This window comes from Dipodomys spectabilis, unplaced genomic scaffold (genome assembly GCF_019054845.1).
Source record: "Dipodomys spectabilis isolate Male_0828 unplaced genomic scaffold, ASM1905484v1 ptg000749l, whole genome shotgun sequence".
Lineage (NCBI taxonomy): Eukaryota > Metazoa > Chordata > Mammalia > Rodentia > Heteromyidae > Dipodomys > Dipodomys spectabilis.
Genome location: NW_024871426.1, coordinates 180,007 through 244,204, shown reverse-complemented (window position 1 = coordinate 244,204; position 64,198 = coordinate 180,007). Strand labels below are relative to the sequence as shown.

At 40.9% G+C, this 64,198-nt stretch overlaps 1 protein-coding gene and 1 pseudogene across 1 annotated transcript in view; one reads left to right on the top strand and one right to left on the bottom strand.

The window, feature by feature from the left end:
- Positions 1-24,791: 24,791 nt before the first annotated feature.
- On the bottom strand, positions 24,792-27,488 carry LOC122102108 (annotated as a pseudogene).
- Positions 27,489-61,255: 33,767 nt separating this feature from the next.
- Plac1 (placenta enriched 1) overlaps positions 61,256-64,198 on the top strand; it is a 98,847-nt gene continuing 95,904 nt past the window's right edge. Inside the window, exon 1 of the mRNA XM_042672644.1 lies at positions 61,256-61,446. The gene's annotated coding sequence lies outside the window, so the exon portion shown is untranslated. The remainder of the gene's footprint in view (positions 61,447-64,198) is intronic.

Genomic DNA, 64,198 nt, shown 5'->3' with positions numbered 1-64,198 from the left:
TTTTTAACAGCAACCCTCCTTCAGTAATTTGAATATATCATCCCACTGCCTTCTGGCCTCCATGGTTTCTGCTGAGAAGTTAACTGTTGATCTTATTTAGGGTTCCTTATGTGTGATGAGTTGTTTCTATTTCTGATTACAAGATTCTCTTTGCCCTTGGCTTTGTACAGTCTTATTTCTTCAAATAGCTCTTAATACTTCTCTCTGTGTCTCTCTTCTCTCTTTGAGATACTCATTACATGTATGTCAGTATGCTAGATGGTGTGCCACAGGTCTCTGAGCGTCTGGACATTTTCTTCCTTTGTCACTATCTCCAAGTTTTCCAGGTTCTCTTTTTTTGCCAATTCCAATGTACTGTTAAACTTCTCTACTAAATGTTTCATTTCAGTTGTTATATTTTAACTCCAAGCTTTCTATTTTTTCCTATTTTCCTCCCTCTCTCCCTCCCTCCTCCCTCCCTCCTTCCCTCCCTTCCTTCCTTCCTTCCTTCCTTCCTTCCTTCCTTCCTTCCTTCCTTCCTTCTTTCCTTCCTTCCTTCCTCCCTCCCTTCCTCCCTTCCTTCCTTTCTTTTCTCCTTTTTTGGTTTTTTATTGAGACAGGACATTTTTTATGTAGCCCAAACTGCCTTGGAATTTACTTTGTAGCTCACCCTGGACTCAAACTCATAACCCTTCTGCTTTAGCCTCTCGAGTGCTGATATTACATGTATGGATTACTACACCAGATTATATTCTCTTTTTTTCCCTGAGACATCAATCTCATACTTTTCTTAAGATCTTTGATGTCATTTCCTTTATTCTTAAAATGTATTTGAAATATCTGATTTAAATACACCTATAAGTCAAATGAATGGAACCCCAAGGAGGCCCTTTACTCAAGCTTGGAGTCATCAGGGACAGTTTCTGTTCATTTGTTTTCATCCTATGTATGGGTTATTTCTTTGCAGATACCATAAAACTAAACATTTTGTGTACTACCTATAACAATCCTGGCACTCAGCTTCTTCTTCCTCCCTATGGCTTGCTGTTGTTGCTGCTTTAGTAGTAGTATTTGTTTGTTTAGAAACATTCTATTTGTACTCCTACTAGTGGTGCTTGGTCCTATATCATAGCTACATTTTACAAAGTATAACTTGCCCTATTGTTTACTTTGGCTTCCCCACAACACTTTTGATGAAACTTGAGGCCAGTCATTAGGAGAAGCAAGTTATAAATATCAAACTTGTCTCAATGCTCCTTAGATTTAGCTGAGCAATACCTATTCAAATAACTCATAAATCACAAGGCTAGTCAACATCCATTATCTGACTTTATGTCAGAAAGAGAAAAACATAATGAGAGACTTATATGGCACAAAAGAAGATCTTATCCCATTCTTCTAAGCGGCTAGAAAAGTTCCCCTAATAAGTTAAGCTTCAGAGAACTAAAATCCACACACCCTGGGAAGAGATATCTCTAGCTCTTTCCTCTCTTCCCAAGCTACCTTATGTTAGAGGATTGGGGAGCCCCTGAAAACTTCAATTGTGTAAATACTGTGATGTTGGCAGACAGGGGTTCTATGTGGGACTCTCCAAAGGGGCCAGCCTTAATGGCAACCTGGAGGTAAGCAGAGACTGGGACAGAAAGATTTGAAAAATAGCCCGAGGAGTGTGGTCAGAGTGTCTTTAACCGAAGTTGGTGTAGAGGTAAGGCAGGAGGGAATGTGGGAATGAGACAAAAACTGGTCAAAGATTGGTCATAAATTATGTGTCAATGGGACAGGCTTAGAGCAACAAGCAGTTTGTTATTTCTGAGTCTGCATTTTTACCAGGCAGCTATTAATATTGTTGTTTGAGTTCTTGACATTTCCTCAACTATCAACCTTAATATTCACTTAGGTATTGTTAGGTATTAGTCATTGGAAATTCCAAGCTGAATGAAACAGGAACTTCGTGGTTAAAGGGGGAACTAATATATAGAAAATGACACTGTCGGTAGTAGGGTTGTGACTGAAGGAAACCTGGAGAGCTGGATTCCCAAGGAAACCTCTTACTCCAGAGTAGAATGGGTGCAGGTGGTATGGACACTGACTGTATAGAATCAGTGATTACTGTTTGAGCTGAAACTCAAATTTCTCAAGTGTTGGCAGGGGATGTGGCATTCAAACACCAGACAAAAGCCATGCTAAATTTCTAGGATATTCTTATATCTTCTAAAATTGAAAACATAGATTTGGAAAATGGAACAAGGATGTATAAGGAGATTCCTCAAGGAAATGAGAGAAGAAAACTAAGGCCAGTTCACAAAATGCCTTACACATTTTAAGAAGGTATCTGTGCTTTACTTAAAATTCATTTCAGTCAGTAATAAAGTTGAATGCAGGGCCTTGTGTTCTTGCTTGGCTTGATTGCTCTGTTAGTGCTCTACCACTTGAGCCATGCCTTCATGACTGACATTTTTCATTGTTATTTTGGAAATGAAGTCTCAGAAACATTTTTTGCTTGGACTGGTTTCAAGCTATGATCTTCACGATCTCAGCCTCCTGGTAGCTAGATTATAGGCATAAGCCACTGACACCCAGCTAAAACAAATTTTTTAAATGGAAGTTAACAATCCTCAGCACTATAGCAAACATTTTCTGGATGGCGAAATATTTGCATATGGTTTGTGGGCTTTGGCTTTGTAGCATGGCTCTTCCCTTCTTCCCACTCACCTGAAAAATATCTATTATACATTTATTTTAAGCTAGGAGGTTGCTTAAGAGAAATTCACCTAGAGTGGAAGCATTCTAATAAGACTCCAGATCCACTCACTTAGTGGAAAGATGGAACTCCAGGTGCAGCCTGGAATGATCTCTTTCCCACACCTCAGCATGGAGTGTAGAGATTGGAACAGATGCTTTTTGAGGACTCTGTGACATTGAGTAATTGCTTGACTCTAGATGAGTCAGATGCAGCAAGCATTCATTGAGTTCTACTCTAGTAGCATTCATAGATAACCTCATCACAGTCCCAAAGTCAGGTATTATTATTCCCCAATTAAAACTAAGGATATAAGAGCCGAGAGAAAATAGTTTCCCTAAATAGCCCAGCTCCCGGTGGCAAGGCTTTGATTTAAGGCAGGTTTGGCTGATTCTGGCGCCTAAGTCTCTTCTACCAGGTCATACTGCCTCCTGTAGTACACCGTGGATTCCTTCATAGAGATAAATGAGCTTGTTCAAGGTCACACAATTAAGTAAGGGGCAGAGGAATGACTAAAGTCCAGATTTTCTGACTCCAGAGCCAGTATTTGGTCTACAAATCACAGTGGCCTCGAACAATGAAGGCTAACAGTGTGCTAAGTGTTGGACAGATGAATGGCTTGCTTCTTGCCTGCAGGCTCCAAGAATCTCGTTAATAGACAACATACAAACCATGTAATGAACAGCCACATGGTACAGAGGTCAGCAGACCTCTGCAGGAGTCCCTTTGAAATGTCTAGAGGGGTCTAAGCTGGTTTGGGATGGACTTCCTGCTCTAGGATTCAGTTACGAACAATTTGAAGGTGTTACAGAAAGTGACGTACTGGTTCTTTTTCTAATCTATTAACTGACTAACATTAAAGGTTTCTCCATTCAGTGATTTTTTTTTCTTTTTTTTTTAGAAGATTCATAAATATACATTTATTCAGGAAATACAATTACTAGTCCTTCATATTTCAATTATTCATTCCATAAGATGAAATCAGTGATTTTTTTTTTTCAAATAGGGTATACACATTGGGATAAAGGAAGAAAAAAATAAAAGATTTTCATTTTCTATTGTCTGTTCATCAGTGAGTGTGTATGTGTGTGTGTGTGTGTGTGTGTGTGTGTGTGTGTGTCTGTCTGTCTGTCTGTCTGTCTGTCTGTCTGTCTGTCCATGTGACTGTCTGTCTCATGGGGCTTGAACTTATGGCCTGAGCACTGTCCCTGAGGTTTTGCACTCAGTACTACTGTTCTACCACTTCTGGTTTTCTGGTGGTTCATTGGAGATAAGAATCTCACAGACTTTCCTGCCTGGGCTGGCTTCAAGCCATTATTCTCAGATCTCAGCCTCCGCTAGGCTTATAGGTGTGAGCCACTAGAGTCCAACTTGTTCATCACTTTTAAATTTCTATTTTCTGTATACATTTTATGAGGTAAAATGTACAACAAAGCAGATTTTGGAGTATCTGTATATAGTTTACAAATCATAAATACACACATAATTCAGAAATAATTTTCTTTACTTTTTTGAGGTTTGAATTCAGAACCTCAAACTTGCTAGGAATGTATTCTACAACCTGAGCCATGACTCTCGCCTACTGACTTTTTGTATAGCTTATTTATTGTCCATGGTTACTATATTAGTATGTAGTACATTAGAAATACATATAAATATTTGCATACATACAATCATAAACATAGTAAATTCCATATCTGTATATATATATATATACATATATATATATATATTTGGGGATGTACTCAAAAACTTCCTTCTTCATGAGCAGAATATACATACACACACATGCCCACACATATATGCACACATTTATTGTGTGTGTGTGTGTGTGTGTGTGTGTGTGTGTGCAGGTACTGGAGCTTAAACTTGGGACCTGGGTACTGTCCCTTTGTTTTTTTGCTCACAGATGGTGTTGTAACACTTCATGCCACAGCTCTTCTGGCTTTTTGGTGGTTAATTGTAGTTGAGACTCTCATGACTTTTCTGCCAGAGCTGGGTTTGAACTGTGATCTTCAGATCTCAGCATCCTTAGCAGTTAGTTTTACAGGCGTGACCCACGAGCACTTGGCTCATACAGTAATAATTTGAGGCCCGCTCATGTGTTTGTAAGGAAGAAGCTCCATCTTTCTGGTCAACTCCCTGGGTTAAGTTCCTACTTGGAATGCAGACACCCTGGGAAACAATGGCTCCTGCCATCCTATGAGGACTGACAAGCTAGTGAAAAACTTGTGGTCTGGTAGTAATTACTAATTGGGTCCACACACAGAAAAGAATAATATATTGTGGTTTGAAATGGTGTTGGAGAAAAAATATGGAATGATAGAGACATGATAGCATATATAATTATAAAGACATTTATACCTAAAATAAGATGATCAGTATTTCTTTTATTTATTTTATTTTTTTCTTATTTCTTTTTTTTTCTTTTTTGTGAGTACTGGGGTTTCAATTTAGGACCTCAGGCTCAGCTTGTTTGCCCAAAGCTCACACTGTACCAACTGAGTCACATCTCCAGTCTGGCTTTTTGTTGGTTATTTTGAAGATGGAATCTCCAAAATACATTTTGGTGGTTTCTTCCTGGGTAGTTCTAAACTACAATACTCTGGGTGTGAGCCACTAGGACCTGGTATGATTAGTATTTCCATTAAAAGAAAACCTGTACAGTTTGCATATTTTTAGGCATGGAAAAAGAGTAGGAGGAAATAGCTCAACATATTTGGCACAGTGATGTAATTGCAGGCATTCTTCTTTTTCGTAGTTATCTTAGTTCTCTAAAATTTCTAATAAAAGTTTATATTGATCTGTTATCAAGAAAAATACTTTTTTTTTTGCAATGCTAGTGCTGAAAGCCAGGGCCTTGAACAAATTAGGCAAATTGTCTACCACTGAGCTACATCCTAACCTTGAGCACATGACCTTGAGAAAGAAGTAAGCATCCTCTTAGCAACTAGTCCAGACAGAAAAATGTGCCCTTAAAATCTCCCTGAAGGAGGATGATGAGAGCCATAGCTAGGAACCAGGAAGAGTGTGCTATTTTGATTCTTATGGTTAGATACTGTGACTCCTTAACTCAATGATCTTTGAAGGTTTTTTTTGCTTGAGAATGTCCTGAGATTCTTTATACGTGTATGTGTGTGTGTGTGAGTGTGTGTGTGTGTGTGTGTGTGTTTGTGTGTGTGTGTATTCATACAGGAGCTTGAACTCAGGGCCTGGGCTCAGGAGGCTGGTGCTCTACCATACCGCCTGCACTTCCAGCTTTTTGCTGGTTAATTGGAAATAAGAGTCTCAAAGACTTTCCTGTCGGATGAATTGAAGCTGCAATCCTCCAGCTCTTACCATTTCAAGTAGCTAAGATTACAGATGTGAGCCACTGGCACTCAGCACTTTTAAACTTTTTGTTTTAAAGTAATGTGCATGAGAATTGGGGGAAGGTGTAGTGAAGCAGGTTCCCTAGTATCTTCATTGAGTTTTCCTTCCTTTTTGCTGACTTAACCAATGCACAGTTCCCTAATCAAAACCAGGCAGTAAACATGGGTACAATAATATCAGCTAAGCCACACAGTTCATTCAGACATTGCCAGTTTTTGCACTAATGTCCTTTTTAAATTTCATGATCCATGCTAGGATTCTACATGGCAATGAGTTATCGTATCTTCTTAGTTTCCTACTGTCTGTGACAGTTCTTCAGACTGTCTTCATTTTTCATGACATTGACACTTAAACCTGTTTTTTAAATTAGTGTACATTTATAATAAAATGGTATTTCCTGTCAGGCGCTGGTGCCTCACGCCTGTAATCCTAGCTACTTAGGAGGCTGAGATCTAAGATTGATCATGGTTGAAAGCCAGCGTGGGCAGGAAAGTCTGTGAGACTCTTACCTGCAATGAACCACCAGAAAACCGGAAGTGGCGCTGTGACTCAAGTGGTAGAGTGCTCACCTTGAGCTGAAGAACTCAGGGACAGCGCCCAGGCCCAGAGTTCAAGCCCCACGGCCGACAAAAAAGAAAAGGTATTTCTTTGCGTTATTTCCATACATGCACACAGTATATTTTGAACCTATTTACCCTTTCCACCATATTCCCATTCTACCCCTTTCTCTTCCTCCTCTTTACAAACAGGGTTTGCTGAGTTTTATTATGTTGTCAGAAACACACACACACACAGAGTGAACATCCTTTGATCCTCCTTACCTAACCTCAGCATCCCTTCCTCCCTTTCCTCACCCACTGGTTCCCTTCTAGACAGATTCTTCTCTTCCTCTTCTCTTCTCTTCTCTTCTCTTAGTTTTTTGTCAAGCACCACTTCTTCCTTTCTCTGTGATTTAATTGGAGATAAATGTCTCACTGACTTTCCTGCCCGGGCTGGCTTTGAATCATGATCCTCAGATTTCAGCCTCCCGAGTAGCAAGGATTACAAGCGTGAGCCACTGGCACACAGCTAGACAATCACTTTTTAAGATGCTAGGCCAGCTGCTACATCATAGTATGACACTCCATTTAGGATTATTTTGGAATTAATACATTTTTGACAAGAATATCAAAGAAGTAACATCAGGCAATGTTCAGTGCTGCTCCTTGGACAGTTTAGCAATTGCTTGTTTTTATCAATATGATTTTATTTATTTATTTTTTCTTTTCTTTTTTTTTGGTCCGGTCGTAGGGCCTGAACTCTGGGCCTGGGCACTGTCCCTCAGCTCTTCAGCTCAAGGCTAGCGCTCTACCACTTGAGCCACAGCGCCACTTCCGGCTTTTTTCTTTTTGCTTATGTGGTGCTGAGGAATCGAACCCAGGGCCTCATGCATGCAAAGCAAGCGCTCTACCACTGAGCCACCTTCCCAGCCCCTCAATATGATTTTAAATGGTGGCAGAGATATTGTTGCCAGTCAATTGTAAACAGTCATAGCTAACATAAAAATGTTACCTTACTGTTATGAATGTATTCAATGACTATGAAAGTGATTTTCCTACCATCATTGTTTTTAAATATATGAATGAGATGTGTGTGTGTGTGTGTGTGTGTGTGTGTGTGTGTGTGTTGGTACTATGACTTGAACTCAGAGCCTGGGTGCTATCCCTTAGCTTTCTCTCTCAAGGCTAGAACTCTACCACTTGGTAGTTAATTGGAAAAAGGAGTCTCACCATCTTTCTTGCTCAGACTGGCTTCAAACTAATCCTCAAATGTCAGCCTCCTGAGTAGATAGGCTATCAGTCATATACCACCTGCATATACCTTCCAGATCTTTTTGAACATTTAAATCTTATTATTTGTGTCTAGCCCACTTCCCCTTTAAGGCAATATGTTTTTATATATAAATGACTTCTAAGTTATCCCAATTTGATTTCTCTATAAAAAAAACATGCTGATAAACTGGATTTAATTTTTGCTTCCCATACCAATTAAACACTAAATACTAAAAATTACTAGCCAAGGGTAGTGGCATATCATTATTCCAGCACTTGAAAGCTGGAGGCAGCAAAGTCTCAAGTTCAAGGCCAGACTGGGCTACATAGCAAGACCCTTTCTCAAAACAAACTAAAGGGGTTGGGGTTTTAGCTTAGTGGAAGAGCACTTGCCTGGCAAGTACAAGGTGCTAGGTTTGGTCCTCAGCTCTGAAAAAAAATTATAACTACTTTGTATTACTAATATATAATCATTTAAAATAAAATAAAAATTGTAAAGCAAATTGATTACATTAAAACTTTTTTTAAAAAATACTTGCAAAATGTAAAATTTTTCTTAACTGTATCTTAATGAAATATGGCAGACTTTAGATCCATAGAAAAATATTACTTATTGCTGGACAGAGTCACTAGTCAGCATCAATTATATTGCTAATATTTATCTAAAGACTGAGAAAACTTCCATCAACTTATTCACTAGAATAAGAGATGAAAAGTTTTATGATGGCATGGTTACATAATTCAATGGGTAACATACAGTTAACATACACCAGCCAAGTGCTGGTGGCTCACATCTATAATCCTAGCTGCTCAGGAGGCTGAGATCTGAGGATCGAATATTGAAACCAGCCAGGGCAGAAAAGTCCCCATGAGACTCTTATCTCTAATTAACCACTCAAGAACCAGAAGTAGCACTATGGCTCAAGTGGTAGAATGTAGCCAGGCCCTGAATTCAAGCCCCAGGTCTGGCTGGAATAAATAAGGAATAAGAAAATGAAGATACAATTTTTTTTGTCAGTTGTGGAGCTTGAACTCAGGGCCTGGGCACTGTCATTGAGTCTCTTTGTGCTCAAAGCTAGCACTCTACCACTTGAGCCATAGTGCCACTTCCAGCTTTTTTTGAGTAGTTTATTGGAGATAAGAGTCTCACCAAGACTTTTCTGCCCTGACCAGCTTTGAACTATAATCCTCAGATTTCAGCCTTCTGAGTAGCTAGGATTACAGGTATGAGCTGCCAGCATGCAGCAAGATATAGTTGATAAAACATAAAATGCACCCTGTTGAGTGACACAATTTCATGGCTCTTAGATATTTAAATTTTTGTGCAACTATTACACCTACCCAATCCCAAACAATTGCCTTACCTTAAAAGTAAACTCCTGCCGGGTACCAATGGCTAACGCCTGTAATCCTAGCTACTCAAGAGGCTGAGATCTGAGAATCGCAGTTCAAAGCACAATTAACCACTCAGAAAACCAGAAGTGGCACTGTGGCTCAAGTGGTAGAACGGTAGCCTTGAGCTGAAGAGCTGAGGCACAGCACCCAGACCCAGAGTTCAAGCCCCATGACCAAAAGAAAAAAAAGGAAACTCCTGCCAGGCACTAGTGGCTCACACCTGTAATCCTAGCTACATAAACAGGAGGCTGAGATCTGAGGATCATGGTTCCAAGCTAGCCCAGGCAAGGAAGTCCATGAAACTCATTTCTAATTAAATACCAAAAAGCTGAAAGTGGAGCTGTGGCTCACTCAGGTAGCAGAATGCTAGCCTTGAGTAAAAAAGCTTAGGGACAGTGCAGCCTCAGCACCCTCACCAAAAAGCAAAGCAAAACAAAAGTAAACTCCTTACACATGAACAGCAGTCTTCTTTCCCTTTCCTCACTAATGCATCTTTGTCTCTAGATATACCCATTCTTGTCATTTCACAGAAATGGAATCATATGTTGTAGCCTTCGTCTGTTTTTTATTTTCTTTAAGTAGTTGTACAAAGCAGTTGCCATTCAACAAGGCAGTTTATGAACAGTGTGGCTGATATAATAGAACTCCAGAATGGATAAATGATAAAGAGGTTGGGAAATCCAAAGTTCATCAGATGATCAGAACAGAGAGAGACTTACATCCAACTGATTCTCAGAATAATCCATCTCACAATGACATTAGTACATTTATGAGAACAGACTGACCTGATCCTAACATAAGGGCTGTTTGTCTGGAATTTGTCCTTCAGGTATGAGGTTTAAAAAAAAAAAAACTTGGATAAATCCCCTCTGTTTAGAAAATTGTCACACATTCCTTATCCACCTATAAAGAGTCTTTTTGTTCCCTCAAGCTCAGTTACTCAACATTCTTTTTCTTTTGTGCCATTATGGGCCTTGAACCCAAGACCATCATTCTCCCCCTGAGCTTTTTACACTGAAGGCTGATGCTCTACCACTTGAACCATGTCTTCACTTTTGGTTTTTTTTATCTGATTAATTGGAGATAAGAGTCTCCCAGAATTTTCTGCCCAGAGTTTCTTTGAACCATGATCCTTGAATTTCAGCCTCTCGAGCTGAGATTAAAAGCATGAGCTGCCAGCATCCAGCTTCACAGCCTTATTTATTGTCCTCCGTTTAGGCAGAACAAAAGACTGTGAGAGAAGAGCTGTCCAATGTGGCTTCTGGAAATATTTGTTTCCACCCCAGGTACTAGGACATCTCTAAGGTCTCTGCCTCCCTGGTGGGGTCTTAGACCTTAAAAAAAGATCACTCTCAAAATTGCATTCCCGCTGGGCGCTGGTGGCTTACGCCTGTAATCCTAGCTACTCAGGAGGCTGAGAGTTGAGGATCGCGGTTCAAAGCCAGCCCGGGCAGGAGAGACCGTGAGACTCCTATCTCCAATAAACCACCAGAAAACCGGAAGTGGCACTGTAGGTCAAGTGGTAGAGCGCTTGCCTTGAGCTGAAGAGCTGAGGGACAGCACCCAGGCCCAGAGTTCAAGCCCCACGACCGACCAAAAAAAACAAAAACAAAAACAAAATCAAAATTGCATTCCCTATTGGGTGTTTCTTGCCTGCAAGTCTTACTGACTGGCCAGATGGCACCCACTTGCTTGAGTCACATGCTCTTGTTTGCTAAAGCTCCCTGAGTTACCCTTTCCAAATTCTCTAGCTGTAAGGAATGTCAAGCCCCAAAACTATAAAAAAAAAAAAAAAAAAAGACTCACTGGAAGCTGAGAAAGAGCTATTTCTGAAGAGCAGAGTGTTCTTTATGTACTTTTCAAGTAATACAAATGGGCCAGTTCATTATTTGGTGACATGGGATGAAGGGGGGTTGGGGGGGGAGATACAAATGTGACTTCTTACCCTCACAGTGTCCCTTGTAGCCCAGTCTGCTTTTCAGTTTGATTGGGAGCTTTGTCTGGAGAGACTCTGTGATGGGAGAATTATTTTTCTCTAAGGTGGCTTCCTGGCTCACACATCTCCAGACCCCAAGGACGCTTCCAGACTCAAGGTGAGGTCACAGGAGTATTTTCAGATAGAGAATTTAAGACTTGCTCTGACCTCATATGTTTTGTGTTTCCAACTGAACTCAAACTTTCCAGGGCCTGAGTTCATTTACCTTTGGTCAGAAATTCCCTTCCTTGGCTTCATTTCTAATTACATATGGTCCTCTATGTCGTCTTGGCCTTCAGGTAGTGGTCAATCAAAAGTGCAACACATTTAGGTGGGACCGATGTGGCTGACATGTGTTTTAGAGTTCAAACTCAGTTGGAAATGAGTACACACTATTGCTCACATGATGTCAAATCTCATAGGTTTGACATATAGTGTGTGACATTTGACAAACTCAAGCACATAGTGAGGTGGTCAATATGCGTACAGAGCCAAAGACATCACTTAGGTATGAGAGTGATTGCTCCTTTGGCTCATGCCTCTCTTTTGACAACAAACTTAGACTGGGAGGTCATTGCTTATGAATTATAGTGCACCTGGGCACGGGTGCCTTATGCCTGCAATGCTAGCTACTCAGGAGGGTCAGATCTGTGAAGACTGTGGTTTGAAGCCAGCCCATGAGATTATTATTTCTAATTAACCAGCAGAAAATAAGCCAAAAATTAAGGTGGGACTCAAGTGGTAGACTATCACTCTTGAGCAAAAGTGTTAAGGGATCACACCAAGCCCTGAGTTCAAGCCCTAGGACTGGCATACACACACACACACACACACACACACACACACACACACACATGCTATTTCCAATCCTTTTGCAAGAATGGGCCTATTGGGGCTGGGAAGGTGGCTCAGTGGTAGAGCGCTTGCCTTGCAAGAATGGGCCTACTCTCAATCCTTACCTTCACTCTGAGGGACTGTCTCCACTAAAGGCTAAACTTCCCCTCACACCCAAGTAGCTGATACAAATTACTTGTATGTATTCTGTGCACTTCTGTTCGGTGAAGTCTACTTTTGCCAAATCAGAAAGAGAAAATACTCAGCAAGTGCATTTCTACTTCTCCTGTGTTCACTCATAGTAGGCATTACAGCATTCTTTTCCACCAAGTCAGGATGAGTGCACAGAATCTTCACTCCATCATTTCTGGCAGCCTGGGCCAATTGCCTGAAGTTGGTATACTAAAGGGGGGGGGGAATGAACATTTTCCTGCGGACTACTTATGGATCAGGCTTTGGCTAATTTGCATTATGCGTGTTGTCTCTCTTAAATTCACAGAGTCATTGTCTTGCGGTGGCACTCTCATTGTTACTTTACACACAGGAAACCAAAGCCAGGAGAAGGTAAATACATTTCGCAAAGTCAAATTGGCAGAACTGAGGCTGGAACTCAGATTGGACTTGACACACTTACTTCTTAACTATTATTCTATGCCAGTGTACGCATTGACCCATACATTCAATCAGCGCTAATTATTCTGAAGACCATTCTAGGCCCTGGGGATACAGCAGTCAGAAGATCCTCACCCAGTGGACCAGAACATCTGGTAGGCCCCTGGAAGGAAGCTTTCTGGGGGTTGATGACAGTAACAGTAGTTGCTGCATCCACTTGCTATGAGGATTAGGGGGCTAACACTTAAGCACTAAGGAATACATAAAAAACTCAAGGCATGAGATAAAAGGGCAAGGATAGACTTTGCTCCCAAACTTGATCAGACTCTGTGTGCTTAGTGTAGGCTGTGATCCCTGCTTCAGGGCTTGAGCTAGATATAATAACTCCTTGATGTCTGTAACTCTGTGAGGGTCCACTGCCAAGAACCCTCCTAACCGTAGGCTAGCCTTAAATATGTATACTTTCGCTAGTCCTGGAACTTGAACTCTAGGCCTGGACACTGCCCCTGTGCTTTTGTGCTCAAAGGTGGTGCTCTATCACTTGTGCCACAGCTCCACTTCTGCCCAAGCTGGTTTCGAACTGCAATCTTCAGATTTCAGCCTTCTGAATAGTTAGGATTACAGGTGTGAGCCACCAGCACCTAGCAAGCCTTAAAAGTTTTAAAGCATTCTACATGCCTGCTTTTTGCCATTAGCATGGATGTATAAAGTTAAAGGTCCTGCCAGGTGCTTGTGGCTCATGCCTGTAATTCTAGCTACTTTAGAAGGCTGAGAGGCTGAGATCTGAGGATCCCAGTGCAAAGCCAGCTATGGCAGGAAAGTCCGTGAGACTGTTATCTCCAATGTACTATACCGTCCTCCCCAAAAGCTAGAAGTGGAGCTGTGGCTCAAGTGGTAGAGTGACAGCCATGAATAAAAAAGCTCAGAGACAGCATCCAGGCCCTGAGTTCAAGGCACAGGACTGGCACATACTGACGAAGTTAAAGGTCCCTCTACAAGAACCTCTGGGATAGGCACAGGTAGGTCTGAGCTCACCCTTCCTATAGCTCAAAGGACACCTGGGTCTACTTGCTGTTAGGGAGACCCTGGGGGAGCTGGAAAGGAACAGAGAGGAGGAGACTAGGGCAGGCAGCAGTCAGGCTATGATTGATTGACTTGTTTTGCTGTTCTGTTTACCCAGCTGGGCTTGCTGCTGCCCTGCGTACCAGCATGGCTATGACCACTCTGGTCAGTTTTTGGGACGGTGTCGGAAAGAATTGTGGACTTAGTCAGCACTTGGCAAAACGGAGGCAGGGAAGTTTGTTTTTATGTCTGTAACTTTCCTGCCCCATTGGGCCTTTTTCCACCTCCAGGGGATACCCCCTGACTCACACACACACACTAGCCTCAGCCACAAAGTCCCTCCGGTTTTCTTCTCCTGAGTGGAAACTAGTATCACTCGGACATCTAAGACCAGCCAACAGCCTGTGGCCTAATGCTTTTAGCAATTTAAAATGTTGGGCATGACTGCAATGAATGAATCCATTCAAGGTATATAGAGCAGAGAGACTCAGGAGAGGAATGTAACAAATAACTTTGGAAAAATTGCTTATCTATGACCACACATCAAGTCATTTTGCTTCTAATTAGTGAACCAAAGTGACAATCAATCCTGGCATCTCAGTAATGTTCTGTGCCTACTTTAAACAACAAATGGGATCTTGGAAACCCCCAAGGTAGAATGGCTTCAGAAATGTGTGGGTGTGCATGCTTGTGTATTGTCTCTGTCTCTCTGTCTCTCTGTCTCTGTCTCTCTGTCTCTGTCTCTGTCTCTGTCTGTCTCTCTCTCTCTCTCTCTCAGAGGTAAAGACTCCCTCTCTCACACCCTTCCTCCCCCCTCTCCCAGATTTGGTGATTCAAACACAGGACCCATAAGAGTTTGTCCAGTGTCAGTGCTTACACAGCTTGGCTTCTCTTATAAACCAACCCAAGCTGCATACTGGTGGCTCACGCCTGTAATCTTAGCTACACAGGAGGCTAAGATCTGAGGGCTGCGGTTTGAAGGCAGCCCTGCAGGAAAGCCTGTGAGACTCTTATCTCCAATTAACCACCAAAAATGCCCAAAGTGGAGCTGTGGTTCAAGTGCTAGAGTGCTAGCCTTGAGCAAAGGAAGCTCAGGGACAGTGCCTCAGGCACTGAGTTAAACCTCATGACTGGCACAAAAAAAAAAAAAAGAGAGAAGAAAAGGAAAAAAAACCCTATCCCCAAACCAAACAGAAGCAAGTAGCAACTAGTAACAAAGTGGCATTCGACAGGGACTTAAGACTCAGATGAGGGGTAGCGTTAAAATCGTAGCTCTGCTCTTTATTCAGTTATTGGCCTTGAGCTATTACATCGTTACAACATTTGAATGCAATAAAGTGTGCCAAGAGCTTAGTGACTGGTCTGTGTCACCAAGGCACATCAGACTGCTGTGATGATGGAAGGTGAGACTGTAGAGTTTAGAGGATGAGGATCTGAGGTATTCAACATTTTTGAATGTCTATCCTTGAGATTTTCACAGTTCAAAAGGAAGTTTAGAAGGTAGAAACAACCCAAACGTCCAGCAAGAGATGATTGGTAAGAAAAAATAATGTGAGAAATATACACAGTAGAATACTAGTTAGACCTTTAAAAGAAAGGAAATTCTGATATGTGCTGCAACCCAGATGAACTTGAGGGCATTATACTAAATGGAATGAGCCTGGCACGGAAAGACATTGAACTATATCATGTGAGATACCCTAGCAAATTCTTAGAGACAAAGGTAAAATCTAGCTAGAGCGGGGTTAGGGAAATCAGAAATAATGAGTTGTCTTTCACTGAGTACAGAGTTCCAGTCTCTGGAGATGAGTGACGGTGATGGTAATAAAATTGTGAATGTACTGTCATTAAACAAAAATATATTTGAAGTGCGTTCAGGTACCAGTGGCTCATGCTTTTAATCCTAGCCACTCAGGAGACTGAGATCTGATGATCCTGGTTCAAAGTGAGACTGGGTGGACAAATCGGAGAGACTCTTATCCCCAACTAACCAGAAAAAGTAAAAGCTAGAAATGGAGATGAGACTCCAGTGGTCAGGACATGAAAAAGCTGACTTGAGAGCATGAGGCTGTGAGTTCAGGCCCTATTCCCAATGTGTGTATGCAAAACGTGTGCACGCACACACAAATGTTTGAAACGGTAAACTTCATGTTCTGTGTGTTTATCACAAGTCAAAAGAACCCTACATTTGGGGATTGATGGAAGGAGGGGGAAAGCGCCGCTGGCCAGGAACTATCAGTATAAAACAAAATATCAAAAGAAGTTTCTGGGCTTTGTAAAAGTTAGCAGACAAGCCAGGAGGAGGATAGGCTCCATCCCTAGGCTTTAGTCACTTGGGATGTTCTCTGAATCCCACTTGGACCAGAAAGAAGGAGGAGGAAATTTGGGCTGGCCTTAGGTAAAACTTGCAGCGATCTGTAAATGCAATCAGCTCAATTCCCCGCCACTTCCAAGGCAGAGTGGGTGGGACTAGCGTCTCCTCTCCCTCCAATCCCACTCGTTCCAGGTTCCACAGGGCCCCTCAAGGCTGCCCTTCTCACTTGGTTCAGCAGCGTGGTGATTTCCCTGGAGAGGAGGTTGCCGGAGGTGGGTTTGCCAGTCTCCCTCCATATCTCTGGCCAACCAACCTCTCCGCTGGACCATCTCGGACCCTTGCTCACGTGGACCCTGTCTGTGCAAACTCACCTGGAGGCCAGGAGTGACAGCAGCGGCAGGGATCCTAGCATAGGCACAGAGGTAATTAGGCACGTCTTCTCCGCTCCTGAAGTAATGTTTATTTATCTTTCAAATTCTGCCAACCAAAATGACTTGGGCTGTGATTTACCATCACACCATTATGTCATACTTCCTTATGGCTTTTATGACCAAGAAAGACTCCAGGCACAGTAGCCATATTATGTCCCAAAGAACCCCTACCCAAATTAACTCACTATTTCTGGTCCGTGTTGTTGCTAGTCAAAAATGACATCTCAGGGTAATTGCTGGTTTAGGGGCACATTTTAAAGCAAATGCATATATATGTGTGTATATATATATATATATACATATATATATACATATATATATATATAAAACGAATGTATGTGTTTTCTAACCAATTTACATCTGTCTTTTACTTTCTCCTGGCAAACATGGTTTTTGCTTATTTAAACAGCCCTTAATAAAACAGTACAGCTGCAAAGCAACTTAATCTATGCTTTCTGGTCAAGAAAATTGCCCACAATCACCACTGACTTTATTATGCAATAACGGAATACTATTTTTTGTTAGTGCAGCCATGGCTCAAGGTATGAATGCTATAAATGGAGTAGTGTGGGGTTTATCGAAGGAAGATTGCATGCACTTCATTCATTTATTCATTCCTTTTGCTTAGCGTAAGCTGTTCCCTCTCATTCATTTATTCAGTCAATTCAATTGGACATTTAGCATGTAGTGTTTAAGAGCTTTTTGAAATGACACATCAGGTGTAGAGGCATAAGATAGCATGGCAGGTCACTGAGAGGACAAGGGTAGCCATTCTCAATCAGAGTTTGACCTGTTGTGGCTGGTGATAAGACGTGATACAAGTAATTTATTACCGACAGTAATTAATGTACCAATATTGCTGATTGATTTGCTTTAGTTATAAGTTACAGTGGATTCAAAGTTGACTGATAAAAAGTGTGTCCACTTTCACTTCACCTCATTGGGTATTTTCTGATAGTATTCATTTTCTTTGCTTTTGGTTTAGAGATAGCATTTTGCTACATAGCCCAGCTAGCATAAAACTCCCTGTGGGGCCAGGCTGGCCTTGAACTTATGACCCAGCCCCCTCAGTCTCCTAAGTGCTAGCAGTACAGACATGTATCACCCTGTCGGACTTTCATTATATTACGTGAATTAGAAATGAGGATCCAATGCATAGCTAGCATGTCAAGTATTATATATTCCTCAGGTATGCTCATGGAAGTATGTTAAGCATGTAAATATTATCCATCAGTTTGATCAAAATTTGGAATTGTTAGAGGGGCCTGTAGGTATATGTGACATGGAACAATGGAGAGAGTGAGGGAGAAAAGAAAACCTGGGGAGATAGAATGGGTATATGTATCTTTTAGAGCATAAGCAAACACAAATTTTGCAGGATTGGCCCCAAATTTTGCATAGCTGATTTTCATTGATATCATAGACTTACTGATTATTGGGTCTCAATGTTTCCCCCAAGTACAGAGATGTGTGATCTTCGTGAAAACAGACTACCAACTTGTATTTGGAAATTTAATCTGCCTTGAGTACTTCTCAGGATCAATGACTTCTAACAATGATTGCATTGTATATTGAACTCATTGACAATGAAATTGTGGTCCAAGAGGCAGTTTCCAGACTAAGATTCATGCAGCAATTATATTTGTATATCTATATTTTGTCAGTTGTGGGACTTGAACTTGGGGCCTGGGGGTTGTCCCTGAGCTCTTTTTTACTCAATTTGAGCCATAGTAGTCCTTCTGGTTTTCTGGTGGTTTATTGGAGATAAGACTCTCATGGACTTTCCTTCCCTGGGCTAGCTCTGAACTGCAATCCTCATATCTCAGCCTCCTGAATAGCTAGGAGTGCAGGTATGAGACACGAGCCTCTGGCTGTCTTGTAGATGTTTTACATCTGTCTTGGAAAAGAGATTGACATTCTCAGTCATGAGTTGAACTGGCAAAGAGACCTACTAATAAGGAACTAGATATGCTATCTCTTTGGGGCAGCCAGATAAGGTTTGGGTAGCCATTGGGGCACAGAAGAGTGCATTTGTTGCTTTATTTATCCAGTATAAAATGGATTTTTAAAGTTGACCAGAACATAATTGAAGTGATACATTGCAGACAAATAGAATAAGTGGTCAGTTGAGGGTTTTGATACGAAGGGTATTACAAGGCTTCTATGCCATTGAAAATACTCTTCCAGTCCTGAGCTTTCAATACTGTTAAATGTGGTAGTGTAATCAGTTATTATTTGTTTTAAAATGATGCTTTGCCAGGTGCATGATTGTAATCCCAGCACTGGAGGGGTAAAGAGGAGGATCATCGATTCTAGACCCATCTGGGCAGTCCAGTGAGACCCTGTCTCAAAGCAACAAAAACAAACCAACTTTGTTCTGCTCGACTATTTTTTTGTTGTTTCTGTTTTCTTTTCTTCTTTTCTCTTCTTTCTTGCTTTTTTTTTTAAACCAACATATGCTCTGGAAAAAAAAAGGAGGGGGGAAGAGTTCTTTTCAAACTAAGAAAATACATCAGGAATTAGCTGGGAGCCTGGTAGAATTGTTAAAGCGACCCAGTTGTATAAAGTTGCGACCTCAGTAATTAATCAGTGAACATGCAGCAGCCAAATCATCTGATGGGAGGGAGGAGGCCCTCTCCTTTGAGAGCAGGAAGATGACTACTCCCTTCTTATTAAAAAGCACCATCCCAGGCCTTCTGGCTGCTAACATGCAGATGTACATCTGGCTGTAATCTCTTGGCCTTTGCCAAACTGTGTGTAACAGAAATCCAGTTTCTCCCCCATGTAAAGAGACAGAGAGAAATTGAAGAGTTAGATAGTTAAAATTCTGAGCACTGGCTAGGATAAGGAACATGCCCAGAGCAATAAAAAAAAAGACTCTCACTTGAAAAACTGTGGCTGAAGAAAGATTGGAGTCATTTAAACAACTGGTGGAGGTGATTGAGGTGAAGGGAGTGGGAGCCACAGAGCCAAGGACAAGCCTTGATACATTGCAGATGAGCTAAGGAAAAATTTAAATTGTGTTCCATCTGCTCTGGTCCGATGAACAAGATAGAATAAAAGCTTGAGAATGTTGGAAAGGATTTATTTGCACTTAGGTGTCTGCGTTTCTATAAATCTTCCTCTAAATTTAATTTAATGGGGTGGTGTTTAAAACACCATTTTATTTATCAAGAATGAGAGCCTAATTGGGGTGAACAGCGAGGGAGCTCTGTCCCCTCCTCTTCTCCATGCTGCCTGGCCCGAGGCAAGCTATCATAGTGTCTGAGTGGTGCCAGCTTACCCAAATTGCAGGACCAGCACTGGGAAGAAAATGACGCCCTTTGAATTTCACCTTGGAAACACATGCTACCTAAGTGACCCTGTCTCGGATTTTGGATTGAATATTGTAGCCTTCTTTAACAAATGAAAATGTCCCTGGGAAGGCCATCACCTAAAGTTACTTGGCATACTATGTTTCCCACCATTCAATTTGTACAGAAAACTTTTAAAAGACAGCATACACATACATAGAGAGGGGCATAACAGACATTTGTGTTCTGTAAAATACATACTGTCTTCTGTATTTATGACTTGTTTTTTTCCTGTGTGTGTATGTATGTATGCACACATATATACACACATGCATACATGCACATGTGCATCAGTACTGGGGCTTTAACTCAGGGCCTGGGTTCTGTCCCTTAGCTTTTCTGCTCAAGAATGGTACTCTGCCACTTGAGCCACAGCTACCTTTGAACTGTGATACTCAAATCTCAGCCTTCTGAGTAGCTAGGATTATTGGCCTGAGCCATAGGTGCCTGGTTGGCTTTCCTGTTTTTAGAATAAAGCATATTACTACAGGAATAGCTATGATCTCCAAAACTGCAGAGAGACAGAAACAGAGACAGAGAGACAAAGAAATAGAGAGGAAAGGACAAAATGGACCCAAAAAAAGACAAGACAGGAAAAGAAGGGGAAAAAGTTGAAGCTCCCTTTTGTCTTTTATCTCTGTGAATTCATTTTCATTAATTTGATGGTTTTATTTCCAGGTTATGAGCAATATATGATATTGTTTTGTGTGGCTTTTTGTTTGTTACTCGGCATTAGGGTCTGGACATCTATCCATGTGTGCACATATTGATCTAGTTCTTTAGTGCCATCAAGACACATTCAGTATATTCATTCTTCATTTGACACATTTTTAAGTTGTTTAGCTATCTTTTAGGAACAACTAACTTGCAATGTCCATTGGATGGGCATTTCTCTGGAATATTTTCTCTAACTTAGAAGGCAAAGTTAAAAAGTACATACACTTTCAGCTTGAGTTTAAAGCTAGCCTTGGCTATATAGTGAGACCATGTCACAATCACATAAGAACAAAATCCAAAATAAATTATCGGTTCAAATGTTAAAAGAGAAGTTTTATAGTAATTTAAGGCAAATCTTAAAAACAGAAAAAAAATTATAAAGTTTGCTTGAAATGATTGATAAATGTGACTACATTGTAGAAATGATAACATCTATAAGGAAAACTGGCACTTTATTTCTGGAATTTTCCATTTAATGTTTTGGATTGGGTTTGACCTTGGAGAAATGAAACCACAGAAAGTAAAACTGCTAATAGAAGGGAACTACCGTGTGTATTTTATATGTTTTTGATGTTATTCCTTTCTCAGTTTTATATATATATATATATATATGACAAATGTCTTCTATATATGGCTTATGTTTAATTTTATTTTTGGAAATGGGTCTTGCTGTATTAGTCAGGCTAGTCTTTGAACTCCTAGGCTAAACAATCTTCCTGCCTCAACCTGCCAAGCATCTGGAATGACAAACATGTCACCATACCTAGTCTTTAACTTTAAAGTATCAGCCTCCTAGGTGCTGAGATTTGCGAGATTGTGACTTTTATAAAGGGTTTGAAGAAGTTATCTAATTATATATTTTCTCACATAAATATTTTAACCCAATTTATCCAGTAATCTATATCCTATCCTCCATGACTTACAACCAACCTCTGTTCTATGTCTAGTTCTCATAGATTTATGAGTTAGTTTAGGTCTTCCTTTATTCCACTGCTCTATTTGTTTGTCTGTCTGCCAATACTACAGTGTTTTAATTGCTGTAACATAATGATAAGCATTGGCAATGTGCCCCTCATTATTCTTCAAAATTATCTTGCCTTTCTTTGATGTATAGCTCTTATGTTTAACTCTAACTCTATAAATCTTCTGGATAATTAGTTTGTTAACTCCTATTTAAAAAAAAACAAACTTGTAGCCAGGCACCACTGGCTCCCACATGTAATCCTAACTACTCATGATGCTGAGACTTGGAGAATCTCAGTTATAAACCATAGCAGAAAAGCTTATGAGACTCTGTCCTCAATTAACCAGTAAAATGCTGGTTAAATGATAGTGTGGTTCAACTAGGGCAGTAAAAGATGTAGGCAAGAAAGTCAAGCAAAAGAGCAAGAGTTTAGGCCCCACTACCAGCACACAAAAAAAAAAACAAACCCAACAAAATAAATAGTATTTAACAACCACTTGAAGAGAAGCACTGTCTTTGTGTTGAGTCTTCCTATATATGAACATGCCATAGCTCTTTTAGAGTTACTCTTTTCTGCTTTATTTTGATATATTTATAAACCACAAGCAGTTGAAAATAGTTAGATGCTGGTGGCTCCTGCCTATAATCCCAGCTACTCAATTAACAAGTAAAAAACTGGAAGTGGAGCTATGGTTCAAGTAGTAGAACACTCACCTTGAACAAAAAAGCTAAGGGACAGCAGTCAGACCCTGCAATCAAGCCTCACTACTGGCACAAAAAAAAAGATGGAAATTTAGTATAGAAAAGTCCCTGTACTAATTATTTTCTTTCTCTGTATTGGCTTCATATGCATATATTGTTCTATGTCATTTTATCACACACATGAATTTATATAATCATCATTACAATCGTGATACAGAATTATTCTAACTTGATAGATATATCACTGTACCCCATCTCTAACTTCATAAACCACTAACTTGTTCTCTATGCTTTTATTATTTCAAGAACATCACAGGAGGGGCTGGGAAGGTGGCTCAGTGGTAGAGCGCTCACCTCGCATGCATGAGGCCCTAGACTCCATTCCTCATCACCACATAAGCAGAAAAAGCCAGAAGTGGTGCTGTGTATCAAGTTGTAAATTCCTAGCCTTGAGCTGAAGAGCTGAGGGACAGTGCCCAGGCCCAGAGTTCAGGCCCCACGACCAACATAAATAAATAAATAAATAGGAACATCACAGGAATGGAATCATACAGAATTTTACTTTCTGAGATTGTCTTTCCCCTCAGCATAATTCCCTGGAGATCCATCTAATTGTGCGAATCAGTAGTGTGCTGCTTAGGTTTGGAAATTTGGAGGTGGGGGACAGTACTGGGGTTTAAACTCAGGGTCTTGCACTTGCTAGGCAGTGCCTTATCAATCCCTTTAGCCTTTTTGTTGATAAGTAGTGCTCATGGTATGGATCTATCACAATTCAACTATTTACATATTGAAAAATATTCTAGTTGTTTCTATTTATGGTGTTCTCTGTTTGCTCACTGATTTATATTTCTCTGTTTTCATCTTCCTGCCTTTCTATGGATTACTTGAACATTTCTTGTCATTCTGGGTCTTGAATCTAGGGCATCGTTCACAATATGTAATCAGTCTACTAGTAAGTTACATTAGATTTACCAACAGAAATTTATCCTTTTCTCTGGTGCTTTTATTATACATCATAACGTATTGCCAGTATACTAGAATTCTCATTTTACCAGTTAGAATGATGCATAAAACTGTACCTCCCTTTATAATTTCTTTCCCTCTCCAGTTCATAATAAATTATCCTATTTCCTGTTCATACATTGAGAAACATATTAGACAATGTTTTACTTTTTGCCTCAACTGTCAGACATAATTTAGAAAACTCAAGAGAAAAGGAAAACCTATTGTATTTACCCATACTGAAAAAAATTCTTTGTTCTTCCTTCCTTCCTGGTGCTCCAGGATTCTTCCTCTCATTTAATTCTGTTTAAAGAACTTCCTTTCGCTATTTTTCAGTAGTTGGTCTGCTAGTGATAAGTTCTTTTAGTTTTTCTTTACCTGAGAATGTCTTAACTTCCCCTTCATTCTTGAAGGATATTTTTGTTGAACGTAGAATTCTGTGCTGGCTTTTCTTTTCTTTCAGCACTTGAAAAAAATATCTGACTTTTCTTGTAACCCCTATTGATGAAAAGTCCGTAGATTATTCTTTTTCCCAAAGAAAGTGTATTTTCTTTCTGGCTGCTTTCAGGATTTTTCAATTTTAGAAATTTCATTTGTGTTGGCCTTAATATATTTTTAAGCTGATAGGAAATTTTATTTTAAAATAACAGAGAGAGAGAGACAGAGACAGAGACAGAGAGAGAGACAGAGAGAGCAGCACAGAGTATAGATAGGCCATGAGAAGACTTCAGAAAAAGTTCTCCATCCTCTCTGTTACAGAGATTGGCCTTAGGCTAAATAGGGAGACTCGAGTCCTTGAAGATAGCTTTCACCTTAATTTCTTTTTTAAAGATGTATATTTTTACTGTAAAGATACTGTACAGAGGGGTTGCAGTTACATGAGTAAGGGAATGAGTACATTTCCTATCGAGCATTGTTACCTCCTCCTTTGTTTTTCCCCTGCCATCCCTTCCCTCCCCACCTCCCCCACTCCTCCCTCCTCCCCCAAAGTTGTAAAGTTTATTTTCAACATAGTGTCTTGTACATCTCATTGCTACAATGGGTCAACTTGTATCCTTATTTCAGTTTTTTGTTATTTCCCTTCCCCTCCCTAAATTAGAAAAATGTGTATACAAGATGCAGGGCACCAGAATCAAATACAATGATTATACCATGGGGGAAGAACATACAAAAGAAACAAAAAAATCACATAGTACATTATAAGTACATTAAAAACAATAGCAAGAAAGATAAAACCTCTTGTGTCCCTATATTGGGGTTCATTTTGCTTAACATCATCTTATATGGTCATATGTACATAGCTTTTGATCTTTTCTGCTTGTGCTAGACATATATTAGTTATTGTAGATAAGGGAAACTGGAAAAAGTCCTACTAATTTCTTTTTAAAATTATCTTTAAGTAATTACACCAAGAAGTTTCAATTCAACATGTCAATTTCTGAGTTCAATGCCTCTTGGCCAATGTCACACATTCCATCATTCTCCCTCATCCCATGCAATTTATACTTATCTTCTTGAATCTATATATTTAGCACATTTGCCAGATTTGAGAACTACCAAAGGTGTGGTAGTTAATTTTTAACATTTCCTTTGAGGAAATCCAGATGAACGGACCATATTGCTTTTCCATAGCAGACTTGTATTATAGATAGATAGATATAACTATTGATGCGTCTCCTTGGACAATAGCTGTAAACCATTCTCCAAAGTCTTGTTCTAGATTAACTGCTCAATCAAAGGACTTAGTCTTCATGAATATAGCAATGGTATATATTGAAGTGGGTGAGTTATAACCACTTATTGCATTTCCTGATATGCCAAGTCGATAGTGTTTTCTCCTTTCTGCTACAGATCTCACCGACTGCATAATGTCATTGCACAGCTTGCCTCACAGAAATTTGTGATAGTCTCTGCTACTGCTACTTTGTACCCACACTTTGAACTCATAGTGTGAGGCCCTTAGGAGCCAAATTCATCAGGAAATTCAGATATCACCCTATCATTGATTTGACCCTTCACAGGGTCCAAGATAATCACTGACCGGGTTGAGTTTATTTGCTGCCTTGCAAGAAGCTCATAGAAAAGAACGAGGTCTCCTTGTTGTCGTTCAGGATCGTTGGTTTTCTGCTCACTCTGTTCCTTGTTCTTTTTGAAAGGGAATTTTTGTGAGAAATGAGGTGCTCTTTATGCTTGTCATTGAAGGGCCCTTTGGAATCAATCAGTCCAGGGGTGTGCATTAAACTTTTACTGTCTTGAATGGGGCACATTCCTTCTTCCTCTCCTCTATTTTCTGGGGGTGATGTTTATCTTGCTATCTCGTTCCAGCACGACTCTGTGCTGGCTCGCTGACACTTGTCAGCAAAGGTTTTCATAACATGGAGAATGTCTCCATACTTAAAACCAAGTCGTTGGCTTGCCTTGCCATTGCCCTTGTTCTTGTTGTAGTCAAACACGCCACTTGCATGGAGTGATGTCTCTGCTGTGGTCCATTATCTCTTCTCATTAAGTTATGGATTTTTGGCCTCAAATTGAATGTAGGCAAGCGAGTTTCCAGAGGATTCCAACATAGCAGTCAACAGCTCCCAAAATTCAGCTGTTTCCCTCTCCCCATTTGGTCCTTTATGTTTTCTATTTTGATGAGGATTTCATTCCATCTTTCCAGTACGTTTGTCTTTAATTATTCCAACTCTTTTTTTTTTTAAGATGGCTGCCTTACCATCTGATTAGATAATGCTAAGATTTGTGTCCTATCAGTCTTGGTATCTGCCTGGTATCTTTTCTCATTCCAATTGAGGTTTCCCTGGGGTTTGCTGTGACAATTGATTTTTTAAATTAAAACTTGGACATTTTGGAGTGTTGTAGACCTTAATGCAATCTTCTGCTAAAGCAGACTTCCCGTGAGACTGTTATAAGTGAAAGAAGCTGCAAGTGGCAGTGTAGACTCCCTGTATTAGCTCCACTGACATTGTGGAGAGAAGGGACTTAGTCACAGTGCCAGCTTCCCACTCTGCTATCTCAAACACCACACGGGTTAAGTGGTAGGGATACCGTCTTCCACCCAGGGAGACTGAAAGTCCACTTCCCTATCTAGCCATTGCTGGCCTGAGTGGAATCAAGACCATACTTTTTCTAAGTGTGGGTTTGGCTGAGGTAGAGAGCAACTGTTGGAAAGAGGTTTTGGTCCTAGTGAGTCGCTCCTTTTCTGGTACGTGGACCCGAGAAGACAGCCTTTGGGGGTTTTGGTGGGGTGGAGGGGGAGGACCTGTGCTCATTAGTGTTTCTGAGTTGCCAATTTCTATATCACACAGCCTGGGAGAGATGAGGCAAAAAAGAAAAGAGAAGGACCTCATCAATAAGTTTCTTCAGTTCCCAAGGCCCTTCTCAGTCTGCCCTCTTTTGTCTGTCAGGGTGGTCTTATGTTTATTTTATACATAATGTTCAAGGTTTTTTAGCTGTCCTTGGCAGAAAGAATAGCAAAAAGTACTTCTAATTCATCTTGTCCTGGAACTGGAAGTACAAGACCATCTTTTATGACTTTAAATAATTTTCATAATTTTTTCCATAAAGGTCTTACACAACGATCATGTGGGTAACCATATTGTTAACAGTGGTAATTGAGTGGATGAAAGTGGTCACTGCTCTGAAATGAGGGCAATAAAGTACCTAAAGATACTTGTTGAAAGGATGTTTCTTCAAGTGTTATTGCTCATGCACTACTCATACTACTAGCTTCTTGCTAGTCATATGTACTTTGAACACTTTTACTCCTTTAAGAATGACATTCAAGCCAGGCGTCGGTAGCTCACACCTGTAATCCTAGCTACTCAGGAGGCTGAGATCTGAGGATCACGGTTCAAAGCCAGCCCGGGCAGGAAAGTCCCTGACACTCTTATCTCCCATGAACCACCAGAAAATCAGAAGTGGCACTGTGTGTGGCTCAAGTGGTAGAGCACTTATCATGAGCTGAAGAGTTGAGGGACCGCGCCCAGACCCAGAGTTTAATCTCCATGACTGACAAAAAACAAAAAAAAAACACAAAACAAGAATGACGTTCTAATTGGTTATTTCTGGTATATATGATACTGATTCCTCATGTAAATACATGTGAAAACCTTGTTGAACGTTCTCACTCCTTTTAATACGGTTTAGGTTCTCTAGCATTTCCTGTGTAAGCAATCTTCTCATCTACATGTATGATGATTTTTTTGTTGTTTCTTTCACCCATCTATCCGTCTGGCATCTATTTTTATTTTCTTTTTAAATACATTTTTTAATATTCTGAAACAGGATCTAATCATTCAACCCAGGATGACTTCTAACTTGAAATCTTCCTGCCTCTACCTCCCAAGTACTGGATATTATTATTGATTTTTGTTTATTTTTCCAGTTTTGAGGTATTAGTCACCATAATTTTAAAATATTTTAGTTATCCCCAAAGAAACCTCATTCTTTTATTGGAAGCTTCTTTTAACTTGCCATCTCCTTAACAATTTTTTTTTACTTATTGTCTCTTCAATCCCTATTTTTTATTCTGTGGTTTTTGCTGTACACCAGTTAAACAGTCTTTTCATTTGTTTTACTAGTTCTGGGGCTTGAACTCTCACTTGGCTGTTTCACTCAAGCCTGTTTGTTGCTCTACCGTTTGAGCTACACTTCTACTTCTAGATTCTTGCTAATTAACAGAAGATAAGAGTCTCTCCATGTCTTCCAGGGCTGGATTCAACTGAAATTCTCACATCTCAGCCTCCTGAGTAGCTAGGATTACAGGTGTGAGCCACTGGTGCCTGAATCTTTATGTAACTCATTTAGTGACATCTACAACTGTTCAAACCTTCTTAGTCTTTTTATTTTAATTGCCCTCAGTTGTGAATGATAATTCAATTCTCTATATAAAAAGTTTAATGAGTATTTTCCTTCAGCCCTTTGAAAATGCCATTCCATTGTCTTCTGAACTCTGTGTTGCTAATAGAAAGGTGATGTTCATTACCTATTGTCAGTCAGTTTTTAAACATAATCCATCTCTTCTCTCTGGTTATTTTCAGAATTTTCTATTTATGTTCACTATGAGGTGTCTGGATTTCTATTTATTTTTATTTATCTTATACCTGGGACTCCTTCAGTTTGAGTTCTTTTGGTCTTACGTAAACTGCATTCACAATAGATTTATTCCAAATTAAAGTTTCTCGTTTTTAGAAAGTGAATCAGGATCTAAAGACATACTCCTAATATTTATCATTATTTTCTCAGGCTTTTATGATTGTCTTGTCTACATACAACCATAAGCTTTGGTTAATTTTTTTGAATCTCCTCTTCAATTTTTAAAAACATTCAGTTTTCACAGAAAGAACTCTTCGTTTTTTGCACTACTAGATGATCTGTTTAAATTACATACTTCAACCAACATAGATAATACTGAGAGAGAAAAAAAACTTACCTTTTAGTAAATATACTACTTAAATGATGAGAAAAAGTATGTGGGTAGCAGGGCACCGTTGGCTCATGCCTGTAATCCTAGCAACTCAGGAAGCTGAGATCTGACCATTCCAGTTCAAAGCCAACCTGGGCAGGAAAGTTCCTGAGACTCTTTTTTTTGTTGTTGTTGTTGGTCATGGGGCTTGAACTCTGGGCTTGGACTCTGTCCCTCAGCTCTTCAGCTCAAGGCGAGCGCTCTACCACTTGAGCCACAATGCCATTTCCGTTTTTCTAGTGGTTTATTGGAGATAAGAGTCTCACGGACTTTCCTTCCCCAGGCTGGCTTTGAACCGTGATCCTCAGATCTCAGCCTCCTGAGTAGCTAGGATTACAGGTGTGAACCACCGGCGCCCAGTCCCTGAGACTCTTATCTCCAAATAACCACCAGAAAACTGGAAGTTGCAATGTGGCTCAAAGTGGTAGAGCACTAGCTGTGAGTAAAAATGCTCAGGGACAGCACCCAGGCTCTGAGTTCAAGCCCCACAACTAACCAAAAAAAAAAAAGATATGGGTGAATTAAAGAATAACCTAACTAGCTTCAAGCTTTTTGTTGGTGGTGGCACTGGGGTTTGAACTCAGCATCTTGTGCTTGCTAAGCCAGCACTCTGCCACTTGAACCATACCTCTAGCCCAGCTTCAAGCATTTTTAATATTATGCAGTATATTTTATAGGAGGAATAGGCAGGGTGATTAAGTAAGTAGTAGGGTAAGTGGAAACTCTCCTAGATAAGGACTCCTCCTGTATTGAGCCCCTACTATGGAACAAGTTATGATTTTGCATCTTTGTAAACAAGATATGCAAAGCTTTTGCTCTCATAAAGTGAGGGAGCTTATAGAAATACATAACTGAACAAAGTATTATTTTCAGATAATCATAACTACCATGGTAGCAGTATGACAGAGCAATGAAATAGGGTAACTTAAGGGTGAGGACTATGCTATATGATATAACGACTTCTGCATTCAGTGATACATAAGCTACAATCTGAAAAAGGAGGCAAACACATGAAGATCCAGGAGGAGAGTGTTTTAGGTGGAGAAAGCATTCTTGACCACGGATGAGCTTAGTGCAGTCAAGGAATAGAAATGCTAATGAAAAAAGGAGTTTATATAGCATGTGGCTGAAGTAGCAAAGAGCTTTAATAAAACAGGATTTTGCACACTTGTAATTATTTGTGAAATTTGATCTCAACTGTAATTTAAATTCAATGGATTTAAGCATGGGGTACATAAAAACTGATTTATGTCTTTTTTTTTTTTTTGCTGGTCCTGGGGCTTGAACTCAGGGCCTAGATACTGTCCCTAAGCTTTTTTGCTCAAGGCTAGTGCTCTACCACTTGAGCCACAGCTCCACTTCTAGCTTTGTCTGAGTAGTTTATTGGAGAGAAGACTACCACAGAGTTTTCCTGTCCGGACTGCATTTGAACCATGATCCTCATATCTCAGCTTCTTGAGTAGCTAGGATTACAGGCTTGAGCCAGCAGTGCCCAGATTCTGATTTATATCTTTAGAAAACAACTTTGGCTATTTACAGTGAAAGAACTGTTTAGGGGCAACAGGGGAGACTTAGAGACTGGTTAAGACATTTAGTCTGGGGCTGGGAAGGTGGCTCAGTGGTAGAGTGCTTGCCTTGCGTGCATGAGGCCCTGGGTTCGATTCCTCAGCACCACATAAGCAAAAAGAAAAAATCTGAAAGTGGCACTGTGGTTCAAGTAGTAGAGTGTTAGCCTTGAGCTGAAGAGCTGAGGGACAGCGCCCAGGCCCAGAGTTCAGGCCCCACGACAAGACCCCCCCCACCAAAAAAAAGACATTTAGTCTATTTGTGCTCCTATATCAAAATACCACAGGCAGGAAAATTGAAGAAGAACACAAAGTTATTTCACAATTTATTTCATTATTATTTATAGATATTTATTTCCACCATTATAGTCTGGAGGATGGGGTGTCAGGATGCAGGCAGGGTTATTGTCTGGTAAGGGCTAAATCTGTAATTTCAAGAGAGCTACTTCTTACTGCATCCTACAAAAGGGAGGAACACTGTGTCCTTACATGGCAGAAGGGCAGAAGAGAAAAACAAGGGATAAACTTGTTCCATCAAACTCTTTTATGAGGTCACATAATCCCATTCATGAGGGCAGAGTGGAACTAGAAAAGAGGACTATGGAATTAGTTTGGGATCCTTTAACATTTACAGGTCAAGAAGAGAAAGAAAAGATAGTAAAGGAGAAGAAGAAAAATCAAATCAGTAGACAAAGAGGAGTAAAACTATGAATTTAATTAATAAAATGATCGGCTAGGCATATAAGGTTATACATGTTCAAGTACATTCTTTACTGATTCTTTTTGTCCTTGGTTTCCACAAGGGACTGATTCCAAGATCTCCTGCAAATGCCAGAAATCTGTAGATGCTCACGTCCCTTATGTAAAATGATGTAGTGCTTGCATAGAACCCATACGTCCTCCTCTATACTGTAAATAATCTCTACATTACTTAAAATAACTAACCAAATGTGAGTAACTATGTAAGTAATTGTTTTTTTATTGTTCAGGGAATAGCAAGAAAAGTCATGTGTTCATTACAGACACAACTATTGTGGGTGAAGCTAACAACTATACATCAGTAACAACATCTTTTTTTCCCAAATATTTTCAATCCACAGCTGGTGGAATCTGCAGATGTAAAAGCCATGGATATGGAGGATTAACTGTACTTTTTATAATAGCAAAAGCTGAAACTAGTTCTTGGGAGATGACTAAATAAATCATGGTACACATAAACTATCAGGCAGCTATTAAAATGAAGACATAAGTTAAATATGTATTCACACATATAAAAGAGGTCTATAATACATTATTACAGGAAAGAGCAGGTTCCAAAATAGCCAATATAATATGAGCTTATTAATGTAAAATCATGGATGCACATGTATTCATGCCTTTATGTTAATAGGGCCACAAGAGTGAGTTTTGCTTTTTTATTGATGTATTGTTCAACTGTAAAACAGCGTAGTGTGTCATAGGCACTAATATTTGTCGAGGGGATGGATGGATGGATGGATGGATGGATGGATGGATGGATGGATGGATAGGTGCATGAGTGAGCAGATGGATGAATGTAAAATATTAAAATGTTGAGTTCAAAAATAAAAAATAAAATAAAATAAAATAAAATGTTGACTTCATAAATTGACATGTTAAATTGAAACACCTTTGGACAACTATTTAAAGAATTTTTTAAAAACAGTTGTTGTGTATGGGCCTTAGAGATAGAGATATTTGATTTTCCTTTTTTATATTTGACTTGATTTTTTTACAATAAACATACATTCATTTTATCAGGAAGAAAACTGTTGCAATATTTTTGCAAGAATTAGGATTTGAACTCATAGCCTAAACATACTCTCAACCCTATTAATTCTTTTTCTTTGTGCTGGTCCTAGGGCTTGAACTCTGGGCCAAGGTACTCTCTCTTAGCTTTTTTGTTCAAAGCTGACTGTACGTCACTTGAGCCACACCTTGAATTCTGGCTTTTGGCTAGTTAATAGAGATAAAAGTCTCATGGACTTTTCTGCCCAGGCTATCTTTCAACCATGATCCTCAAATCCTCATCCTCTTGAGTAACTAGGACTGCAGCCGCGTACTGGCACTTAGCTTCTTCTGTTAATTTTTAAAATCACTCTTACCCTTGTTGATTACCTAGGACCACCAAATATCCCTATTTGCCTGAATTTACAGCAAAGTAATTACTTTATCCTTATTAATCTATTTGGGGGCAAAAAGATAGCTTGATAGTAGAGAGAGATGTTGGCTCTTGGAGAGTTCTAAGCAAGACTACTGAACTAGGAGGAGTGAGGGAGACACTTGTACCTTGGAAGCAAGGAGTTGAGCTAGGTTTTTCAAATCAGAGCAGCATACACAGAGCAGCAGAAAAAGCAAAGAATACCTTGCAAAACCTCACCTGCAGGGGAGGGGCCTGTGGAAGCCAGAGAGCACAGTGAATTTTACCGTCTCCCTTCTGGACTCCCAATTGTGAGTGGATTTAGGAATTCATTAAAAGAGTCAAGCAATGACTCTGAAATGGTGCTGTGTGGTATCAACATGCTCCATTTCCTTTGGTGATGGCAGCAGAAAATGGAGGCAGCTTTCTACTTGAAGAACTCCTTGGGCCTCTATTCTTTGCTGAGGCTGTAGAAACAAATGTTGAGTTGTATTCTTTGATAACTCATTGTACATTCTTTGGAATCCCATGCATGTGTGCCTAATCACTTTCTTCCTCTCTTCTCCTACACATTACCTTGCCATTCCCCATCACAAAAGAGACTGAGATTTCTCCAGTGTGGACAGATAATCTCCTGCTAGCATGTCTCCTTTATTGTATTATGCTAAAAAAAAAAAAAAAAAGAGAGAGCTCACTTCCTTCTTGGCCTTGAGTTGCAAAACTTCTTCTCGTGTTGTCCAAGTCTTAGACAAAACACATGCTCCAAGAAGAAGGTGGTGGTAGAGATAGGCTTGCCAGATAAAATACAGAATAGTCAGTTAAATCTGAATTTCAGGATTACAGGTGTCTATCAGCTCTATCAGTAATTTATTGACTGGAAGCAAACAGGATTAAAATGATTCCTAAGCACTTATTTTCGTGAAAAGTAAAATTTAAGAGACTAAAGGCACCAGTGGCTCACAACTGTAATCCTAGCTACTCAGGAGGCTGAGATCTGAGGATCCCAGTTCAAAGCCAGCTCAGGCACAAAAGTCTGTGAGATGCTTATCTCCAATAAATCACTCACAAATCCAGAAGTGGAGCTGTGGCTCAAGTGGTAGAGCACTAGCCTTGAGCTGAAAAGCTGAGGGACAGTATCCCACGACCGATGAGAGAGAGAGAGAGACAGAGAGAGACAGAGAGAGACTCACTAAAGGCAATGACTTTGAGGCTTTATTTTTCCTTAGACCATAGAAATGATTTAGTTTAACCTGTAAGGTAACTTTTCTCAAAGTATAGTCACTAAACTACTGACACCAGAATCATCTAGAAAGAAATGAAGGTAATTGGTCCTTTCAGGATTGAACTCATGATCTTTGTCTTTACTGTTAGTTTCAAGAAAGCCTTTTTGATGACAGAGGGTTTGATAGAAATATTTGGGTTTTTTTATTCCATTACATATTCCAAACTTGATTTATCGAAAGGCAACATTGAAGAAGAATTTGACATCCCACATCCTTAAAGAAATCCAAAAGAACAGTAAAAATGTAAAGGAAAAGATGATGTCCCCGGCTCCTCTTAAATCACTAAATTAAACTTGATCTTGAAGGTAGAAGAAATTGCTATGACCTTCAAGTGCATCAATGCCTTGCCATTTTAGAAAATGTACTTTCTAAGCCTATGTGGTTTGTGCCTGTAATTCCAGCACTCTAGAGGCTGAGGCAAAATGACGGGGAGTTCAAGGATCACCTGGGCTACATAACAAGAAGAGATCTTGTCATTAAAAAAAATACTACTCTCTACTTTATCTGGGCCTTACTCCAAGAGAAGTAATCATATCGTAATAATTTGGTTCAGAGCCAGAGTGTAATTGCTGTAGGTCAGTGTAGTACCATATCAGATTTGAAAGCAGAAGTTATTCTCAAATTTTTTAAAGAGTGAGGTCAAGAGGTACAACTTGACTTTCTGAGCATTCATTCCTAGGGCATATGTATAACTCAGATGGCTTTTTAAATTGAGGAATCAAAATTATTGTCTACTAGAGCAAAACAACTGTACTTTCGTCAGTCTGTCATATAGAAAACATTCTCATTATTTGGCCAATTCCTGAACCACAGGCTAATAAAAATTATATAAATAATTTAGTACCTCAGCCCCCTGCTACTAAAATGTGTGTAAGACAAGATGGCCCAGCTATGCTGTTCTCATCTTATTTTATCACCAGGGACTCCAGTCTTCTTAGCTCGTGCATGTGTTTGCCAGTTGATACTTGCCTCAATATTTCCTTCATCCTCAGAACATTATAGTTACTTTTCTAGGGTTCAAATATTTCCAACTAATTCGAGAACTACGTGAGCTACGCCTAAAATGCTGACAGCTGTTAACGTAGACTCAAAATAACAGGCCTGCTCAAGGAGACACACTGCACAAACAGAACCAGGAGTTGGAAGGTGACAGCTGAACAGGCACCAGTAGGACACTGCCAGGTTCTCAGATGATCCAGCTTGGGATGGGAATAGACAGATGCCACTTCTGGAAATAGCACCGAGAATGCCAACAAGTTCTGCACTCGATGGTGCTAAGGCATCAGTCTCCCTGTGCATTTTGTGGAGAGTGTGGAGGTATCTCAGGAACCTCACTGCAGAGGTTAACATTGTCTAATAAATAATCATTCATTAAAGACTTGTGGTACAGCTGTTGTTTTCAAGTCACTTTGCTTGAGTGACTTACAGTGACCCACAGCACAGTGAGGAGATAGGAATTTAAGATATGGGCTCCATTCACACAATTTTTGCACCCCTTGGTGAAAGACTAGTATGGCAAAGTCCAGTCTTTCTCTCCTCAGCTATCATTTATGCCCCAACTACTCCTCAACAATTCCTTTGAAGACTGGGGAGTTTTCTCAGTTGGTTGAGCTCTCATATGAGAAATCCTGGGTTCTAATCCCCAACACTGAAGGAAAAGAATCCTTAGAAATATGTTATATTCGATACAGATATATCGTTTTTCAATAAGCCCACCATAGTATTTTTTCCTTATAGCAGTTTATGTTCCCTTTAGTCAAGGGAACATAATATTTTGCTTATATTTAGGAGCTATGTTGCATTTTAGAAACCGTGTGTGTGTGTGTGTGTGTGTGTGTGTGTGTCTGTCTGTCTGTCTGTCTGTCTGTATGTGTGTGTGTGTGTGTAGTGTGTAGTGTGTGTAGTATGTATATGCAGGGGAAGGGGAATCAGATTGTAAGAAGCTCACAGGAACTGACCCTATCTGAAAGAATATCAGAGTCACACTTTTCAGCTTGAGGTAACTCCAGGGTAAAGCTTAGTGAATGAAATAGCAGATAGAATTGCCCACATGGTTTTTAGTCTCTGTCTTTGTCTCCTGTCTCTCATTTTCTCCTCTTTTTTTCCTCTTACATTGCTCAGTTTATATAAGAATAGTATCATAATAGCACATTTCTCCATACTCACCTAACAAGGTAGGAGGCTCCATAACTCTCCAGAACTGACCAAATGAACCCCTTCAACCCTTGGTACTATTTCCTTTCTATGGAAAATGAAAGTAACAATTCCAATGTGTGGGCAGGGAGAGGTTCTTGGGTGAGGGGGCTCCCACACTAGATGATATATGAGTAACACTGGAGATTAGAGAGGAAGGAGAGAGTGAAGCAGAAGCATGAAGAAGCTAAAGCATGGGAGGGGGTGGAGAATCATGTTAGGAACCTTAAGAGATACTGTTGGAAGGGAAAGGTGAGGTAAGGCAATGCAAGACTTCAAATGGCAGTCTGGAATTCTAGAAGCAATAAAGAAATGTTTGAAAATTTTCCATTCACGAATGATAGCATGAAGCCTGGTGCCAATGGCTCACGCCTGTAATCCTAGTTACTCAGGAGACTGACATCTAAGGATCACAGTTCTAAGTCAGCCTGGGAAAGAAAGTCTAAGAGACTCTTTTTTTTTGTAGGGGGGGGTCCGGTCGTGGGGCCTGAACTCTGGGCCTGGGCACTGTCCCTCAACTCTTCAGCTCAAGGCTAGCACTCTACCACTTGAGCCACAGAGCTACTTCTGGCTTTTTTTTCTTTTTGCTTATGTGGTGTTGGGGAATCGAACCCAGGGCCTCATGCATGCAAGGCAAGCACTCTACCACTGAGCTACCTTCCCAGCCGAGATTCTTAAATTAAGCAGCAAAAGGCCAGAAGTAGAGTTGTGGTTCAAATGGTAGAGCACTAGACAAAAAGCTGACTGGCACACAATACACACACACACACACACACACACACAGAATGGTGGACTGGTAAAACTTAACCAAATATACTTTCCAACTTCAGCATATCTATCAACGCACAGTTCTCAGCTTTTTGCCTGTTTCCCATTCTTCTTTAGCAAACTCTGTCATCACTGATTCTCAACCCCCTCTCCCACTCAACAATTTTTCCCTCAACATTCTCTAACCTCATGTGGAGAGTTCAGTGTTTTCTCTGTGTGAAGGTTGGGAGGAAAGATCTTGTTCTCTGAAGACAAGGCCCTGCTTTCACTTCCTTTGTCTACTACACAGAGTTTAGGATATCATGTGTGAATGAATTCAGTGATTGCTTATGATTATGCCTACTTGGAGCACGAAATAAAACAACCTAAAGTCTCCCTTTGACTGGCAAGTACTGATCCTATGTGGTTAAGTAGCAAAACAAAAGTGGACAGGTTTTCCATGTCATGGGCTCATTGCTTGGTACCCAGAATCAAGCTTTTTGATTTTCCTAAATGTCTGTCCAAGTTAAACAAGCCAAACAAAGGCTTCTGGCTGGCAGGGCTAGCTGGTGCAATCGCTGCCGAGAATGGCAGTCTAGCCAGAAAGAGATGCCCCAGGTACAACCCCACAGAGCAGAGCAGCTATCTCAGAGTCCTCCAGAAAGAGAACAAATAGCCTCTTTCTTTAAACCCAGTTATTCGGGAAATATGCTCTATTCAGAGCAGTAGTCTGCTACCCCTTTGCCAAGGGGACATTTTTTTTTTTTGGTCAGTTGTGGGGCTTGAACTCCAGGCCTGGACGCTGTCCCTAGGCTCTTCAGCTCAAGGTGAGCACTCTACCACTTGGGCCACAGCGCCACTTCCGGTTTTCTAGTGGTTTATTGGAGATAAGAATCTCACGGACTTTCCTGCCTAGGCTGGCTTTGAACTGTGAGCCTCAGATCTCAGCCTCCTGAGTAGCTAGGATTAAAAGTGTGAGCCACCGGTGCCCAACTAAGGGGACATTTTTTCCCCAAAGGGATGGCACTTAGAAATCAAACTTTGAAGAAACTGTGAGGGAAAATCCAGGTGTGAAATGAAAAGCAGGAGCCTGTTATCTCCTTGGTTCCCAAGCACCCTGTCTCCATGCTCATCATCGTCTATTTGTTGAATACTCCATAAGGGAAAGAACCCATCTGTGGCAAATCTTCATCTGTCCAATTGCAGAAGCTTGAAGCTTTTTTAACATCAATGTGCAAGTTACCCTGCTTGGCAAAAGCTCCAGGCACAGCAACAGAAAAACCTACTTGAGCTAGTTGCTGGGGGCCCACACCTGTGATCCTAGCTACTCAGGAGGCTGAGATCTGAGGACTGGGTTCAAAGCCAGCCTAGGCAGGAAAGTTCATGAGACTATCTCCAATTAACCCCCCCCCCCCAAGAAAAAAGCCAGAAGTGGAGTTGTGGCTCAAAGTGATAGAGCATGAGCCTTGAGCAAAAAAGCACAGGGACAGTACCTAGGCCTCGAGTTCAAGCCCCAGGCACACATACAGAAAAAGCCACTTGAAATACACTCTGGTTAGGACTTGTCACCTTCCTTGTGCTCACAATGATAGCATTGCTGATAATTGGGAACCCTGCTACCCATCATCTTTTCTGAGCCTTAGGCTAGCTTTCTGGATTCTCAGTAGAAACTTTCCAGACCTCTAAAATGACCCTTTCTTTGGCCTCTACTGATCAGAGTTCTGTCCCTCATTATACACATCACATGGAGCTGTTAGGGAGAAAGCATTCTGTTTTAAGTAGAGAACACTAATGTGTAAGTGAGATCATGCACAAACTAGTGCAGGTGTGTTTGCATTTCCACAGGGATCATCCTAAGGAACAGAATTCCAAACAGTACATTTTCCAGAGTTATTTCAGGGCTGATGAGATGAATCTCACTGGACCAAGTCAAATATACCACATGGGTAACTGCTTTAAGCCATGTCTAATGCTATTCCCTTCTCTTGGAATGTTCTGGCTTCTCCTATTTCTCTCTCTAAATCTTGTTTTCCTTCAGGGCTCAGCTCTCAAGTCTTACTCATGAAACCTGCCCAGAGTGCACCTGGCTTAAATGTCCACCCCGCTCAGAAGTCATTGCTCCTCACTTGTTCCATCTGGATTATTTTGTTTTCCTCAGACAGTTCCTGCGCTCTGGGAGAACAATAATCATGTTTAAACTTCTTGTCAGTCTTTTCCAGCTCTAGGAATGATGCTAGACTCATAGGATGCATACAAAAAAATATCCTGGGAATAGTCAAAGCTTTGTGCACCTATTTTTATTTGAATCACAACAAACCTACACACGTACAGTGGCATGACCTCTATTTTACAGAGCAAGTTCTGGAAAAACAATACACGAGCCCTAAAGGAAGACGTTGATTTAAAATCTTGTCTCTCTGCTATTTTTAGAAATTCTCAATTTATTAGTCAAGATGATATTTTTGAATGTGGACTGGGCACTGTGCTATTGGAAATATTTTAAGAGACATTGATCTGGAATCCTGCCATCGAATCAGCCCTGGAGTAGTGATCCACCAATGTAGTTGAGCATGAGAAATATGTCAGGAGCTTGCTGACACACAGTCTTCCAGGTCATCCCCAGAGATTCTGTCTCAGTAGGTTTTGGATCCTACCCAGGAAGTCTTGCAAAGCCATCTGAGGAATTCTGATAAGCAGCCATGTTGGAAAATTACTCTTCCAGCAACCCATAGCTTTTCAGAAATAGACTGAGCCAGCTGTTCCCAGAAAAGTGAGAAGCTCCATACTAGTGGAACTAGAAGCATACAGATTTTATTTGTAATTGTAATATATTTATTTCCCGTATATTGGAAGGAATATACATATATATTTCTGAAAACCATTATTTCACATATGTGACTGGTATCTCATGCCTGTAATCCTAGCTACTCAGGAGGCTGAGATCTGAGGACTGTGGTTTAAAGCCAGCCTAGATAAGAAAGTCAGTGAGACTCTTATCTCCAATGAACCACCAAAAAGCCACAAGGAGAGATGTGGCTCAAGTGGTAGAGAGTACTATCCTTGAGCAAAAAAATACTCAGTGACAGTGTTCAGGTCCTGAACTCAAGCCCCAGGACTTATATATGTACTGAATTCTAGTACATGCTACAATGTGGCCGAATTCGAAGGACATTATGCTAAGTGACATAAGTCAGCCACAAGAAGACAAATCCTAAATGAGTCCTATCATATGAGAAGCCTAGAGTAATTCAAATTTTTAGAGACAGAAAGTAGAACTATGGTGGCCAGGGGCTGGGGTTGGGGGAAGAAATGAGTTATCTTTTACTGGGTGCTGAGTTTTGGTTTAGGAAGATGAGAAGACTTCAGGAGATGAATGGTGTTCACGGTCACACAACATGACTGTATTAAATGCAGATGAATATAGCTGAGTTTTGTGCTTAAAATGCTTCAAGTGGTGAGCTTTACTATTAATATATTACCATAATAAAATACTTAAATAAAAAGCAAGCTAGAAGCAAGCAAGATTGAAGTAAGTAAATGTAGGGCCAGACTGCAGATGTTGGCAAACAAGAATGTATTGTACGAATGGTTACTGTTGGAGAAACAATGCTGTAGTTTAATTTTTTAGGGAGACACCAAGGCCCAGAGAATGAGGGGGGTGGCCATGGAGGAAGACTTGCCCAGTGTGAAACATTTGAGTCAGAGGAAGTACTTCCTATACGCCAGGGAAGTCAGGATGAACTTGATGGAAGAATTAGGACTTCAAAAAGGTCCAATGCTGGGGTCCAGTGTCTCATGCCTGCGATCCTAGCTACTTTGGAGGCAGAGATTGGAAGGATCACAACTCAAGGATAGCTTGGGGGGAACTTGTGGTCTCTTATCTCAACCAATAGTTGTTTATGATGGTGCATGCCTGCCAATCTAACTATGATGGGAAACATAAATAGGAGGATCAGGGACTAGGCCTGTCTTGGCAAAGGGCAAAACTCTACCACAAAAATAATCAGATGGACTGGGAATGTGGCTTAGTGGTAGGGTGCTTGCCTAGCATGCATGAAGCCCTGGGTTTGATTCCTCACTACTACATAAACAGAAAAAGCCAGAAGTGGCGCTATGGCTCAAGTGGTAGAGTGCTCGCCTTGAGCAAAAGAAGCTCAGGGATAATTCCCAGGCCCTGAGTTCAAGCCCCAAGACTGACAAAAAATCAGAGCAAAAGTTGCTGGAGGCACAGCTCAAGTGGTAAACTGCCTAGCCATGAGTTACTGCCAAAAAAGGCCCTACAAGATGGAAGGACTAATCCATCTTCTTATTTGTACTAACTGAAAATGGAAAGATAGAACTCAAGCTAGAAAAGTGAGTTTATATTTTTCAAATACTAGAGGCTTCTTGATTGATAGATTCATTTAGATTCATTTAGACTTGATACAATCACCAGTAGAAAGCCTTGGGAAGTTATGACATGTTGAATGCAGGTTTGTAGAAAGACTTATCTTGTATTCACCAAAAGGACAGATGACCATCTTTTAAGATGAATGAACCCTGACTCATGAGCAGACTTTTCTAAGAACCCCGCCATGATTTGTCAAAGACCAAAACAAGGATGATGGCCATGGTGGCAAAGGGAAATTGAACACTGACCCAAAGATGATGCAAAGGCAGAAAAGCAGACATTAGCACTCTGTGAAATGGCAGATGAAGGAAAGAGGCACATCAAGGATGAGACTGAGATTTCTAAGCCTGGAGGATGAGGTCCATGAAGGGAAAATCATGGGAAAGGGCCATGGTTTGGGGCAAAGATGAAGCATTTGGGTTTGGCCATAGGAGTTGAAGGTGATATTAATTAGACCATCCAAGTAGAGATAGTTTTCACACAGCTAGAAATGCAAGATTAGAGTCTCTGTTACAGGTCAGGGGTCAAAAAACTCTCATTTTAAATCTGGATACTTTACATAGGATGCTGTTCCAAGGACATTCTCATTTTTGTTTAGTGTTAATTTAGAAGACATATTGTTTTCATAAAGAAATTGTGATGTAAGACTTTGAACACAGGGGAGCAAACATTTAAGTGCCTTCAAAGCCAGAAAACATCAAGGAAAGGGTGGGAATGGCCCAAGTGAGTAATTATAAATGTTCTCTTCTGGAAATAAAGGAGAGAAAAGCCATGGTGTAATTTCAAGTTGTCCTTTCTTGGAGCTCTAACGCATGTGAGGATTTAGTGTCCTTGTGGTCCAATGCAACCTTTCAAAGACCTGCTGGATAAGTATTTAGTCATGAGCCTCTGGGAACATCTTCTCTGGAATCCAGCTTCTCTACAATTAATGCACTATGGCAGCTGCTTGAATGACTCATCTCAGGACATCATGTAACACCACATAATTTAACCAAGTGAGCAAGGGACGGACGGTTGATAACATGCACTACATCGCATGTTATGAGCTTTCTCAGTAACTGAAAGGCTATACCCTCTTAAGCATGACTGACAAAATTGTTGGACTTGCTAACTCCCAATCATTTCATCTCGAGATTTTTATGACTCAAGTGATTAGAAACTGTCCGACTTACAGCAAACAGCAGATTTAACAAAAATTCTGATGCTCTTAGAGCAAGGCTTGGGAAAATGGCTTATTCTGGATATGTTTCCAGAGGGCAGGACCAGTGGTAGATTCTGCTTCTAAATCTGCTTCCTAGAGTCAGGGCTGGGCACATGGAAAAAATGTGATGTTTCCCTTTCACACTTCTGCCTGTCTGGCCTTCTGTGTCCTCTCTGCTTTGTTCAATATCATACAGACTTACCTCTAAATTTCCAGATTAGCCACACAGCTCCAGGTCCCCAACTGTAAGGCCTCACTCAACTAATAATAACTAATATATATTGAAATAGACAATTTGTTGAGCTGGGTGCTTTATATATATATACAATCTCATTTGATCCTAAAACCAGCACACTTGTAAGGACTGTTATTTTCCTGGTTGGACAGATTACAAAGCTGAGGCTCCAAAAAGTGGAGTCCAGTAAGACAGAATCAAGTCATTGCTCTGTCCATTATGCTACCCATTGACATAACTTAGTTATCCAAAGCAGCCAATTCACCCTAGCAAATCAGTACATACTTACATCATAATTTTTCAACAAAGAACTTTCTGGAAGCCCTTAAATCTGGGCCTCTCAGACAGACTCCACTGATGACCTAAAGGAAACTGGAATGTTGACTTGGGTGAGGGGAAAGGGTTTTTTTTTTTTTTGCAGGGGTGGGGGGTGGGGAGCGGGTGTTGTTTTTTGTGATACTGGGGTTTGAACAAAGGGCCTTGCACTTGCTAGGCTAGCTGCTAAGCCACACCTCCAGACCTGTTTTTCACGTTATTTTTAGGATCAAGTCTCACTTCCTGCTCTGGCATATCCCTGAGCTGAAATGTACCTATATTAGACTTCCTGTCATTGCTAGGACCACAAGCATACACCACTGTATCTAGCTTCCCTTTATGGAGACAAATCCTGCAGATTTTTCTATTCAGGCTATCCTGAATCATGATCCTCTCATTCTCAGCCTTCCATGTAGCTGCAAATGACAGCATATGCCACTGTACCCAACCATGGACTGAGACAGGGTGTTTATTAAGCTTCTGTGCTTGAGCTGGCCTAAACTGTGATCTTTCCATTCTCAGACTCTCATGTACCTAGGATTACAGGCATGTGCCACTGGCTTCCAGCTGAGAATTTTGCTTTGATATAATGGTTGCAGTTACTCTTTAGATCAGGAGGGGAACCTTTTTTTCTGCCAAGAGCCATTTGGATATTCATAACACCATTTGCATGGACCATACAAAATTACTAACTTGAAAATTAGCCTACTGTATTTGGTCCAACATTTCATTAATTCATCCCTAATGTGATGACCATAACTGCTTCTCTTTGGTGAAATATGTAATGTTAGCTAGCACTGATGATATTGCTACTCTCAGCTGCTTTTTCAGGTTTGTGTCAGACTGCTTGCCATTGTAAGTTCTGAAAAGAACTACCTGTAGAGGGAAGTTGTTCAAAACAGATGCAGGTTTCCGTGCGTGCCTCCTCACTGTGGTAAATTCATTATTGCTTCTGTAACATTTATAAATGCAAGCCCTGATTGTTTGCTGTACTTAGCTTTCAGTTCACCGTCACTTTTCAATGGAATGATTTCGTGTTGCAGGTTATTAGGCACATCAGCTGGTTCCTCACTGAATGGTGTAGCAATGATACTCAGTTCCATTTGCATACTTTTCACATGCTTGAGTCTTTTATTAAATACCTCAACTAGTTTCACACACTTGCCAGCATATTCGTGCCATCAAAGGCTTTTGTCCTTCCAGATAATGTTGATTTCGTGTTGACAGACAACTCCACTCCATCTTTTATCTACAAGATCCATTGGCTTTGAGATGAAGGAGATGTCTAGCTAGGAAAATCCTTTATTTGTTTACTTTTCAGTGAAACTAACCAGCCCACAATAAAAGTAAAACTGGTAATTCTATCCTCCTTGATTTATTCTACATTTGTCATTATACCCATCAAGAGAGAACTCTTAACCATCAACTTTTTCATCTTCAAACTATAGAACAGCAGAACTGGAAAGGAATTCCAACCTCCTCTGGTCCCACCCTTAGTTGTATAGATGGGAGTCAGAGATAGCCAGAGAAGGAATGGACTTCCTTAAAGTCATGCAGTGACTTAGTCATAGGCTAGCACCCAGAACTCAGATGTCTTGATTCCCAGATGAGCCCTTCTTCCCTCCACCATATTATAACCTCATTAATAGCAGACTGATTAAGAACCTCTTGGCTTTAATTCATTTTAGGTTCCAAAGGAGTTTTCTCCCTGGCTTGTAGGACTCATTTGGCAATCCAAGGTTCTTTGGATAGTGCCTGAATGCCATTCTGGATTGTTCTCCCTAAATCCAGGCCAGGATGGAACATTGCCACAAAATCAGTCCTCCCTGGTCTTCTCTGTACTATGAGTAAAGGAAAATGAATGTCTGTCTTCTGTCTGGGGTTCTCAGATTGCTAAACAGATGTCTGTCTCAAAAATGAATCTTTAGATACTGAGCAAGAAAAATTACTTACATGTCCTGATAAGGACACACAAGCTTTCAGAGTATAAAAGAGATGTTGTTACTTTCTTCTACAGAATCAATTATACAAAACACTGACACATAGCAAGCTTTGATTTTATGGTGGGGGAGATTGTCTTGCTGACACTAGAGTTTGAACTCAGGGCCTTGTTTTGTTTCATTTTTAATTGGGTTTTTTTAACCCAAGTTTGAGTTCCTCACACTAAGTTATACCAACTCTTTTACCAGATGTTAGCATCGTGGCAGAAATGTTTCCATTCAGGAAATAACCACTATTCCTCTAGTATTCACCAAGAAAAGAAGGAATTCCATTTTGTCTAGCCTGCTATATTCCATATATTTGCCTGCTTTGCTTCACCCTTGCTCACCAGCCTATGGTCCCAGTGTGGATGCTATTTCTGGAGCTAAGCTAAGCATAAACATGGTAGCATTGGGCTGAGGAATTTGAGAAGAGGTACCTATGTATTTGGTGCTAGGCTCAGCTCCTGTTTCACTTTAAGCCTCAGCCCAGTAAAAGTTAACAATCTGGTGTTGCCAACTAATGCTAGAGATGGCTAGTTCCTGCTGGATCCAGTTTCAGTGACTCAAATATAGCAGGGAACACAAGTTGGAGCATGTTCCTCAGGAAGTATATATGGCATGTGGCTACCAAGCAAGGACAAAGCTACTCTTCTGTATAGGCTGACAGCTGCTCTGTTGAGGCCTTCTGGAGGGACCAAGCAGCCTTCCATGATAGAAGGAATACCAGTTATTCTCTATCATCACCTTTTGCCATCAATAGAGAAACTCTGATCAAGGCTGTCCTTTCCCTCTCTCGTCCAAATCACAAATGGCGCCAGGTATATTCTGTGAGAATTGAGGGCTGTGTTCTAGGGTTAATTGGGTGCAAAGATGAACTAGGTGATCATCTATTCATTTACCTTATGCAAACCTAAACCCTATCCAATAGGTTTAGTTATGTCTCCTCCCCAGGCATTATGCTGCCTGAAATCTTAGACCAGCCATGTCGATAACAGAGACTACCATTTCTATCATTTCCTTCCCAGGGAAACTTTATGGCCGATATTCCCTTGTATAAGAAAGTGATTCTAAACTATTCCTTAGGAATGGCACCGTAACTTCTTACATCGTAGATAAGCAACTGACCACAAGGACAGTCAATACATCATGATGATCTTATTGCCATATGGCCAGAGGAAGGAAGAATACTTAGTACGGAATGGGAAGTAACTAGTACAAAGATATCTCTTCCTGAGATGTATATCGTAAGATACAGAGACTTCTCAGTCTGTCAGCTACAGAGATGTGAATAAGAAAACACTAAATCAAAATAGAGACCAACTAGAGTTTTAGGTTACTTTGTTTGCTTGTTTTTGTTTTTTTTTTTTTGAAACAAGGTGTGTGACCCAGGCTAGCTTCAAACTCATGATTGTTCTACCTCAGCCTCCTAGGATTATGCGTGCATTTTACTAGGCCCAGTTTAGAGTGCTTTTGAATGGCAGAACATTCCACAACACGCTGCCTTCTGAAATGGTGACATTCAGTTCCTAGAACTCTCTTAGTTCCTAAATGATGCTATTTCCTGAGTCTGTACTAAAAGTATTGGAGGTACATTCATGTGCCTTCACATATTGAAGGTCAGACAGAGCTTTGCAAAAAGGAGGCCTTCTGTTGAGGGGTACGGGGTAAATGTATAGTTCCAGGTAGGCTCTTTTCTTTATTGGAACTTGATGTAGACCATTGTTAAGCCTACCAGACTCTTGCATATCATATAGAAGTTCCATCCTCAGTCTCCAGGCCATTGTTCCAATCAGGTCCACAACGGACCATCATTTCATATGGTCATTTCCCATTACAGTCACAAGGTTACCCTCTCTGTTTCTGACTGGACATTCCACCCAAGCTCAGTACAGCCAAACAGTGTGTTCTTGCCTATAGTGGTCATGCCAACTTAGCTTTTTTTCTTCAGATCAAGGCCAACATGATTGCAGATGCCCAACTCAATTTCTGGCATTATGAGTGGTAACCCACACTGACTGACATTGATAAAAAAATAAGGCTGGGATCAAAGCCAGTGTTGACTTTCTGGCAGATCCAGGATCAAAAGGCCTTTCATGGGAGAGTAAGTGTCCTTTCAAGCCTTTGGCCACAATAGCATGGATGGTCTCACAGTGCTTTTCAAGTCACATAGATACTTCATATTTGGGCTCAATGTTGTGGACAGGACGCTGGAACAACCTTATTCCCAATTATACCAAAGGCCAACCCCATCATCTGTTTCCAATCTTGGCTGAATTAGCCAGAGAAAGATAAATGATACAAGGCAACTGTTTGCAAACTTCTGGCAATCTATGGTGGGAAAGACTCGTGACATTCAGTTCTTTGTGCCATCACATGGTGATAGTCAACCAGAATCTTTTCTAGAAAAGGAATCCAGATTCCACTCTTCTTTTATAGGCCCATTTAAATCAAGTTATGAAATTCTGCTCTCAGTGTTTGCTATTTGCAGTGGAGGATGGGTAGGCTTGCAGTGATGGAGAAAAGATTTGCGGGTGACAGCTCTACGACTCTGCAGATTAACACCCTGGATGGCCTAGGGTAATTCCAGGACCCAAAGGACTAAATTAGCCAAATCCCACTTTGCTGCTCAATTCTAAAATCATATGGCAAAAATGAATTTAGCAGCTCCTATCACAGGAAAAGATGAAAACTTTGAGGCCTGAATGTCCCTAAGTTTTTCTTTGTATTCTGAGACTTAATGAAAAATTCTGGAGGCAGATATAGGGGGATGAAGAAAACATTAGAATTAAACAAAAAAGCACATATAAAATAATATTGCAGGGTGGGGATCAAGGGGAGAAGGCAAGATAAATGAAGAGGGAAAGGGGAGAAAATGTGGTCAAAAATGCATTGTAACTGGTGCTGATGGTTCACCTATAATCCTAGCTACTCAGGAGGCTGAGATCTGAGGATCACAGTTCAAAGCCAGCCTGGGCAGGAAAGTCCCCATGAGACTCTTATTTCCAATGAACCACCTAAAAACTGGAAGTGGAGCTGTGGCTTAAAGTAGTAAAATGCTAGCCCTGAGAAAAAAAGAACTCAGGGACAGTGCCCAGGCCCTGAGTTCAAGCCCCATAACTGACCAAAAAAAAAAAAAAAAAAAAAAAAGAATTCATTATATATACCACAAAGCTAAGGAAAACAAGGGAGGGTTAAGGTGGGGTGAGAATGTTGAAGGAGATGACACTGATCAAGATGCACTGTATTCCTAAACTGCTTTGTTAAATGGCAACTCACTTGTATAACAAAATTAAAAAATAATATTGAATACAGCTCCTGGCATTAGATGTACCATGAATACAGCTCCTGGCATTAGATGTACCATTTATGAACTATGTATGAATGAGAAGACATCTTGGATTCATAATGGAAGAGTTCATATGATTTTCTTTTCTTTTCTTTTTTTTGTCGGTCATGGGGCTTTAACTCTGGGCCTGGGCGCTGTCCCTCAGCTCTTCAGCTCAAGGCGAGCCCTCTACCACTTGAAACATAGCACCACTTCCGGCTTTTTCTGGTTTTCTGGTGCTGAGGAATCAAACCCAGGGCCTCATGCATGCAAGGCAAACACTCTACCACTGAGCCACCTTCCCAGCCCCTGATTTTCTTTCACTTCACTTACTTTCTGAGTTTGGCTTTATTAGGATATTTCACCTAGGTCCTCTAAGTAGCTATGTCCTCTGGTCCAGAACAGATAGGGAGATACTTAAGTTTGGTAAGACCAGACCCCAATAACCCTGAGCAATGATGGAGAAGTCTTTTGGCCAAAGGACTCTTTCTTATTCTTCAAACTTTTCAGAACCCACCCAAGCTTACTTACCTTCCCAATAGGACCAAATCTTTTTTTTTTGGTGGGGGGGTCCAGTCGTGGGGCCTGAACTCTGGGCCTGGGTGCTGTCCCTCAGCTCTTCAGCTCAAGGCTAGCGCTCTACTTCTTGAGCCACAATGCCACTTCTGGCTTTTTGCTTTTTGCTTATGTGGTGCTGAGGAATCGAACCCAGGGCCTCAGGCATGCAAGGCAAGCGCTCTACCACTGAGCTACCTTCCCAGCCCCGGGACCAAATCTTGAGTTCCATGCCCTATCCAACTGCCCCATGGAAAAAACCAAGTGTCTACCTCCAGATAAGTTAAATCAACTTTGCACATGCACAGAACAACAGTCACATGGAACCTAAAAATCACCTTGTTCAGGCTGGGTATAGTGGTACATGCCTGTAATACCAGTATTTAGATGGTTGAAGCAGAAGGATCCTAAATTTGAAGCCAACCTGGTCTACCAAGTAAATTTCAAATGAGCATGAGCTGCATAGTGAGATTCTGTATCAAAACATACGCACAAAAAAAAATCACCTTGTACAAGCCAGTCATGGTGACACATGCTTATAATGCCAGCTACTTTTGGAGGCTGAATCAGGAGGATCCAATGTTTGAGGCTAACCTTGGCAACTTAGTGAGACCATGTTTTAAAATAAAATTTTTTCATGGGGAATTGAGGGTAAAGCTTAGTGGCAGAGGGCTTGCCTAGGATGGAGGAGACCTTGGCTTAAATTATCCTGCCCAAAGACTGCCAACAAATAAACATAGAAGGAATCAGAAAATTAGAAGTTCCTTATTTTCAACCATCATCTTAATAGTGAATGGTCATTTAGACAATAACTTTTTTCACCTGTGCTGAAACTGAAGGGTGTGGAATTATGGTAGTTTGATTTCTTAGTTATGGTTGTATCTGCCCATTTTCCCGTTGTAAAGCCATCTTTTCCCCCTTTTCCTTTCCCACTATGTGTCCCATATACTTTTGGAACATTGGAGTCCTTGGTAAATTATAACATAGTGCTTCTATGTTCATTAAAAAAAATCTTTGTCTTCATCCCTATCTTTAGAAAGACCAACAAATCTATTTAAGACGTCTCCTAGATAGATATAGTTGGCTTGAGCCTTTCCCCCATTTGGAAGATCATATCATTTCTCTGATTATCCTTCAAGGCAGCCTCATTTCCTCGGCGATCCTTTCCCAAGAGGATCTCAGCTTTTTAACAATCCAAGTGTTTACTACTCATCTGATTCTCATCACACTCAATACTGTACTAGCTTGAAGACTGTCATTTGGTTATTTCCCTTTAGTCACGACTACCAATTTGGTAGTTTCCTCCAAGGTAAAATTGTTTCCTATGGAAAACATTGACACTCTACCCAAATGTATCTTTAAGCCCTGAAAACAGAAAATGACTCTTCTCCGTCGCTTCTCTGATGCAGATCCTTGCCATGTGAAAAGTTTCTTGTCTTGTTCATACATGTATGATAGCAAGTCAGCCCCCAATCTGTCAGTTCGATTCTGGGCAAGTCTTAGGCTTCTGAAATTGAGTATAATAAAGGGGTTGACCTCTCGGCATGGTGATCCTTTCCAGTTTTCTCTCTGTTAGGCTTGATTGTGCCTGGATTCCAGAAGGGAGGAAATAGCCAGGACATTTGAGAAACTCCAGCACCTTCTCAAATGGCCCTCAAGCATCATCATGTCTGCCATGCTCTAATTAAAAGTATAATGCACAGACACTTGGATTATTGGCTTTGATTAAGGCAGTCTATGGAAAAGTTTAGAATTACAGCCAATGTCCCACAGAAACAAGTGATTTCCCAAACTCTGAACTGAGTAATTTTCTTCGGAGGCCACCCACACGTGATGCAAGCATTAGGGAGGGAATGAAGGTGGTTTCTTTTATGAAACTACTTGCTTGCACAGAAGCCTTTCCAAAGGTAGAGAAATGGTCCTTTCTGTCCCTTAGCTGTGCAATAGCCACAGGGCACATTTGCATGTGTTGGGAAAACCAGTGTGATGAAGTAGCTAAGATGGTTCACTGTGACCCAGTTCTTAATCCTGTCTCTGTCATTCTCTGTTTGGTGACCTTAGCCAAGTTACTTAACCTCTTCATCCTTAGTTTTCTCATTGGTAAAAAGGGAATGGAATCATATGCCGTGTAATGATGTTTCAATCATGAGTCACACATAAGATGGTAATGGAAGCTGGGCACCAGGGGCTCATGCCTATAATCGTAGTTATTCAGGAAGCTGAGATCTGAGGATCATGGTTTAAAGCCAGACCCAGCAGGAAAGTTCTAGAGACTTTTATCTCCAATTAACCACCAAAACTCCAGAATGGAGCTATGGCTCAAGTGGTAGAGCTCTAGCCTTGATCACAAAAGCTCAGGGACAGTGCCGAGGCCCAGTTCAGCCCCAGGACTGGCACAGAAACAATTTTAATGAAGCTGATTTCTGTTCACTAGCATCACAGCTGTCATAAATTGTAGCACAGCACATGACTCATATGTTTGTACTAATGCTTTTGTTAAACAAAAACCATACTGTGCTGCCAGACATGTAGAAGTTGAGCATACAAAATATATACAGTCCATAATATTCAAGAATGACAACAAACTAGTTCATGTATTTAGTATACTTTTTTAATTTTTGTATTTTTCTTCCAACTAGCATGTAACTGTTACACATATTTATATGGTATTGTGTGCTATTTCAATGCATAAATCCAATGTATATTGGCCAAATAAAAGTAATTAGCATTTCCATTTTTATATCCTTTCTTTTTGATTAATTTTATTAGCATAAATTAATTATACAAAGGGATGTCATATGATGGGCTTTGATCAAATCCACCCCATCTATATTGTTCTCTCTTAGATCCATCCTTCCTTCTCCCTCTTTTTTTTTTTAACAGTTCTTAGTGAATTCCTTTATACTATTTCCATCCACATATAATGTGCTTTGGTCTTTCCTTTTCCCATCACCTCTTCTTTTCTTATCATTTCCTTATGTTGGAGTCCTCAAGTTCCTCTTTTCTCATTTGTTATAAAACTTTTAATAGGCTATTGAAACTGTAGTTACTCTGCTGTGCTGTAGAATATTAGAATATATTACTTCTACTTGTGTTCTCCTTTCCTCCCAAACCTTTAGAAATCACCATTCTACTCTGTTCAACAATAAGATTAATTTTTTAAGCTTCCACATATGAAAGAGAACATGTCGTATTTGCCTTTCTGGAAGACATTATTGCTAAGTAATGCTATCCTCAAGTTCTATTCATTTTGACACAAATGTCAGGGTTTCATTCTTTTTTGTTGCTAAATTATATTCCATTATATATACAAAGTAGATATGTAGATCAATGGAATAAAAGAGAGCACCCAAAAATAAACCTACACAGCTACAGCTATCTGATTCCCAAGAAAGGTGGCAAATCATATTTAAGGGAAAAAAGGAAGCCTCTTCAACAAATGGTGCTGGGAAAACAATATACACAGATACAAAGACTAAAATTAAGTGACATATCTCTCAAAATGAACAAAAATCAACTTGAAAAATATCAAAGACCTCAATGTAATACCTGAAACTTTGAAATTTTTAATTCCTTCTTAGCTCAGTCAAAATGGCTATCAATACAACAAAAACCTGAAATACTGCTGACAATGTGAGGAGAAATTCCCAGTACAGCCATTATGAAAATCAGTATGAAGGCTCCCCCCAAAACTAAAAGTAGAACTTCCATATGATTCCTTTGTACCACTTCTGGCCATCTATCCAAAGGAATTCAAGGCAGCGTACATTAGATATCCCTGCATAGCTATGCTTATCACAGCATTATTTACAATAGCTAAGTTATGCAATCCACCTAGTTTGCCCCTCAAAAATGCATGAAAGGATAAAGCATATGTGGTGTGTCTATATATATCATACATGTGATATTTAATATATACACATAGACACGTATGTGACATGTGTATTATATGTGATATAAATATATACATGTAATGGAGTATTATTCAGCAGCAAAGAATAATGAAATTATAACATTTTCAGGAAAATGGGTTGGGACTGGAGATCACCATGTTAAAGGAGACAAGGCAGACTCAAAAGGCAAATACCATGTTTTCTCTCATAGAAGGGAAACTATTTGTGAATAGGAAATGGGGCCCATCAGGGAGGAGGGGCAATGAGGGTAAATGTATGTATGTCAAAGTATGTCATATGCATATGTGAAAATATAACAACAAATCCCATTGTTTTGTACACTGATAAGTTGCCTACAATAAATAAGTGGAATTATCTTTATAGAAATAAGATTTTAACTTGTCTCTGGAAAGGAAGAGTAAATCCAAGAGACTAAAGCTACCCTCTATATAACTCAACAGCAGCACTATTGAACCATGCAGTTAGATAATTGTTGTGGGAGATGTCCTATACTACATTGCCTTGGAGGTTGTTTAGTGTGAGAAGCCAGTAGCATCTTCTCCAAAAATGTCTCCAGACATTGCCAAATGTTCTCTATAGAGTTAAAGTGGGGTGGCAAAATCTCCAGTTGAGAACCACAGCTGAATAGGAACAGAAATGTAAGTGAAACCTACTCCTTAGCCAAGTTTTCACCTCTTAACCATACTGTCTCCAATAGTGATTCCATCCAGCCCTGTGATTAATATAGTCTCGGATGGATGTCTGTAGCTCTGACCTCTCCTGTCTACTCCTGCCTTATAAATCCACCGACTACTCAACATCTCTCTGGCACATTGTGATGGGTATGTCAGACAGGATGTCCAACATTAAATGTCTGATTCTTCTCTTTGCCCTTCCCTCAATGAATTCTTGGCTTTGTTCAGTCTCACATTAAGTAGTGTTGCGTGCTTACCATATTACTTTCTGATGGCTGCTAGACCAAATCATCAAAGACTTGATGAGGTGGAAATCCCAGACATATATCCTGTCAAAGTTTTGGAGCTCAGAAATCCCAAATGAAGGTGTGAACAGGGATATGCTCCTTCCAAAGACTCTAGGAAAGACTCTTCCCTTGCCTCTTCAAACTTTTAGTGGCTTCCTTGGCTTTTTGGTGTTATAAGTTCAATTTCTGTGTTTGTTCCCATAGGGTCTTGTCTTCTTGCTGTGTCTTCCCCTATGTGTGCTTCTCAAAAGGACACTTGTCTTTGGATTTAAGGTTCATCTAGGATGATCTCATCTCAAGATCCTTCATTTCAAGAGCTTATTTTTCCAAATAAGGGCACATTCATAGACTTCTGGGATTCAAACCTGGATAGATCTTTTTAAGGGCCATCATTCAACCCACTATCCCTACTTAGGCAGTGGGAATGCTATCAATGCTGAAGATGTAGTAGTTATTAAAGCAAAGTACCTGCTCTCATGAATCTTACATTACAGAATAAGGAGATAATTCATAAATGAATAACTATATGATATATAGTGTAAGGCAGTTATAACTGCTAGAAAAAAATCCAAAGCAAAATAAGAATAGAAAACTATGGGAACTGTTACAAAGATTGAGTGCTTAGAAAAGTCAAGCTGTACAGCAAAGTCTGGCAAAGTCAAACAGGTTAAAAGCAGAGGGAATAGAAAATACAATGGCCGTAAGAAGGGATCATTCTTGGCATGTTTGAGAAAAAGCCAGGAAACCACAGTGGCTGCTGCACAGATTGTCATGGTGTGAATGTGAAATGTCTTCTGAAGTCTCATGTGCTGGATGTTTCATCCCCACTTGGTGGCATTGTTTTGGGGGCTTTGGAAAGTTTAGGTGGTAGAATCTACTGGGAGGAAGTGGGTCTCATATGGTATGCTTTTGAAGGTTATTCCTGGTCTCCAGTCCCATCTGCTCCTTCTGCCTCCTGGCCACCATGATATCATCATGTCCTGTTTAGCATAATGGACTGAAACCTCCGAAACTGCCAACTAGAACAAATCTCCCCCCCTCCCCCCCCCCCACACACTTAAATTGATCATGTCAGGTATTTTGTTGCAAGGGTGCCAAGTAGGAATAATACAGGGAACCACCCAAAGAAGCAGAAGAAATGAGTTTGGAGGAGTTTGAGGACCAGAACACATGAAGGGATTCAGGCCATGGAAAGGACTATGGTTTAGTCTATATGTGATGGGAAATTGGCTGATGGAGGCTAGAAGTCAGGGGAATGGCTTGACCAGAAAAGGTCAGCCTGCATGCTGGGTGGAGGAGGAAGTGACACAGTAGGGTGAATGTATAGATGGTGAGAGAAGGCAGGAAAAGGACCAAAAAACCTGGGAGTCAGTCTGGATTTCTGTTTCTCTTATCCCCCACATTGAATCAATTGGAAAATCCTGTTGGCTTAGTGTTCAAAACATATCCACAATCTGACCACTTCTCACCACCTTCACCACTGCTATGCTTGTCCAAGCCACCAGCATCTCTTGCTGAGACCACCATCATAGTCTCCTAACTGGTTTCTCTGCCTCTACCCTTACCTCTTGAAGTCTATTCCCGACACAGTAGCCAAATCAGTCTTTTTTAAAGCCCAAATTAGAAATTTACATCCTTGATATCAAACTCCTGAAAGTTTTCCAGTGCACAGTAAATAAAATTCTGCCACTCTACTGCAGCCCTCATGATTTCATTCCCTATTTCTTTTAGCTCCTTTTCCTCCACAATTATCCTTATATGCTATATCCTAGCCACCATGGCCTTCAATCTGTCCCTTGAACCCTCCAGCTTGTTCCTAATTCAGGGCCTTTGTCCTGTTTCTCTAGATAGTGCTGCTATCACCACCTCTAAGAGGCTTCCTTGATTACCTTCAGTCAAGTAGGACTGGAACATCCACCCTGTTTTATTTTCATCTGAACGTTTACTGCACTCATTAGTTAATATCTAGAGAATGAATCAACCACCTGGAGGCCTTTGTGAAAATCTGTATTATCCAAGCTTACCATCATCTTCCTGTTCACCCATTTCTGGACCATCCTTCCACATATCTGTATAAGTTTGTATCTGGTTTTCTTTTTGAGACAGGCTCTCATTCTATAGCCCAGGTTGGCCTGGAGCTTTAAAATCCTCCTGCCTCTGTGTCTGTCTCCAGTCCCCTCTGCCTGGCCACCATGATTCAGGCTTCTGAATGCTAGGATTACAGGCATATGTCACCATACCTGGCTTGTATGTATATGTTTTTTATATACATAGTAGAAAAATCACCAGAAGCATATTCAACAAATTTACTATTCGTTCTTTTTTAATTTTTTTATGGTGAAAATACTGTACAGAGGGTTTGCAATTACATGGGCAAGATAATGAGTACATTTCTTATCAAGCATTGTAGCCTCCTCCTTTGTTTCCCCTTCCCATCCCATCTTCCTCCCGCCCCCCCCAACCCTCTCCCCCCACCCGCCCCCCCCCCCGACCAAAGTTGTAAAGTTCGTTTTCAACATACGACTTGTACGTCTCATTGTTGCAATGGGTCCACCTGTATCCCTATTTAAAAAAATTGTTTTTTCCCTTCCCCTCCACAAATTATACTAACATCAAATACAGTAAAAGCAGGCAGGGGTTATACCATGGGAGAGGGACATACAAAGCAACAAAGAAACAATCTTATAAATGTGTTAGAAACAATCGCATGAAAGAAAAAATAAACATGGGGCTGGGAAGGTGGCTCAGTGGTAGAGCACTTGCCTTGCATGCTTGAGGCCCTGGGTTCAATTCCTCAGCACCACATAAGCAAAAAGAAAAAAGCCGGAAGTGACGCTGTGGCTCAAGTGGTAGAGCGCTAGCCTTGAGCCTGAAGAGCTGAGAGACAGCGCCCAGGCCCAGAGTTCAGGCCCCACGACCGGACCCAAAAAAAAAAAAAAAAAAAGAAGGAAAGAAAGAAAAAAAAAAAACATTTGAATACTTATCTTAGGATTCATTTCCCTAACATCAACTTATCTGACCTTTTCTGCTTGTCTCAGACATATACTAGTTATTGCAAATAAGGGAAACCATGGGACCTATGTTTCTTTGGGCCTGGCTTACTTCACTTAATATAATTTTTTCCAAATCTTTCCATTTCCTAACAAATGGGGCAATGTCATTCTTTCTGATGGAGGCATAGAATTCCATTGTGTATATATACCTATTCGTTCTTATTACTTTCACAGGGATGGAGAAAAAAGAACAGACAATTTAAACTATTTAATGCCAAGGTCTCTTCCAGATTTACTAAATAAAATTTCCCAGAGTGGAGTACAGAAATTGGAGCAGTTCTCTTTGTCACATACACTTACAGTGGTAACTACAGCTGTCATTTCAACCTCAGGTTAATTGTTTAATATTCTTATTTCTCTGATGAGGAAACTGAGTTGCAGTGACATTCAATTGTTTGACCTAAAGTCACCAGGTAGGATATAGTGGAGTCAGATTTGGAACCCAGTTAGTCAATCCTTTTAACCACTCTTCTATGCCATAGATTCTGTGATCTACTCTGTTTGGGGTCCACAGCTAATTTCTTTCCCATAAGACCACTGGAACTCATACAAGACAAAGGACTTCTTTGATGGTGGAATCAGGGTCAAGATAGGTTTTATGTCTCCTCATCTGTGGAGCATTCCATTCTCTTTAGTCATTCTGAGACCTATGAGGAGCAGGCCACTCACATAAAAACCCAGGGTACAAGAGAGTGTCTAGCAATGTTTCTGCTGTCAGTAGTGGTATTGAGGAATGCAAAATATGTACCCTGGCATTGGTTTATTTAACCATTTCTTGTGGAATATAAGCTTAAAGTCAGACACACACACACACACACACACACACACACACACACACACACACACTTTCCTCAGAAACCATTTAACAAAGCTACTTGCTGAGGATGGTATAAAAGATCCCTAACACCACCCAAGGGTGCAGTGTATGCAACAGAGATTGTCTGCTGTTAAAAAGTGTGTCAAAACCTCAGTGTCTACCCTCCCACCCTCCCCTAGTGACACCACCATGGGATGGTCCAGCCAGATAACATGCCTCAGTTGCTGTCCAAAGAAGCCATAGGCCAAACAGGCTTTTCCATTTCCAGATGCTTTCTGATGAAAAATAAAAGCTACTCTGTAACCTGACTTTGAATAGACAAAGTGTCCTTAGGAGAATGACTGGATAAGTTCACAGTTTTTCTATGACTCTTCATTGAGCAACTGAATGTTTGTATGCAATACATTTATGACTTCAGCAGCAAAGGGGCATAGAAGGGTTAAGTGACTTATGGAAGGTCATTCTGCCAAAGACAGATGCCTTTGTTCCTATGTGCCCTTCGCTCTGCCTCTGCTGGTCTACAGTCTACCTTTGAGAGGCAAGTGGTCATCTTGCCCAGCTGGGAACTCATTCAACATCTCTGTCCTCCAACAAGTCTTGTGAGCTCACATTTTCTGTCTTGGTGGCTTCCATGGTACATTTCCAATGGTGCATCCATCCTCTAGGGATATAGACCATAGAGGGGGCGAAAAAGGACCATTATTATTTGGATCTAGGCCATAGTTAAAGATCTTTGGGACAGTCTATGAAAGAGAGACAAGCACATTTGACCAACTTCCATCTTGGACTTGCCTTGTCTAGAATTCCAGAAAAGTAAAAGGGAAAGAGGCTAGATGGTAGTATACAGGTCCCATCACCACCACCGTTGTACAGATTACCTCTTACCTTCTGCTTGCTTTCTCCTTCTTTCTCTCTCTTTTTGTCCTGGTACTAAGGATTGAACTTATGACCTTAGCCTCTTACTTGTCTTTTTCTGCTAAAGGCTAAAGCTCTACCACTTGAGCCAAACCCCAATTTTAAACTTTTTGCTAACTGATAGGAAATAAAATCTTTCAGATTTATCTGCCCAGGCTGGCTTTGAACAATGATCCTTAGATCTCAGCCTCTTAAGTAGCTAGGATTCCAGGTGTGAGCAACCAATGCCCAACTCTCCTTCTTGAATAGAAGCCATTTCAACCATGTGCTAAGTTCAGAGACAGTAAGGCTGTCCATGGGCTTGCGAGAAAGCGTGCCCATCTTAAATCTCAGTAATTCTAGGATAAGCAGAGTAATTCAGTGTCCCTGCCTCAGATAGATCCAAGGACCGTTCACATACTATGGAGAGGGTGACCAGTACAAATAGTTACTGCATTTGTCCAAAGACCCTCAGCTAATAATTGAGAATACATACTATTTCCTTTTCCACTTTTGTTCTTCCCAAATGTTGCTGAACTCCAGTTCTGTGGATCTTTTCATGAAAGCCTCTGCCAAATTTTCATTTCTCCATTCTGTGGAAAGATTGAGTTGGATCTCTATTTCCCTCTATAAAGACAGGAAGAGGAGTAATAAACCAGTAGCCAGGGCTGGGAGGGGGGGATACCTCATTTTCTGGTTTTCCTTGAATGCTACAAAACAGCTTCTTCCCTAATCTGAAAACACCAAAGCATTTAGTGTGGTTTATCTTGGGCCACATCTACAGGAAACCAATATAGCCAGTAGGCGAGTGAAGAACTCAGTCAACCACTGTTTGAGAGTCTGTTGGTGTGTTATTTTTTTCCTTTTTTAACAGCTCTAAATTACCCATTTCTGTGTACCACAGAAGCTTGTGGGTCACAATACATTGATGAATGCTATAGGAACCAAGTTTGTTTTGTCTTACTTAGGTCTTTTTTTTTTTTTTTTTTTTTTTTGTCTATGTGGGTTTTCTTGTTTGGGTCTCCTGAAGACATGGAAACATCCCCCACCCTCTGTCCCTCTTTCCTTTCATTTTTCTTTTAAATTGCCTTGTGGATCGGGGGCTCCCTTGGCTTGGCAAAGATTAAGTAGCCTCATAGTCTGTTTTAACTTTCCCCTGAGGCTTTGAAGCATGTGGCTGAGAAAACAAATTTCAGTACTTGGAATATTTTTCCACAACATTTCATCCTGAAGCTACAATTCTTGGGGATAATCCATGGGCAACTTTGATGTTTTCTTTTGTGTGGGTGTGGTAACTTTATTTTTTTTAATTTAATTTGATTTGATTGTAAAAGTGATGTACAGGGGGGTTATGGTTTCAAAAGTAAGGTAAGAAGCACAGTTCTAGTCGAATAGTGTTACCCTCTCCCATGTTTTTACCCACTTTCTCTCCCCCCTCTCGCCCCCCCCCCCCACTTAAGTTATAAAGTTCATTTCCCACATAGTACCTTGTGATTATGGCTGTTGCATTGGTTTTCTTACAGTCATTAAATCTGTGAAACGTCACAAAATGCTGTATCTTGCCAGGTACCAATGGCTCACGCTTGTAATCCTAGCTACTCAGGAGGCTGAGATCTGAGAATCGAAGTTCAAAGCCAGCTGAGGCAGAAAACTTTATGAAACTCTTACCTCCAATTTAGCCACCAAGAAGTGGCTCTGTAGTTCAAAGTAGTGGAGCTCTAGCATTGAGCAAAAGAGCTCAGGGATAGCTCCAAGGCCCTGAGTTCAAGCCCCACAACTGATCAAAAAAAAGTCTATATCTTAAATGATTTCCAAGTAGACTGTTGGGCCAAAATTTTAGCGTCCAAGATAAGTGCCTTGTGTTTCACTCCACAGAGAATTGTAACCATACCTAACAGATGTGTAGCTTCAAAAAGGCAAAAGAAAAGGCCTTTAGTAATATCCATCTGTTGGACATTTCCCCTTTTATCTCTAGAAGAGACCGAGGCTATGTGAACAATGCTGCCAACCCTACACTAGATTATAGTCACATTTGTTCTCATTAAGAGGAGAGGAGAGGCAAATGAGGGATATTGGAAAATTGGTCTGCAGTATCTAGGTCAGGTTGTTGGAAGCTCTCTGGGACTCTCATTCTGGGACCAAGTCCTGTCAAAGATCAAGGCAAGCCCCATTCCTCCTTCAACAGATGGAGATGAAAAGACACTGTAAGCCCCACCATCTACAAATCTAACATTTGACACTATCAGTAAATAGCATCTCTCTGCTAAGGCGTCAGCAATCTGAAAAGGCCTTCTTAGGCCAGAGGGTTTGGGGACTAGGGTGAACATTGCATCATTTTGGAACCTCATTGAAGCTACTGGGCCTCCCATTGGTACAATTTATTTTTTAGGACTATAATATGACTATAATATGACTTTCTTTCATATGGTAGAGTTTTTAGACTGAAAGAAACGGTTACTGAGTGGTAAGCCGTTCTCTTTCTCACTCCTCTCTCTCTCTCTCTCTCCTCTCTCTCTCTCTCTCTCTCTCTCAGATTTTTCACTCAGGTTTTTCTCCCTCCTTCTCTCCTCTCCCATTCTTCTTTCTTCCTTTTTTCCTTTTCTTCCTCCCTTTTCCCTTCCTTCCTTCGTTCTTTTGTTCATCCATTCCTTCCTTCCTTCATTTTCTTCCACCCTCCCTTTCCTCTTCCTTTTTTCCTCTACCTCCTCCTCTTCCTCTACCTCCTTCTCCTTCCTTCTCCCTCCTCCTCCTCCTCCTTCTTTTTCTTCTTCTCTTTCCCTCTCCCTCTCTTCCTTTCCTCTTCCCCCTCCTTCTCCACCTCCCCTGTCAACACTCTCTAGATTCCCCCAAAGAGCCATTTCTGCTTAAACAGACACCGCAGGAGGGGAGGGCAGAGGGCATCCTCTCATGACTTACATAAGGACTTTGAGCTTTGCCTTAGCCCTTAGGAAGTCTCCATTTGCCCCCAATAGTATAGCTGAAGGAGCCTCTGGAATGACAGGATTCTGAGGGCAGGGGCAGCAGTACATTCAATAAAGAGAGCCAGCTGACCAGCTGCAGTCTCTGCAGTCCTGAGTCCACCTCTCTCCTCAAGCCAGGGTGCTGTTACCCCCAGCCACTTCTGCACAGTGAGTAATCAGGTCCTCCTCACCTCTTTGCTAGCAAGGCATGAACTGGGTTGTTGTTATTGTCTCATGGAAACTCCCTTGGGGGTGGGTAGCCCCTGAGGACTTTGATAGAGTCCCTTACCCTGTCCCATCAGAATCATGAGGTTTTTCTGGAGGTTCATATGTTCTAAGGATGTGCTTCTAGGAAGCGGTCTCAACAAGCAGCAGCAACCCTTCCATCGCTGAGCAAGAGAACGGACTGTTGTCTGATTTTAGCACCGCTATCACAGGCTCCTCCAGAGACACCAATACAAGGGAGGCAAGCACCCCTGAGAACTTGGGCTTTGGGTGCCTTTGAGAACACAGACAGCTGCAATCTTGACACCAATAGACACCCTTTCAGTCCCTGCATTTGCCACTGTGGATGTTACTATACGCCCTTGAAACTCACCCTCAAGGGCATCTGGTGATGCTTGAACACCTTCTATGGTGTGTACACCAAATAACCAACCATCCTGTCTTTATACTCCCCTAATAGAAGGGGTCACTATACTCAAGATGTTTTTTGTGCTCTGACAAAAAAAAAAAAAAAAAAAAAAAACCACCAAGATTCCCTTGCATGTATTCAGTCTGTCCATTTCCTATTAATTGATCACATACTATCTGACAGGAACTGCCTTATGCCCTGAGGACACAGCAGGGAATGAAACAAATGGGATCCCTGCCCTTATGGAATTTACAGACCAGTGAGAAGCTACAAAGAAAGGATCAGACTTCCGCCACTCAGCAACACTATTCCCTACCCCTTCCCCATCAGTTGTGATACCTCCCTCCCCAAATGACACCCAGTCACTTGGGAAAGTCTGATCTATGAGGTGAGGGCAGAACTCCTTTTCTCTGAAAACTAGATGTTTATGAATGCAATTCGAGACTAGACATTTCATTAGCCATGTCAGCTAGTAGTAGGCTGTGAGCACAACCTCTAGCCCCACCACCTCCCTTTTCTGTGCATGATTTTTTCCCCCATTAAGCCCATATTTTTTTTCTATTCTATATTTGTGCAATTGATTTGGGGGATCAAATGACAGGAACATCATATTTATTTCTGTTAAATTTTACTGTGCTAAATTACAATCATTCCAATCTATTGAGTTAGTTTGCAATTTAGCAGGACAGAAAGCCCTTTGCAGAACTTACTTAGGGGAATGGGGGCGGGGGTGGGGGAAGTAGGAGAATGTGGACTATAAATAGAACTTGGATCATCGGGTGATCATAGCCAAAATTGGGAGATCTGTCAAAATCAATGTTGTACTAGGGTTTTATTCCATGGGGGTGACATTTAAAACAAAACAAAAAAAAAAGGGAAGTGAGCATCAGTTGAGGAAAACGATGTAGACAATTCCAACACATAGGCCAGATTACACCCTTCTCAGAAAGATTCCCAAGTGCTCCCCAAGTGTTCCGATTGAGCCTGTACGAATTGTGGAAGGAGCTTTCAGACACCAAATCCTCAAGGCAATAGTGCATGACCAGCAAAGATGTCTGGGACTTCTGTCCTCCCATCTGAGCTGTATGAGCTATGACACCCCATTGCATTGTTTGCCTGGCAGAGCTACAGACTAAGCTCTGACTTGGTGTTTCATGGGACAACAAGATAATCAGTGTATGAGTCTTTTTTTCCATGATATCCAATCCATAGAGAGCAGGTTCTTTGGTGCTGTGCCCCCAACCTGGGATTCCAAGCCAGGAGCGCAGCTCAAGTGATAGAGCACTTCATACATAAGGCCCTGGGTTCAGTTTCCACTACCATAAACCAAACTAAGAAAAACTAGGAACTGATGGTTCATGTCTGTAATGCTCACTACTCAGGTAAGTGAGATCTGGGGATCTTGGTTCAAAGCCAGCCTGGACAGACAAATCTGAGAGCCTTTTATCTCTAATTAACCAGCCAAAAGCTCTAAGTGAAGGTGTATGAGTGTCTAAGTGGTGCCAAGTAAGAGTAGGAGACCCTGACTTCAAGCCCCAGTGGTGGCACATGAAACTAGCAAGTTTCACTAGCACTGAATGGAGCTTTGCTAAATAGACTACAAGCCTTGCTTAGGCTAACACTGCTGACCTCCTCCATCCCCCATCCCCCACCCCAGCCAGCCCCACCTTCTTGCAGTTTTTGTTCATCAAACTTGAGGAAAAGGCTGCCTGCCCGACTGCTCATTATTCCTGGAAGTGGCATGCTATGCAGTGGGCAAACATATTCTGCAAACATTGGCCCACAAGAGGCGAGCTGTTGACTTCTGGGAGCTGTATTCTGGGGGTGGGAGGGGCTCAGGAGGCATTCCTCAGGCATGAGGCAGTCCCTTCCCTGGCCTGTTAGAATTCTGCTGTCAGGTCAGTGGGAAACAGGCAGCAAGGATAGTCCCCAAGCTGGAATGGGACCACCCCAGGGGACTTAGGCTATGCAGACTTGTTTTTCAGGTGCGTGGATGAGCCTGGGCTGAGGATTCCTAGGTAGCAACATCTAGACTATGGCTCTTTCTGTTGTTCACACATGCGCACTCACGCACGCACACATGCAAGCATTTCAGCTGCCATCCCGTCCGACTTTTGCTTGCACACATGTTTCCCAGAAACAGAAACAAAAATGTGTTTCGCGAGGTGGGGGTGGGGTGGGGAGACCGGAGTGACAGTTACATTAGCCGTATGCGGGGGCCATCCTCATCACCCCGGCATTTCCTGGACAGGGTTACAGTCTCCTATGAACCTCTGCCAAAGTTCT